At 40.9% G+C, this 65,104-nt stretch overlaps 2 protein-coding genes across 2 annotated transcripts in view; one reads left to right on the forward strand and one right to left on the reverse strand.

Annotated features, from left to right (window-relative positions):
- The window catches only part of PLAAT5 (phospholipase A and acyltransferase 5), a 21,227-nt gene extending 14,212 nt beyond the window's left edge, over positions 1–7,015 (forward strand). Inside the window, exons 4-6 of the mRNA XM_014477796.2 lie at positions 3,450–3,558; positions 6,119–6,381; positions 6,923–7,015. Of these exons, the coding sequence (XP_014333282.2) occupies positions 3,450–3,558; positions 6,119–6,381; positions 6,923–7,015 (465 nt within the window). The remainder of the gene's footprint in view (positions 1–3,449; positions 3,559–6,118; positions 6,382–6,922) is intronic.
- Positions 7,016–23,647: 16,632 nt separating this feature from the next.
- Positions 23,648–53,061, reverse strand: LOC102282260 (organic anion transporter 7). Its single transcript, XM_014477798.2, has 10 exons — positions 52,660–53,061; positions 51,552–51,655; positions 41,896–42,050; positions 41,626–41,794; positions 38,957–39,080; positions 29,626–29,741; positions 28,739–28,953; positions 25,474–25,582; positions 24,809–25,012; positions 23,648–23,802 (listed from the first exon to the last, which is right to left on the reverse strand). The coding sequence occupies exons 1-10, from the start codon at positions 53,059–53,061 to the stop codon at positions 23,742–23,744; spliced, it is 1,659 nt and encodes a 552-aa protein (XP_014333284.2). The 3' UTR covers positions 23,648–23,741.
- Between the last annotated feature and the right edge of the window lie 12,043 nt (positions 53,062–65,104).

Genomic DNA, 65,104 nt, shown 5'->3' on the forward strand with positions numbered 1-65,104 from the left:
AAGTTTGCATGATGCTCACCCTAACTCAGGACGGATGGGTCATGGTGGAGAGGTCTGACAGAATGTGGTCCACTGGAGAACAGAATGGCAAACCACTTCAGTATTCTTGCCTTGAGAACCCCATGAACAATATGAAAAGGCAAAATGATAGGATACTGAAAGAGGAACTCCCCAGGTTGGTAAGTGCCCAGTATGCTACTGGAGATCAGTGGAGAAATAACTCCAGAAAGAATGAAGGGATGGAGCCAAAGCAAAAACAATACCTAGCTGTGGATGTGACTGGTGATAGAAGCAAGGTCAGATGCTGTAAAGAGCAATATTGCATAGGAACCTGGAATGTCAGGTCCATGAATCAAGGCAAATTGGAAGTGGTCAAACAGGAGATAGCAAGAGTGAACGTCGACATTCTAGGAATCAGCAAACTAAAATGGACTGGAATGGGTGAATTTAACTCAGATGACCATTATATCTACTACTGCGGGCAGGAGTCCTTTAGGAGAAATGGAGTAGCCATCATGGTCAACAAAAGAGTCCGAAATGCAGTACTTGGATGCAATCTCAAAAATGACAGAATGGTCTCTGTTTGTTTCCAAGGCAAACCATTCAATATCATGGTAATCCAAGCCTATGCCCCAACCAGTAATGCTGAAGAAGCTGAAGTTGAAAGGTTCTATGAAGACCTACAAGACCTTTTAGAACTAACATCCAAAAAAGATGTCCTTTTCATTATAGGAGACTGGAATGCAAAAGTAGGAAGTCAAGAAACATCTGGAGTAACAGGCAAATTTGGCCTTGGAGTACAGAATGAAGCAGGGCAAAGGCTAATAGAGTTTTGCCAAGAGAACACACTGGTCATAGCACACACCCTCTTCCAACAATGCAAGAGAAGACTCTACACATGGACATTACCAGGTGGTCAACACTGAAATCAGATTGATTATATTCTCTGTAGCCAAAGATGGAGAAGCTCTATACCATCAGTAAAAACAAGACCGGGAGCTGACTGTGGCTCTGATCATGAACTCGTTATTGTCAAATTCAGACTTAAATTGAAGAAAGTAGGGAAAACCACTAGACCATTCAGGTATGACCTAAATCAAATCCCTTATGATTATACAGTGGAAGTGAGAACTAGATTTAAGGGACTAGATCTGATAGACAGAATGCCTGATGAACTATGGACTGAGGTTCATGACATTGTACAGGAGACAGGGATCAAGACCATCCCCAATAAAAAGAAATGCAAAAAAGCGAAATGGCTGTCTGAAGAGGCCTTACAAATAGCTGTGAAAAGAGAAGTGAAAAGCAAAGGAGAAAAGGAAAGATATAAGCATCTGAATGCAGAGTTCCAAAGAATAGCAAGGAGAGATAAGAAAGCCTTCCTCAGTGATCAATGCAAAGAAATAGAGGGAAACAACAGAATGGGAAAGACTAGAGATCTCTTCAAGAAAATTAGAGATACCAAGGGAACATTTCATGCAAAGATGGGCTCGATAAAGGACAGAAATGGTATGGACCTAACAGAAGCAGAAGATATGAAGAAGAGGTGGCAAGAATACACAGAAAAACTGTACAAAAAAGATCTTCACAACCCAGATAATCACGTTGGTGTGATCACTCACCTAGAGCCAGACATCCTGGAATGTGAAGTCAAGTGGGCCTTAGAAAGCATCACTATGAACAAAGCTAGTGGAGGTGATGGAATCCCAGTTGAGCTATTTCAAATCCTAAAAGATGATGCTGTGAAAGTGCTGCACTCAATATGCCAGCAAATTTGGAAAACTCAGGAGTGGGCACAAGACTGAAAAAGGTCAGTTTTCATTCCAATCCCAAGGAAAGGCAATGTCAAAGAATGCTCAAACTACTGCACAATTGCACTCATCTCACACGCTAGTAAAGCAATGCTCAAAATTCTCCAAGCCAGGCTTCAGCAATACGTGAACCGCAAACTTCGTGATGTTCAAGCTGGTTTTAGAAAAGGCAGAGGAATCAAAGATCAAATTGCCAGCATCCGCTGGATCACTGAAAAAGCAAGAAAGTTCCAGAAAAACATCTACTTCTGCTTTATTGACTATGCCAAAGCATTTGACTGTGTGGATCACAATAAACTGTGGAAAGTTCTGAAAGAGATGGGAATACCACACCACCTGACCTGCCTCATGAGAAACTTATATGCAGGTCAGGAAGCAACAGTTAGAACTGGACATGAAACAACAGACTGATTCCAAATAGGAAAAGGAGTATATTGTCAAGGCTGTATATTGTCACCCTGCTTATTTAACTTATATGCAGATTGCATCATGAGAAACTCTGGGCTGGAAAAAGCACAAGCTGGAATCAAGATTTCCGGGAGAAATATCAGTAACCTCAGATATGCAGATGACACCACTCTTATGGCAGATTGTGAAGAGGAACTAAAAAGCCTCTTGATGAAAGTGAAAGAGGAGAGTGAAAAAGTTGACTTAAGGCTCAATATTCAGAAAACTAAGATCATGGCATCTGGTCCCATCACTTCATGGGAAATAGATGGGCAAACAGTGGAAACAGTGTCAGACTTTAATTTTTTAGGCTCCAAAATCACTGCAGATGGTGATTGCAGCCATGAAGTTAAAAGACACTTACTCCTTGGAAGGGAAGTTATGACCAACCTAGATAGCATATTAAAAAGCCGAGACATTACTTTGTCAACAAAGGTCCATCTAGTCAAGGCTATGGTTTTTCCAGTAGTCATGTATGGATGTGAGAGTTGGACTGTGAAGAAAGCTGAGCGCCAAAGAATTGTTGCTTTTGAACTGTGGTATTGGAGAAGACTCTTGAGAGTCCCTTGGACTGCAAGGAGATCCAACCAATCCATTGTAAAGGAGATCAGTCCTGGGTGTTCATTGGAAGGACTGGTGCTGAAGCTGAAACTCCAGTACGTTGGCCCCCTCATGCGAAGAGTTGACTCACTGGAAAAGACCCTGATGGTGGGAGGGATTGGGGGCAGGAGGAGAAAAGGATGACAGAGGATGAGATGGCTGGATGGCATCACTGACTCGATGGACATGAGTTTGAGTGAACTCTGGGAGTTGGTGATGGACAGGGAAACCTGGCATGCTGCAATTCATGGGGTCGCAAAGAGTCGGACACGACTGAGCGACTAAACTGAACTGAACAGCGTCAAGGAGAAAGTGTACAGGAGTTCCATCACTTACTGAAGGGCGTATGTGCATGTGGAGCTGTGCATTTGGAGCTGGCACTGTCAGCTTCTGTGGCTTTAATAATGAGGGTGGTGGCAGGAATGGGTGGGTCCTTCAGTCATTCGTGTGGAGAGATCCTTTTGCAGCCTGGGTTTCTGAAATGTGATGAAAGGCAGTGTCTTCACACTGAGTTGTAGCTGCTCCCCAAACAGGATCTCTGGAGTTCCTTGGGCACATGAAGTCTCATTTTATTTTGTTTTTCCGTCATAGGATAAACCAAAACCCAGACCTGGAGACCTGATTGAGATTTTTCGGATTGGCTATGAGCACTGGGCCATCTATGTGGAAGATGACTGTGTGGTTCACCTGGCTCCCCCAAGTAAGAGTGGATACTCTATTGCAGTGATCCCCTGGGTCATGGACCAGTTCAGGTCCTTGGCCTGTTAGGAACTGGGCAGTACGGTAGGAGGTGAGTGGCAGGCCAGTGAGTGAAGCTTCATCTGTATTTGCAGTGGCTCCCCATCGCTCACATTTCCAAATTGTCACAATGTGATAATAACAGAAATAAAGTGCACAATAAATTTAATGTGCTTGAATCATCCCGAAACCATCCTGTCCTGACCATGGAAACCATGGAAAAATTGTCTTCCATGAGAATGGTCCCTGGTGCCAAAAGGTTGGGGACCACTGCTCTATTGAAATATTGATATTGAAGTTAGCAGCATAAAAGAGACAGTTAATTATTGTGTCCCTCAGCTGCTACCTTACTTCAGCAATAAAACACCAGAAGCATGACTGGACCTTAATTTACTGTGTGATTGAGCTTGGTCTCTGTCCATCAAAAACCACTGAGTGACCAGCCCTAAGACAGATGCAAGTGTGAAGAACATCCCTCAGTTCCCTGACCGCCTAGACCACCCTTTCTTTTAAAACAGAAATGTCAGGTGGCTCAATAGTGAAGAACCTGTATGCCAAGCAGGAGATACAGGTTTGATCCTTGGGTTAGGAAGATCCCTCAGAGATGGAAATAGCACCCCACTCCAGTATTCTTGCCTGAAAAATTTCATGGACAGGTAAGCCTGGGGGCTTCCAGTCCGTCTTGAACACAACTTGGTTCAAGATCTTCCTCTATTTCTGAGGATTCCCTGGGAGGGGTGCAGATGTTTATACATTCTGATTGCCCACTTGCTTCCTGTTGTCCCCAAATGCTATTTCCGGCTTCCTGGTTACCTTTGGCAGCTCCACCCTCACCGGGTCTCCCTGCTTTTCCAACCCATCCCAGGTGGCTTCACCCTCAGTGTGGACACTGTTCTCCTTTCACTTCAGCATGAGCACAGGGCTGAGATTAAACAGGTGACTAATTAAACTTTAGTTGAGGTTTGATGCGGGTGGAAGTGGTGATAGTAGAAGATAACAGCATGGAATGTGAAACAGCTTAAAACTGGACATCTAGAACCGCTGGTCACATGGTGTCCTCAGGAGATGGAACCTGGGGGAGTTGGAAGATGGAGAGGCATGGGGCTCTACTGTGTAATCTTGGACGCCTCTGGAATTTTGCCTCCTGTGCAAGTACTGCCTGTTCAAGTTGAGATTACAAAAGGGCACTGATACCAAATGCCTGTGGCCACACCTTGATCACACCGCCTCGATGGACATGAGTTTGAGTGGACTCTGGGAGTTGGGATGGACAGGGAGCTCTGGCATGCTGCAGTCCATGGGGTTGCAAAGAGTCGGACATGACTGAGTGACTGAACTGAACCGAACACCTTGGTCATGGCTCTCCTGCCCGTATCCTGTCCCCTTTGGTTGCCTCAGCCTCTCACCTGGCTGGGACCTTTCTGCAAAGTAGAGTCCCTCTCTTCTGCTTTGCTTCCCCACTCATCTGACTGCCTGTCCCACTTCCTGTCTGGATGCCTATGTGAAAAATGAAAAATTATTTCACATCGCATTCATCTCCCCTCTCCTTTCCAGGCTAAATCCAGGAAACTTCTTCTGGTATAACCAGAGTTGTTATAGGGATAAGTTAACAGTTATGTCCCTACCCTCCCCATCAGATCTTCCTCTAAAAATGAATTCTGCCATCTTTGTTGCCTAAAACTGAATTGCCTACTGCCAGCTTTTGTGAAATCAGCAGATAGACTTCAAATGCTTCACAAAGGAAATGGGACATTTCTTGCACTCACACAACTTACAGCGGGGGAGGGTTCCCATGTTTGCATACCCATATGGTTGTAGCAGGAAAACAGTCCTGTATTAAATTGCCACTTACCTGGCCTTGAGCAGGTTTCTGACCCTCTCTGAGGCTCTCCTCTAAGGACTGAGTATGATAATACAGCAGCTTCAAATGTTTCTTTTTTCAAAGCTGTGGAACCCTGATTTTAAATAAACCCTCAAGGAGAATCCTAATACTTGAGTGGAGAGAAAGGGAGAACGGCTTTGGGTGGAAGCTAGTTGGAATGGGTCCCACCTAGAGTCCTGTCTGCGTGGCCTCTTGGCTTCACCTGCACCCCTGCAGGGGCAGCAGGGGGAGGCCTGGCAGGAAGCCATAATCCTTCCCCCAGGAGTCAACGACTCTTACATGTAAGGGTGCTTGTCACCCTGGTTCTGGTAAGGAAAGCAAGATTCCAGTCCTAGGACTTGGTCGAATCAGTACACAGAATGAAATCTGGGACCACACCATAAGGTGTTTCCAGAGCTTGGTGAGAAAGAGATTGCTGTGAGGGCTGAAAGTGGGGAGTGCAGAAAACAGGACAGAAGTTTTCTTGGGGAAACTGGCCCTTTGCATTTCATTTAGCCCAACTCTGCATTCTGTTGTGCCTTTTAGAGACAGTGAAACTGGGGCCCTAAAAGAAGCCATTCACCCAGCCCCTGGAGTGAGCCGGTGGCTCTGTACCATGGCCCCTTACAGCTCCCAACTTTGGCTTGTCTTTGGCCGCCAGGTGAGGACTTTGAGGCTGGCAGCATCACTTCTGTCTTCAGCAACCGGGCGGTGGTGAAATACAGTCATCTGGAGGATGTGCTGCATGGCTGCTCCTGGAAGGTCAACAACAAGCTGGATGGGACGTACCTGCCCCTGCCTGTGGACAAGATCATCCAGCGGACAAAAAAGATGATCAATAAGATTGTGCAGTACAGCCTGATCGAGGGGAACTGCGAGCACTTTGTCAATGACCTGAGATACGGCGTGCCCAGGAGCCAGCAGGTGTGGCATTCCACTCTTGGGAGTCCTTGCTCTAGTGCTCCAGGCTCGATGGGCCCTGGTGTGAGGGGTCTCCTGTCTCACGAGCAAAAAAGAAGATGCCAGGGAGCAAGGGGGTGATAGGAGGTCCTCCCAAGGAGCCTGGACCGGGCATTCAGGAGACCTAAGCCCAGGTCTGTTTGAAACTGATCCCTGTGTGACCGTGTCCAAGGGAGCTCCCCTCCCCACCTCTCAGACTCCCTGTATGTAGAATAAGGGACTCAGTGGCTGTGCCCTTCTGACTGTAGGCAGATCCTGGGCTGAATGGCTCTGGGGGAGGAAGAGAACTAGGAGCCCAGGTTGCCTCCTGGAGGAAAGGGCTCCCCCTGCCTCTGATGTCCATCTCAGGCAATCCTGGCTTGTCCAGGTCCCTCGCGGCTCTAGCATCTTTGGGATGCTTCCTCCTAGGCAGGCCAGTTCCTGAAGAGAGTGGTGAGGTAGGGGTGGGGCAGGGCGGGGTCCTAGGAGCCTCACCGAGGGTCCTGTGAGCTGGTCTCCTTTGCAGGTGGAGCACGTACTGATGGAGGGAGCAAAGGCGGCAGGGGCGGTGCTCTCAGCCGTGGTGGACAGCATAAGACCCAAACCAGAGACAGCCTGAAGGTGCTGAAAACCCCAGGCAGAGGAAGAGCGGCCGAGCTGGCAAAGAGAACCCAGGCCTCCTTCCCTCCCCTGCCTTCCTCTCTCCCTGGCCCCTTGTAAGAAAATTGTGAGCTTCTGGAGGAATCTAGAATGTACCCAATTGCCCCTCCAGAAATACATCCAATATATGTGCTCATAGGCCCCTGGACTCTCAGGGTGGGAAGAACCTAATATTTGTTATGTATCTATTAGGCACCAGGCACTGTGCTAAGCTTTTCACATACTTCATCTTAACTTTTTTTTTTTTTTAATAGGAAAGGGGCCTTACTTACTTCTTAGGATGAACCTAGTCTGTGATGCTTTTTAACATCCTGGAAGATCTGCTGAATGTTCCCAGGAGCAAAGAACTCTTTTCAGAAGTTCTCTTTACTGCCCTTTTCAGACCCCTCCCAGAGTGGTTCAGGGGAGGAAGCCTTTAAGGAAACCTGTAAACCTCACTGCTCAGGGCCAACTGTGCCTTCATCCAGAAGCAGGTTTCCCAAGAAATATTTTCTTTTAAAAATTATACATCAGCTTTATTCTTTATTGTCTAAAAAGTGTCCCAATGTAAAGTTTAATTGATGAGACCAGTTATCTTGCATTTTCTGCCTCATAAGCACTAGAAAATTTAGAAATTTCCATCTTCACCAGTTTCAGAGGAATATTTAAAATACTTTAATCAATGGACTTTGGTGTGAATGAGGGAGAGAAAGGAGTGATTTCTGTGCTTTGAAGAATGTGGCCATGACAGTAAAGCTAAAATGATGGCTGGAGATTGTCAGTGCTAGCAGAGAGTTGAAGCCACCCCAGAAAGCCAGAGAAGGACTCAAAATGCCTAGGAAGCATGAGAGTTTGGAAGAGAGGGGGATGGAGCCCCCAGAGCATCTCAGATCAGGTCCGTTAGGATCTTCCGTGAGTCTTTCTCCCGTTTGGAAGAAATAGACCTGTGGTGAAACCATTCAGTTTCCCCTGCTCTGTTCTGTTCTTAGCCACCCAAGCTTGACTGACTCCTCCTGTCTCCTAGATTTTGGAGTCTGGATGTGTGTCTTTGATTGATTCCCCTCTGCCCTGCGTTAAGGGCCTCTCTCTCTTTGCACAACAGTTTCAGGTGCTGGTGAGTGGAGCTCGCCCCCATCTCTGTGAATCATGACTAGGATAAAGTCGTTGCCCCTGCTGCCATCTCCTCCTCCCTACTCCCCGACATCACCAGAGTTCCCAGTATCCCTCCCTTCAGTCTCTTTATTCATGATAGGTCGAGGTTGGAGACTTCCTTTAGAGGAGAACCCAAATGCCAGGGTTATAGTGTATAAATTTTAGCTTTGAATGAACTCAGTGATAGATTAGTAAACCTTTTGCTCTGAAGGTCACTTTGAACTCACAGACCATATTAATCATTAATCAAGGGAACAGGGTGTTGTTTGATTAACAAATAACTCTCTCGCACCAGGATGTATTTAGTAACTTTGAAATAAGGCACTTATCTATTTCTTGCTTATGTTCGGAACAGAAAGACACTTCCCTGGGTCCTTTCTGCTTTGTACTAGATGGGGCAGAGACCCTCAGAAGTATCTTCAGGGCTTATGTTCACTCAGTTCACCCAACAAGCATGTTGGAATGTCTGCCCTATGTCAAGCCCTGGCTCTGCCCACCTTTGTCTGAACCCAGGAGTGGTGGTCTGGGATGGAAGTGAGTAGTTCTGAGATGGTTGGAGGGATGCAAGACACAGTGGAGCATGGGTTGGAGACCACCTACTGGACAGTGGGCTCCCCCTGCTTCCAAGCTGTCCATAAAGTCGTGAGCTCTAGGAGGCACTCTTCACACTTTGCAGATGAGGAGGAGAGAGTTTCTTAAAGTGTCATTAAAAACTTGTAGCAGTTGCTGCATTCTAGGGTAAAAAGAACTCTACTTTGAATGGGACCCCCGTGTGAGTGTGTGTGTGTGTGTGTGTGTGTGAGCGCTCCGTTGTGTCCAACTCTTTGCAACCCCATTTGACTATAGCTTGCTAGGCTCTTCTGTCCATGGGATTCTCCAGGCAAGAATACTGGAGTGGGTTGCCATTTCCTTCTCCAGGCATCTTCCCAACCCAGAGATTGAACCTGCATCTCTAGCGTCTCCTGCCTTGGCAGGTGGATTGCTTACCACTAGTACCACCTGGAAAGCACTTGGATGAGCCTGTTTAGTCTTGTAGATATAAAACACATACCCACAATTGGAGAGGAGATCCCAAGGGAAAGCCATATGAATGCAAATATTTCTGAGATGTTAACTATAGGTTTGTGGGTTTTTTTGTTTTTTTTTTTTAGTGTCTGTTCTTTTTTGCTTTGGCACGCATGGGCAAGTGGGGACGGTGGTGGCATTGGTTCACTTGGCCTATCACGTGGAGCAGAGAACACCAATGTGCTGTGTTGTTAATGGTGGGGAGACCCATTCTAAGCGACTCATGGGCTGTCAGCTCCTAGGCACAACCCAGATGTTTTGTTTAATGATGGAGGAGAGACGGACTTTGGGAAACCCTGAATAACCTGTGCAGAGATTACTGTGACAACAAAGGAATCTGGTTTTGCTGGCCAGGCATTGGGAGATAGGAGGGGAACTGTGCCAGTCAGACATGCAAACTGGCACAATGGGAATGAACCCCCACCACTGGGACTGCAGGCCAGAGCCTGAGCGGAGAAATGGAGGGGACCCCGGGAGTGATAGTGGGAATAGAGATAAGCTGCTCCCAGGTTCCTGGTTTTAAGTTTTTGTCTTATGCCTATAATCACCTTTTGTTATCCACAAGCCTTGTGTTTGCTGTGTTTGACACATGAAGGGGCTGGTATGCATGGTTTGTAGCACCTGAGAGGGAGTGCATTAGAAGCAAGCTGACCAGAGATTCCGTGGGGGGTCCTCTGGAATACTGTGGGACAGAACCGGATTTCCTGCAGGCCTATGGGAGGGGAGCTCATTCAAAAAAGTAAAGATTTTAAAGGGAAAGTTGACTCAATTCTGCAGGACTAGGATTTTTATATCACACATAGTCAAGAGCAACATAAGGAGTGGGGGTGCTGGATACAGTCTGACCCCAGGCTGTTCCTAGTGAAACTTCTGTTAACGCTGTAACAGAACAATACAGGGTTAAACAAACTCTAAGAAGGCTGAGTTCAAACTCAAAGTTCTGTTCTCCGGAAGGGTCTGTTCCCTGTGCTTTTGAAGCCAGCCAGCCCGTTGTCAGCCAGCTGAGCAGACGCTTTAATGAGAAGGCAGCTAATTGTTGACTGCGCCGGTGATGTTTCTTGGTGCAGAGAAAGTGGTTCATTTTTTAAAATTTGTTAAATTATGGTGATGGATATTGAAAAGCATTTAGTTTTCTAGGTTAAATATAAAAAAGATAATTTTTATGTTTTCAGAAAAATTGCTTCAACTTAAAAGGTAAAGCATATGTGAGTTTGTAGCGATGTAGGGGGAGGCCTTGTAAATGAGTGATTGTGGATTCTTAAAAATTGCTTCAACTTAAAAGGTAAAGCATATGTGAGTTTGTAGCGATGTAGGGGGAGGCCTTGTAAATGAGTGATTGTGGATTCTTAAAAATTGCTTCAACTTAAAAGGTAAAGCATACGTGAGTTTGTAGCGATGTGGGGGAGGCCTTGTAAGGTAAAGCATACGTGAGTTTGTAGCGATGTGGGGGAGGCCTTGTAAGGTAAAGCATACGTGAGTTTGTAGCGATGTGGGGGAGGCCTTGTAAGGTAAAGCATACGTGAGTTTGTAGCGATGTGGGGGAGGCCTTGTAAGGTAAAGCATACGTGAGTTTGTAGCGATGTGGGGAGGCCTTGTAAGGTAAAGCATCGTGAGTTTGTAGCGATATGGGGAGGCCTTGTAAGGTAAAGCATACGTGAGTTTGTAGCGATGTGGGGAGGCCTTGTAAGGTAAAGCATACGTGAGTTTGTAGCGATGTGGGGGAGGCCTTGTAAGGTAAAGCATATGTGAGTTTGTAGCGATGTAGGGGGAAGGCCTTGTAAGGTAAAGCATACGTGAGTTTGTAGCGATGTAGGCGGAAGGCCTTGTAAGGTAAAGCATACGTGAGTTTGTAGCGATGTGGGGGAGGCCTTGTAAGGTAAAGCATACGTGAGTTTGTAGCGATGTGGGGAGGCCTTGTAAGGTAAAGCATCGTGAGTTTGTAGCGATGTGGGGAGGCCTTGTAAGGTAAAGCATCGTGAGTTTGTAGCGATGTGGGGAGGCCTTGTAAGGTAAAGCATCGTGAGTTTGTAGCGATGTGGGGAAGGCCTTGTAAGGTAAAGCATCACGTGAGTTTGTAGCGATGTGGGGAGGCCTTGTAGGTAAAGCATATGTGAGTTTGTAGCGATGTAGGGGGAAGGCCTTGTAAGGTAAAGCATCGTGAGTTTGTAGCGATGTAGGCGGAAGGCCTTGTAAGGTAAAGCATCGTGAGTTTGTAGCGATGTGGGGAGGCCTTGTAAGGTAAAGCATCGTGAGTTTGTAGCGATGTGGGGAGGCCTTGTAAGGTAAAGCATCACGTGAGTTTGTAGCGATGTGGGGAGGCCTTGTAAGGTAAAGCATCACGTGAGTTTGTAGCGATGTGGGGAGGCCTTGTAAGGTAAAGCATCGTGAGTTTGTAGCGATGTAGGGGAGGCCTTGTAAGGTAAAGCACACGTGAGTTTGTAGCGATGTGGGGGAGGCCTTGTAAGGTAAAGCATACGTGAGTTTGTAGCAATGTGGGGAGGCCTTGTAAGGTAAAGCATCGTGAGTTTGTAGCGATGTGGGGGAGGCCTTGTAAGGTAAAGCATACGTGAGTTTGTAGCGATGTGGGGGAGGCCTTGTAAGGTAAAGCATACGTGAGTTTGTAGCGATGTAGGCGGAAGGCCTTGTAAGGTAAAGCATACGTGAGTTTGTAGCGATGTGGGGGAGGCCTTGTAAGGTAAAGCATACGTGAGTTTGTAGCGATGTGGGGGAGGCCTTGTAAGGTAAAGCATACGTGAGTTTGTAGCGATGTGGGGGAGGCCTTGTAAGGTAAAGCATACGTGAGTTTGTAGCGATGTGGGGGAGGCCTTGTAAGGTAAAGCATACGTGAGTTTGTAGCGATGTGGGGGAGGCCTTGTAAATGAGTGATTGTGGATTCTTCCAGTTGTGTTTCAAAAGAAGGGTGTTTGAAAAAGACAATCGACTGAGGAAAAAAAAATTTGACCGAGGCCACAGCTTCCTGGCCTTTCCATCTTGATGCAGGAGGGCTCGCCCGACATTTGCATGAGCCTGTGAGCTGTGACCAAGGTGGTGGGGAGACAGTCTGAGCTGGAAAAACAAGGGAGATCTGTCTTCAGGGGATTTTCCAGAGCAGTGCTTTCCAAGCTTTGCCTGAGCAGCGGAACCCTCCCTGCAGGCAGAATATCATGGAGCTGCTCAATGCCAGAAACAGGAAAAATGGAGCAGCTGTGGGTGAAGCAGAGTCCGAAACTTCACGACAGGCTAGCCTTGGGGGAGGGCATGTGCTAGACCCGAAGCCTTCAGGGACAGGCTCCCAACAGTTCATGGGAGTAAAGTAATAATGCCAAGGACAGCAGTGACAGCAGAGTGCTAACCCTGTTCCAGGCACGGTTTGTTTTTTTTTTTTGTAAATTAGAGTGAATTTTATTTAATTTTAATTTTTATTTAATTTTGGGGTATAGTTGATTTCCAATGTTGCGTTTCAGGTGTACAGCAACGTGATTCCCTTATATAAAATACATGTATCTATTCTTTTTCAGGGCTTCCCAGGTGGCCCTAGTGGTAATGAACCCGCCTGCCAATGCAGGCGACATGAGACTCGGGTTCGATCCCTGGGTTGGGAAGATCCCCTGGAGGAAGGCATGGCAATTCACTCCAGTATTCTTGCCTGGAGAATCCTATGGACAGAGGAGCCTGGCAGGTTACCGTCCATAGGGTTGCAAAGAGTCAGACACGACTGATGTGATTTAATACACATATTCTTTTTCAGCTTCTTTTCCCATATAGGTTATTACAGAATATTGAGTAGAGTTCCCTGTGCTGTATAGTAAGTACTTGTTATTTTATATATAGTACTGTGTATCTGTCAATCCCAGCCTCCTGATGACCATCACTGACTCCGTGGGTCTGTGTGTTCATTATCTCTGTCGCAGACTCTGTGCCCACTGTGAACAGGTTGCACCCACTCACCCAGCTTTGCCCAGTCCTTTAAGTGGATAAATGTTTATAGCAGTAATGTCTCCACTTGGCAAAATAAGGACTTTGGGATCAAGAGCTGTGTTATAATGAAATGCGGGAAGAGGTAATTAAGGCCAGAAGATGCATAATGAAGAGGCCTATGTGGGGCAGGGACAAAGGGTTCCTCACCCACAGCGAAGGCAAAATCAATTGCGCATAATCTTTATATCAGACTTTGGCTGTTGGATGAATATTAACAGATACTCATGAGTAGGATAAATTTTTGAGCTGATCTATTGTAATTTTAGGCTTCCTTGGTGGCTCAGCCCATAAAGAATCCACCTGCAATGCAGGAGACGTAGGTTAGATTCCTGGGTTGGGAAGATGCCTTGGAGAAGGGAATGGTTATCCACTCCAGTATTCTTGCCTGGAGCATCCCATGGACAGAGGAGCCTGGAAGGCTACAGTTTATAGGGTCGCAAAGAGTCGGACATGACTGAGTGACTAAGCACACAGGCATGATGCCTTTGGACAGGAAGTCCCTGCAGGATACGGACACTGACAGTATCTCTCTCAGGGCTGAAGCAACAAAGTGTGTCCTCTCTACTGGGAAGTGGTGGGAGAAAAGTTAATCTTTTCTTTTTGTACCTCTTTGATGCAAATCCAGGATTGATGCTGCACAGGGTCACATGTCACCCCCACCCCTGGCCCCTTGCCCCTCGCCTGACCTCCTGTGGCTGTGGCAGAGCTTGCCTGGGTGCTCTGGAGTCTCAGGGAGCCCATTCTGGCACACTGCATCAGAAGCAGGCTTCACTAGCATCTAGGCTCAGGGATAAAGCAAGAAGTTGCAGTATGTCTTGCTCACATGCAGACACTGAGGGTTCTCTTCTTCCATATGTCTGTGCCCGGTGGGTGGTTGTCCAGGGCAGCCCTGGGACTTCACAGGGCAATAGGAAAACAGTGCTCTAACAGTGAAGAAATTACCTTTTAGGGGCTTACACTCAGGATTTCTAATCGGCAAGGCTGGTCTCTGGAAGGGTGGGGCGGGGGTGGAGCTAATCAAGCCTCGTCTAAGAGCATTGCCCAGATGCCAAACAGGAGGACCCGGCCAGATATTAATATTAAGAAAAGTATGGAAAGGATATTTTGTGTGGTTGAGCCGTCATCTTCCAAACACAGGTAAGTAATCCTGGAGTGTGAACTCAACTGGTCCTTAGGAAGCATTACTACAAACAAAGCTAGTGGAGGTGATGGAATTCCAGCTGAGCTATTTCAAATCCTAAATGATGATGCTGTGAAAGTGCTGCACTCAATATGCCAGCAAAATTTGAAAACTCAGTGTGGCCACAGGACTGGAAAAGGTCAGTTTTCATTCCAATCCTAAAGAAGGGCAATACCAAAGAATGTTCAGACTACCACACACTTGCATTCATTTCACATGCTAGCAAGGTAATGTTCAAAATCCTTCAAGCTAGGTTTCAACAGCCCTTAAACTGAGAACTTCCAGATGTACAAGCTGGATTTAGAAAAGGCAAAGGAGCCAGAGATCAAATTGCCAAGATCTGTTGGATCATAGAAAAAGCAAGAGAATTCCAGAAAAATACCTGCTTCATTGACTACACTAAAGCCTTTGTGTGGATCACAACAAACTGTGAAAAATTATTAAAGAGGTGGGAATACCAGATCATCTTACCTGCCTCCTGAGAAATCTGTATGCAGGTCAAGAAGCAACAGTTAGAACTGGAAATGGAACAACAGACTTGTTCCAAATTGGGATAGGAGTACGTCAAGGCTATATATTGTCACCTTCCTTATTTAACCTATATTCAGGGTAAATCATGAGAAATGCTGGGCTGGATGAAGTGCAAACTGGGATGAAGATTGCAGGGAGAAATATCAATAACCTCAGATACGAAGATGATACCATCCTAATGGCAGAAAGGACTGAGGAGCTAGAGAACCTCATGATGAAGGTGAAAGAGGAGAGTGAAAAACCTGGCTTAAAACTCAACATTCGAAAAACTAAGATCATGGCATTTGGTCCCATCACTTCATGGCAAATAGACGGAGAAACAATGGAAACAGTGACAGACTTTATCTTCTTGGACTCCAAAATCACTGCAGATGGTGATTGCAGCCATGAAATTAAAAGATGCTTGTGCCTTGGAAGAAAAGCTTTGACCAACCTAGATAGCATATTAAAAAGCAGAGACATCACTTTGCTGACAAAGGTCCATAGAGTCAAAGCTGTGTTTTTTCCACTAGTCATATATGGATGTGAAAGTTGGACCATAAAGAAAGCTGAGTGCTGAAGAATTGATGCTTTTGAACTGTGGAGAAGACTCTTGAGAGTCCCTTGGACAGCAAGAAGATCATACCAGTCAATCTTTGCCACCCTATGGACTACAGCATGCCCTGCCTTCCTGTTCCTCACTGTCTGCTGGAGTTTGCCAGTGAGGTGGCAAAGAGCCAGATACAACTCAGCGACTGAACAACAACAGCAACTATTATATTGCCTACCAGACTAGTAATCCCATTTTGGCAGCAGTACCACCATCTTTGACTATACAGCAGAGTTTGTGCACTTATAAGTCCACCCTTTGGACTACAGTATGCCAGGCCTTCCTGTCCCTCACCATCTCCCAGAGTTTGCCCAAGTTCATGTCCACTGAGTAGGTGATGCTATCCAACCATCTCATCTCATAATAGTTGCTCAGTAGAGCCAAATGCTTAACCATTGGTGTATGAAGAGCAGCCTATCAAAGGTGAATTTTAATGTTCTAATACATTAAGATTGTATGAAACCCAAATGCATGGAAAATGAAGCTGTTCCTACCCTGTTAATACAGCATCATAATAACTACCCAGAAATGTATTAGTCCTTCCAATAGGAGGAAGTGCCAAAGAGTTGATGCTTTCAATTTGTGGTGCTGGAGAAGACTCTTGAGAGTTCCTTGGACTTCGAGGAACCCTGAATATTCATTGGAAAGACTGATGCTGAAGTTGAAGCTCCAATATTTTGGCCACTTGATGCAAAGTGCTGACTCATTGGAAAAAACCCTGATGCTGGGAAAGATTGAAGGCAAAAAAAGAAGGAGGTGGCAGAGAATATGTGTTAGCATCACCGACTCGATGGACAGGAATTTGAGCAAACTCTGGGAGATAGTGGAGGACAGAAGAGCCTGGTGTGCTGCAGTCCATGAGGTCGCAAAGATTCAGATACGATATAGTGACTGAACAACAACAAAAGGAGGAATTGAGGGAAGGACATTTATTCAGAGAGAAAAGAGCTTATCCCCTGGCTACTTATAAAAGAGCTGTGTATTCCTGGCCATGGATGAATAAATTTGAACTAAACTGACCTATCTTAAATGGGGTATCCCTGCCCTTGGATTTATCATTCACAGCTAGGGTCAACCAGATGGGAAATATGTATGAGGTTGCCAGAGAATCATTCTAAGCAAACATTTGTCTCCTGGGAATTTTAAACTTGGCTGAAGAGATGCGCAGAAGGTAAATTGTTGGTCTGAGTCGTTTTAATGGGTTCAGCATAAAAATTCCCAAATTCCTGCTTTGGGGGCTCCAGAGGGACCCCCACCCCTGCCTTTCTGAGACTTGCTTCTTCAAATCTTCTTTTGATTTTCTAAGTGCCCCGGGGCTCAGGGAGGTAGGGTGGGAGAAATATGGCTCCTCTTTGCCCATTGCTGGTCCTCTTCTTGCTGGAGAGTGGGGCCAGGTTCCCAGTGGGCTACAGGAAGGATTTCAGAATTCTTTGATTGTACCAGTTCCAGTGTTACTGAGATAGAACAAGCTCCCCAAACTGACTGCTGCCAGTGTCTCCAGCGGGTAGTCCCAGTTCCCTTTGCCTCTCCAGGAGGCTCTCCAAGATCAACCAGTCTCCTTTCAAACTATTGCCTCTGTGCTTCTGTGATAGGACTTGGGGCTTGTGAGATGTTGCATGCCCCATTTAAAAGCAGAGTGTCTCCTACAGCTCTCTGATTCTTTTGAATATAATCCTGCTGGTTTTCAAATGAGATGTTTTTGGGGTCTTGTTTTCCTGGAGCAGGACCCTTGGGCTAGGGAGCCTAATGTGGGGGTTGGATCCCTCAATCCTTGAGGAAGACCTCTACAGTTATGACAGTCCTCCCATTTGTGACAGTCTTCCCTAGGCCCTCACTGATCTGGGGGGTCTGCATCCTGACAATATTATGTCTCTGTCCCTCCTCCTCCTGGCTCGCTGTTGTTCCTTCTTTATGTCTTTAGTTGTGGACCATCTTTTCTGCTAGTCTTCAGAGTGTTCTCATAGATATTTGTTCTAGTAGTAGTAATTTTGGTATGTCCATGTAGGAGGTGAGTTTTGGGTCTTCCTCCTCCACCATCTTGGTCACCTGGCAAATCATTGAATACTGGATTTAGGAATAGGAAAAGGGAAGAAATCAAACCGACTCCTCAGTTTCTTTTTTGTGCATTGGACTGACATTGTCTAAATTCAGAATAAAGGAAAGGCAAAATTTTGCTTTCCTTTTTTTTTTTTTGATATCTATGTAGGGTTTTCTACTTGGGATTTGAAACACTTCTTTAGACAAAATAGTGAGTCTAAGCTGTAGACATAGCAGGTATAATTGTTGTTCAGTCACCCAGTCATGTCTGACTTTTTGTGACCCCATGAACTGCAGCACACCAGGCTTCTTTATGGTCCAATTCTCACATAGGTACAGGACTAGTGGAAAAACAACTTTGACTATATGGACCTTTGTAGGCAAAGTGATGTCTCTGCTTTTTAATACACTGTCTAGGTTCATCACAGCTTTTCTTGCAAGGGGCAGGTGTCTTTTAATAGCATGGCTGCAGCCACCATCCTGCAGTGATTTTGGAGACCAAGATAATAAAATCTGTCACTGTTTGCATTTATATAGCAGGTATAGCTGCAGACCAAGTACCTATCAGTGTCAGGAGCACCAGAGCAGATCATATAAAATGAAAAGAGAAGAAGGCTAAGGATGAGCTTTTAGAACTCTGATTTTAAGTAGAGCATTGAGAAGATAGAGCCAGCAAAGACGATATCAGGAATGGCCAAACAAACTAATAGAAATAGAAATGTATCTTCCTACTGTAGACTTAAAAAAATACTCGTGAAACTTCCCTGGTGACTAGGGGTAAAGAATCCACCTGTCAGTGCAGGAGACACAGGTTTGATTCCTCATCCAGGAGGATCCCACATGCCACAGAGCAGCTAAGCCTGTGCGCCACAACTATTGAGCCTGTGCTCTAGAGCCTGAGAGCTGCAACTACTGAGCCCATGTGCCCTAGAGCCCATGCTCCAAAACAGGAGAAGCCATTGCAATGAGAAGCCTGTGCACAGCAGCTAGAGAGTAGACCCCGCTTGCCGTAACTAGAGAAAAGCCCACACAGCATTGAAGACCTAGCACAATGGAGAATGGCATTGAAACATGTATAATATCATATAAGAAACGAATCGCCAGTCCAGGTTCGATGCAGGATACAGGATGCTTGGGGTTGGTGCACTGGGGTGACCCAGAGGGATGGTATGGGAAGGGAGGTGGGAGGGAGGTTCAGGATGGGGAGCGTGTGTACACCCGTGGAAGATTCATGTTGATGTATGGCAAAACCAATACAATATTGTAAAGTAAAAAAATAAAAATACTTCTGTTATTTAAAAAATATTCCACAGTTTTGTAGCATTTTCTATTGAAAATTGTGGTTTATGGATTCCATTTAAGTTTATTAGACTCTTTTTCTGGTTTAGGGTATGGAGTTACAAAGATGGAGAAGCTCTATACAGTCAGCAAAAACAAAACAGGGAGCTGGCTGTGGCTCAGATCATGAACTCCTTATTGCCACATTCAGACTTAAATTGAAGAAAGTGGGGAAAACTACTAGACCATTCAGGTATGACCTAAATCAAATCCCATATGATTATACAGTGGAGTGAGAAATAGATTTAAGGGACTAGATCTGATACAGTGCCTGATGAACTATGGATGGAGGTTCGTGACATTGTACAGGAAACAGGGATCAAGACCATCCCCATGGAAAAGAAATGCAAAAAAGCAAAATGGCTGTCTGAGGAGACCTTACAAATAGCTGTGAAAAGAAGAGAAGTTAAAAGCAAAGGAGAAAAGGAAAGATATAAACATCTAAATGCAGAGTTCCAAAGAATAGCAAGGAGAGATAAGAAAGCCTTCCTCAATGATCAATGCAAAGAAATAGAGGGAAACAATGGAATGGGAAAGGCTAGAGATCTCTTCAAGAAAATTAGATTGCTTCCATGTCCTGGCTATTATAAACAGTGCTGCGATGAACATTGGGGTACACGTATCTCTTTCAATTCTGGTTTCCTCAGTGTGTATGCCCAGCAGTAAGAGGGATGGTACGGGGAGGGAGGAGGGAGGGGGGTTCAGGATGGGGAACACGTGTATACCTGTGGCGGATTCATGTTGATGTATGGAAAAACCAATACAATATTGTAAAGTAATTTAAAAAAAGCGAAAAAATAAAAAAATAAAATAAAATGCAAAAAAAAAAAAAAGGAAAAAGAAAATTAGAGATACCAAGGGAATATTTCATGCAAAGATGGGCTTGATAAAGGACAGAAATGATATGGACCTAACAGAAGCAGAAGATATTAAGAAGAGGTGGCTAGAATACACAGAAGAACTACACAAAAAGATCTTTATGACCCAGATAATCACGATGGTGTGATCATTCACCTAGAGCCAGACATCTGGAATGTGAAGTCAAGTGGGCCTTAGGAAGCATCACTACAAACAAAGCTAGTGGATTCCTCTGATAATGAGTGATGTTGAGCATCTTTTCATGTGTTTGTTAGCCATCTGTATGTCTTCTTTGGAGAAATGTTTATTTAGTTCTTTGGCCCATTTTTTGATTGGGTCGTTTATTTTTCTGGAATTGAGCTGCAGGAGTTGCTTGTATATTTTTGAGATTAGTTGTTTGTCAGTTGCTTCATTTGCTATTATTTTCTCCCATTCTGAAGGCTGTCTTTTCACCTTGTTTATAGTTTCCTTTGTTGTTCAGAAGCTTTTAAGTTTAATTAGGTCCCATTTGTTTATTTTTGCTTTTATTTCCAATATTCTGGGAGGTGGGTCATAGAGGATCCTGCTGTGATGTATGTTGGAGAGTGTTTTTCCTATGTTCTCCTCTAGGAGTTTTATAGTTTCTGGTCTTATGTTTAAATCTTTAATCCATTTTGAGTTTATTTTTGTGTATGGTGTTAGAGAGTGTTCTAGTTTCATTCTTTTACAAGTGGTTGACCAGTTTCCCCAGCACCACTTGTTAAAGAGATTGTCTTTAATCCCTTGTGTATTCTTGCCTCCTTTGTCAAAGATAAGGTGTCCATAGGTGTGTGGATTTATCTCTGGGCTTTCTATTTTGTTCCATTGATCTATATTTCTGTCTTTGTGCCAGTACCATACTGTCTTGATGACTGTGGCTTTGTAGTAGAGCCTGAAGTGAGGCAGGTTGATTCCTCCAGTTCCATTCTTCTTTCTCAAGATTGCTTTGGCTATTCGAGGTTTTTTGTATTTCCATACAAATTGTGAAATTATTTGTTCTAGCTCTGTGACAAATATCATTGGTATCTTGATAGGGATTGCATTGAATCTATAGATTGCTTTGGTAATTCTTAAAGAGACTATCAGGACACCTGACCTGCCTCCTGAGAAACCTGTATGCAGGTCAAGGAGCAACAGGTAGAACCAGACATGGAACAACAGACTGGTTCCAAATAGGAAAAGGAGTACATCAAGGCTGTATATTGTCATCCTGCTTATTTAACTTATATGCAGAGTACATCATGTGAAATACCGGGCTGGATGAAGTACAAGCTGGAATCAAGATTGCCGGGAGAAGTATCAATAACCTCAGATATGCAGATGACACCACACTTATGGCAGAAAGTGAAGACGAATTAAAGAGCCTCTTGATGAAGATGAAAGAGGAGAGTGAAAAAGCTGGCATAAAAATCAACATTCAAAAAACTAAGATCATGGCATCCATTCCCATTACTTCATATAATTTGCAAAGTACAAGTTTTTCACTTCTTCATTCTGTCTTATTCTTTTTTTGCTATTACAAATGAAATTGTTTTCTTAATTTCTGTCTTGGATAGTTCATTATTAGTGTATTGAAATGCAACTGATTTTTGCTTATTGAATTTGTATCCAGCAATGTTATTGCATTTGTTCATTAGTTCTCACAGTTTCTTTTTTGTGTGTGTGTGAAGTCTTTAGGGTCTTCTACAAATAAAATCATAGTCATTGAAATCATACTAAGTTTTTTCTGCAAGCACAGTGAAATAGAACTATAAATCAATAATATGAGGAAAATTGGAAAATTCATAAATATGTGGAAATTTAACCAAATACTCTTGAACAACCAGTGGGCCAAAAAAGAAATCAAAAAGGAAATTAGTTAATATCTTGAGACAAACAAAAATGAAAGTGCAAGGTATCTAAACTATGGTATGCAGCAAAGTAGTACTAAGAGGGAAATTTATAGTAATAAGTGCTTTCACTAAAAAGAAGAAATATCTCAAATTAAAAATCGTAACTTTACACTTCAAGAAACTAGAAAAAGAAGAAACTGAGCCTAAATTAACAGGAGGAAGGAAACATTAAAGATTAGAGCAGAAATAAATGAAATAGCAGACACAATTTAAAAAACCCAAAACTAAGTAATGTTTTGGAAAAAATAAAATAAAACCGATATTTTTTCACTAATGCAAAAAAGAGGAGACAAATAAATGAAATCAGAAGTGAAAAAGAAGAGACATTACCACTCATGCCAGAGAAATTAAAAAGATCATAGGACACTACTATGAACAATTATACGTCAACTAATTGGGTAACCTATAAGATATAAATTCCTAGAATCTGGAAGAAATAAAAAAATTCTGAACAGACCAATAATGAGGAAGTAAATTAAATCATTAATTTAAAATCTCCCAACAAAGAAAATGGTGCATGTGCCCTCAGTTGTGTCCAACTCTTTGCAACCCCATGGACCCCTCTGTCCATGGAATTTCCCAGGCAAGAATACTGGAGCGGGTTGCCCTTTTCCACTCCAGGGGAATTTTCCTGACCCAGGGATTGAATTTGCATCTCCTGTATTGACAGGCAAGTTCCTTATCAGCTGAACCACCCAAGCCTCGGTGCCAGACTTCTCGGATGGCTCAGTGGTAAAGAATCCACTTGTCAACATGGAAGACTCAGGAGACATGGGTCAGATCCCTGGGTCAGGAAGATCCCTTGGAGGAGATCCCGCTCCAGCATTCTTGCCTGAAAAATCCCATGGACAGAGGAGCCTGGAGGGCTAGAGGCCAAAGGGTTGCTAAGAGTTGGACATGACTGAGCACATACGCACTTTGTTATAACAAAGAAAAGCTCGAGACTAGATGGTTTCACAGATGCATTCTACCAGACACTTAAAGAATTAACACAAGTTCTCAAAACTCTTTCAGAAATTGAAGAAGAGGGAACACTCCCAAATTAATATTTTGAGGCTAGCATTATCCTGATACCAAAGTTAAAGATACTATTAATACAAGAAAAGAATGTTATAGGCCAGTATTCCTGATGAATGTAGACACAAAAATTCCCAACAAAATGTTAGAAAATAATTTGACAGCTTGTTAAAAGGGTTATACATCATGACCATGTGGGATTTACCGCTGATATGTAAGGATGGTTCAACACATCAGGTCAATAATGTGACATGCCACATTAACAGAATGAGGGATAAAAATCAAATGATCATCTCAATGAATGCAGAAAAGAATTTCACAAAAATGACACCCTTTTGTGATAAAACACTAATAGACAGGAATAGAAGGAAATTGCCTGAACATACTAAAGGCTATCTGTGAGAAGCCCACAGCTAGCATTGTACTTAACAGGGGAAACTGTAAGTGTTTCCTTTAATATGAGGAACAGGGCAAGAATGTCCACTCTTGACACTTCTATTCAACATAGCACTGGAAGTCCCAGCTGGAGTAATTAGGTAAGAAAATGAGATAAAAGTCATTCAAAACAGAAAGAAAGCAGTATAATCATCTCTTTTGTTTATTTGTTCCATTTAACTTTATTCAGGTAGATTTTTCTGGTTTACTATGTGATCAAATTATTAGCAACTTCTAACCACATGGTTAATGCTATTTTTTTTTTTTTTTTGCACAATACTCTATTTCCTCTAGTGACTTATGCCCAAATTATGATATATTAAATGTTAAAATACTATGGTCTGTTTCTGGATTTCTTTTTATTTGAAAATGATACTAGGTTTCTACAATTACATAAACATTTTAATATAAATATTTTTATAATTCTATTTTCTTTCATACCTCTTACAATGATTGGTTGTAGGTATTGAATATTTAGCAATTAGTACAACAATAGTCAATGGATCTATGTTTTTATCATACAGTTTGTTTTATTTATTCTTCACATTTTGTTAGTATTTAGGAAAGACACCAATTTTTTCTTCCTCTTTGATTAACAGTTCATTCCTGGAATCCCTTAACACTGTGTCACTTTCATGAAAGTATCTTCCTGCTTTGTTTTTCTTGAGCTTTTTTCCCTAGGACAAATACAAATAAATCAGTAAGCAAACACACAAAAATAAAAAGACATGGAAGAAGCCTATATGCCCTACATGTTTATTTTTTTAGAATAAGCTAATCTTTTGTCCACCAGCTTGGGTGAAAACTGTGACCTCAGCCCTGAGAGTTGGAATGAATCTTGTGAAGAAAAAGACCAACCTCCCAGAGCAAACTTTGGGAAGGCAGTTTCAATAGTTTCTACTTTTACTTTTGGACACCATTGCATTGGTCAAAAGTTTTTGGAAAAGGCAAATGGAACACAGAAAGTCATAGAATCCTTTCCCAGTCATCACTTTATTTTTTTTTTTTCTCTAATTTTATTTTATTTTTAAACTTTACATAATTGTATTAGTTTTGCCAAATATCAAAATGAATCCGCCACAGGTATACATGAATCCCAATATTTACTACTCTTCTTCTCTCTTTTTGTAACATTTCATTTCCAGGGAAAGTCAGATGGTCCAAATCTCACAGGCAACACAGTAGGACTCTTTCCCCCGAGATACACTGCCATCTGTGGGAGGGGAGGGGCTCTGGTCTTCTCCTTGGTCTCCCTCAGGTCTTCAGTGACCTGGGCAGGTCACAGACCTACAGACACCAACAATCTCAGAGAGCTTACTGCCCTCTCTGGGCTGAGGTCTGCCAGGGTCTGAGGGATGAGAATCCCATGTTTGGATCAGTGCATGTTTGTGAAACACCTTTAGGAGTGTGTATGTCACACCAGAGCATCTAATTTTGGCTTCTTCACCACTGAACCTACTGGTGCATACTGATGTTGGTTTGGGTGATCCAGGGAAGCTTGGGAGAGTCTGAGGTCACTGTGGGGAGGGATGAGACTCTAGCTAAACCAAAGGCATGGATCACCTGGAAATAGCTTAGATCTTAGCTTGTTTGGGGGACAGTGTCTCAACTCATGTTTTGCCATCCTCGTCACAGACCCTGAGTGCACAACTCCCCCAAGGGACACTTAGAGGGTTTACTCACTCATTTTCCACATCCTGGATGGAATCAGGCAGAGGCTTATTCCTGGTTTCAGGAAGGAGTGGGACAACAAGACCAGCGAGGATGGGTAAGACTCCGTAGATGATCCAGGGCAGGTGAGGGGAATACACCGTTAGAATCATCAAGAGGGGAGCCAGGGCTGCCCCAGTATTAGCAGCAATTCCCATGATTCCCACAGATGTTACCCTTGGGGTATAAACAATAATACAAGAAAGTCAAGTACAAATCTACAATATAATTTGTGATTTATTATTTTGCTTTGATTATGGGAGATAGCATAGCAGTAGACATATGCTGATGACATATGCTTGCTTTTGAAATTTTCTGTTAATCATAAGCAATTTTTTTCAAATTCAAGTACATTAAGTGCATTAAAAAACAGTTTGATCATTAAAAAAGATACCATTACTCATGCCATCTATCCTTTGTGTGGTTCAGAAGACTATATAAGATGATGCATTTAAGGGCATCACCCAGTGCCCAACAAAGTCTGCTTTAAATAAATTTGCTTATAAATTGCTGGTGTTTTGTAATTATAATTGATTGCTTTGATAACTAACCAATCTTCTTTTCTTCCTTCAATAAATGTCAGTTAACTCAGAAAGGTCTGTTTTGATCCTGAGAGTATCCATGAGATTTCAGTATACCTGAGCACAGTAGGAATCAATTCACTTCCATGGCAAAAATTACTGGCAAATGTGGCAAAAGAAACTCCTGTTGCTAAAGCTGCCAAAGCCATACGCACGGCCTGCATTTCTGGAGAGAGAAAGACCAGTGAGGCTCATGAAATCTGAGCTGAAGCAATTGCATTCCTGTAATTACAAATGAAGAAGATCTGAATGGAGGTGTTTGCAAGTATACATTGCAGAGAAGCTGCACAGGGGTCGAAAATGTGCAGTGTCTAATAGGCTGAGAAATGTGACTTATCTACTTTTTAGGACTCATGATGAATAAAAGGGTCTGGGTTATTTCATCAATTCTCCTTGAATGTCTGAGATTTGCAGAAGAGGAAAAAGAAGGTGAGACCAGCAGGTGTTCTCTGGCACTAATTCTGTTCTGTGTCTCCTCTGGCCTTGAGGTAGAATGTAGAACTCTTGTTGGCAGTTTCTGAGGGGTATGATCATCACTTAAATCTTCATGAATTTGAAACATTGGTGCATATGCAATATTTACAAGGGACTTATATTGCAGAAGAATATAATAAAAGGGCAGGGCTGCTATGTTAATGAACAATTTGAAGAGCAACTAGATTTAGAATAATGTTAGAAAATCAGGAGTAAGGACCTTCACAAAGGAAAGAATGCTAGCCCTCGGGAAACACTGAAGGCAAGGTTCAGTCAGTTTCCACCCAGTTACAGAAAATCTCACAAGAATATTGCAACATTGGAGTGATGTTGATTGTAAGGCAGCAAACTTGCTCTGCTGATGCTGTTCAAGATGAAGAGAGGAGCAAGACTAAAAACAGAGCTACCATATGGCCCAGAAATCCCACTACTGGGCATATATCCTGAGAAAACCACGTGTATACCCATGGTGGATGCATGTTGATGTATGGCAAAACCAATATAATATTTTAAAGTTAAAAAAATAATAATAAAAAAATAAAAATAAAAGCACATCTACTCCAATTTGATTGCAGCACTGTTAACAATAGCTAGAACGTAAAAGCAACCTGAATGTCCATCAGCAGACAAATGAATGGATAAAGAAGAGGTGGTACATATATACAAGGGAATATTATTCAGCCATAAAAAGGAATGAAGTTGGACCCTTTGTAGTGATGTAGCTGATCCTGGAGTCTGTCATACAGAGTGAAGTTAGTCAGAAAGAGAAAAACAAGTACTGTATATTAAAGCATATGTATAGAATCTAGGAGAAGACTCTTGAGAGTCACTTGGACTGCAAGGAGATCCAACCAGTCCATTCTAAAGGAGATCAGCCCTGGGTGTTCTTTGGAAGGAATGATGCTAAAGCTGAAACTCTGGTACTTTGGCCAACTAATGCGAAGAGTTGACACATTGGAAAAGACTCTGATGCTGGGAGGAATTGGGGGCAGGAGGAAAAGGGGACGACAGAGGATGAGATGGCTGGATGCATCACTGACTCGATGGACGTGAGTCTGAGTGAACTCCGGGAATTGGTGATGGACAGGGAGGCCTGGCGTGCTGCAATTCATGGATTCACAAAGAGTCAGACACGACTGAGCGACTGAACTGAACTGATGGAATCTAGGATTAACATATATATATACTACCACATGTAAAATAGCTAGCTAGTGAGAAATTGCTGTATAGCACAGGAAACTCAGCTCAGTGCCCTGTGATGAGGTAGATGGGTGGGATGGGGGTGGGTAGGAGGGAGCTCCAAAAAGCAGGGGATCTCTGTATACACATAGCTGATTCATTTTTTTCATACAGCAGAAACTAACACAACATTGTAAAACAGTTATGTTCCAATAATAATAATAATAAAAAGATGAGGAGTGGAACCTGCTACTCAAGTATCATGTAAAATATGTAACTGCACACTGGGAGTCACGTGAAGCATGGTGACCATCTGGGTTCCCTATTTATTACACATGATTGCTTAATTCAGTGAAATTGATTCTAAGAGAGGCCCTTAACTACGGTGACTTGTTCCTAATGGATATTTCTTCTCTGCCTGAAGATAAGAAATTTTTGTTTTCTTGAGGTCAAGACCACACCCCTAAACCAGAGTTGGAGAATATATATACATTCTGGAGACAGAATCATGGAATAAAATGTCATGGTTCACTGCATGAAGCAGGGCACTCAAAGCTGGTGCTCTGGGACAACCCAGAGGAATAGGGTAGAGAGGGAGGTGGGAGGGGGGTTCTGGAATGGGGATACATGTACACCTGAGGCTGATTCATATCGATGTATGGCAAAAACCATCACAATATTGTCAAGTAAGTATCCTCCAATTAAGATAAATAAGTTAATTAAAAAAAAAGAGAGAGAGAGAGCCTGAAGAGAGGAAGTGACAGTATCGTGTCCTTGCACGAGATGCAGCCACAAGGTCTAGATCCTCCAGGTTGTGGTTGTTTAGTCACTAAGTCGTGTCCAACTCTTTGAGATCTCATGGACAGTAGCTCGCCAGGCTCCATGGGGGTCTCCAGGCAAGAATACTGGAGTAGGTTGCTGTTTCCTTCTCCTGGAGATCTTCCCAACCTAGGGATTGAACCCACGTCTCCTGCATTGCAAGCAGATTCTTTACTGCTGAGCCACCAGGGAAGCTCCTAGACCCTTCATACTTACTATAAAAAGGCAGGGCTTCCCTGGCCATCCAGGGGTTAAGATTCTGCACTTCCACTGCAGGGGGCCAAACAAGCAAGCAAGCAAAGGCCCAAATGAAGCGTGACTGGGCAAAGCCAAGTGATCAAATGCTATCTTAGAGAAACTGCCAGTAATACATGGCATCAATTTCCAGATACTTCTTGGACATGATATCAGAGCCAACCTTGACAGATCTTTGGCTCTTTTTCCAGCAACTTAATAGCAGAATATGTACTAAAAACACCTGGGGCTTCCTAGGTGGCGCTAGTGGTAAAGAACCCGCCTGTCAATGCAGGAGAGGCAAGAAATGCAGGCTCAAACCCTGAAACAGAAAGATGCCCTAGAGGAGGGCATTGCAATCCACTCCAGTATTCTTGCCTAGAGAATCCCATAGACAGAGGATCCTGGTGGGGTACAGTCCATAGGGTCACAAAGAGTCAGACAAGACTGAAGTGACTTAGCATGCACATGTACTAAAACTCCAGATTGGTTTCGGGGAATTGTTAGAACCCAGTCTCCATTTTCTTCTTGCTTGCAATAGGTGTGACCAGTACAATTCATGAGAAATGAGGACGGGGAAGACATTTTCTTTCTTGAATATTTGGCCTTTTCTTACCTTCAGACACACATGTGATGGTTAGAGTGGAGACGGCCAGCAGAAATATGAAAAGCATCTGGGTTATTCGACGGCCCAGGTGATTCAGTGCCAAAAGAGCGGCGTAATTAGCTGGGATGGTGACTATGCCAAAGAGAATCTGGAACATGAAAATATTGCTCCCCAAGTGCTGGAGGTGGAGAGTCAGGCCAAAATGGGTCAGCACATTTGCAAATCTGTGGTGAACAAAGGTGAAAAACACATAAGTTTAGACTATAGGTCCTACAAATTGCAATAATATTGGCCCAGACAGGCAGTGTTGGCGATAAACTATTAAGGAATGGTCTATTTTGTGAAATAATTCCTTGCAAGATTATCACTTTAAAATTATCTAAAATGATTGTATGATGATGGAGGTCACAATTGTTATTACACTTCCGGGGAGAGAGTTTTGCTATAGGGGAGATATGATGGAGCCTTCTAGAATTTTAGCTTTTTTTCTATACCTTGATCTGGGTGATGGCTATCTGTGTATGGAATTGTTCATTGAACAGCATATATTTGTTCATTTTACTATTTGTAGTTTTACTTTAATTAAAATTAGAACAAGTGAAGAAACTTATAGCCAAGATACTCATAGCCAATCATGTGCCATGATTGACATTCTCAGCATCTGCAGTGATGAGCCTGGTAGGGTGGTGTGACAAACAGAACTCCTCATTGTATAATTACTTCCGTGCTTGTCTTTTCATAACCTTTTCACTTTTAGCCAAACATGGCAACCATATTCTTAACTTCCTCATACTTTGTCTCAAATCTGCCCCTCTAGCATGTTATAGATGTTGAAATAACAAATACAATCACATCTCCACTATTTTAACATCCCTCATGTACTGTGTGAAGCCCACCTCACAAAGGACAGGAGACAGATCCTTTTACGCAGGTTGGGTGTGCGGAACAAGTCAAGCACAGAAGGTTTGGTCTCTGCTGCCTCCAGCTCCTCCTGCATGGCGGATCTCAGGACCTTCAACAAAACAAACTGTTCAGTGGTCGCATAATTGTAGGCTTTGTGAGGTTCCCAACAGAGGACCAGGTAGATGACTTCCCTTTGTTTCTACTGGAAAATACAGACACTGAATATGTAATGACAGGTGTACAGTGTTATGAATGGAGAGTTGTGGAGTTAAAGGGAAATTGTGTAGTGACAATGGCATTTTGGCATGACACTCAATTTGCCCACTGGGAATCAAAAGGGGGGTCAAGATTGTAGATTTAGGTCAGGAAGGCACTAATTGAAGAGTTACTTGAATTTAGGTCCAAAGCTTCATTTTTCAAAGTCTGGCAACTGAGCTTGGTTCTCAGTTGGCTGCTCTTGGTAGAAAAAACATTTTTTTCAGGAAGGAGACTAATTCTCCGGACAGGCTTAATTTTGGTCCATGAGTCAGCCTCTTTAAGGGAAATCCTAGCATGTTGCGTCTTCATGAATGAAATGCCTGGCATTAAATCTAAGGACAGAATCAGAGGAGATCTTGGAGTAGTAGATTTTACGCCCAGACTTTATTACCTGGTGTTATACAATGGCTCTGCCACTTGCCAGGTATGTACCTTGAGAAGTTAATTGAATATCTTTTAGCCTCAGTGTCCTTGTCATTCAAAAGAAGAATAAGCAGATGAGTAAATCAGAGAATCAGGATTAGGATATTAGGAGAATAAAAAATAATGCCTTTCTCACAAAGATTTGTAGTCACAAATGTGCATATCAGTTTACATCTAGTACAGCTGAGATCCTTATTAACTTATTAAGTAAAATTTTTAATTTATTAATTGAAATACAGTTGATTTATAATATTACGTTAGTTTTGGGCTTACAGCAAAGTGATCCATATATATATAATGCATATAATCATATGTATAAAAATTTTGAGGTTATTTTTATAATGGGTGTTATAAAACACTTAATATTATTCCCTGTTATAAAGTATACAGTAAACCCTTGCTGACTACCCATTTCATATATATTAGTGTTAGTGTTAGTTGCTCAGTTTGTGTCTGACTCTTTGAAACCCCATAGACTGTAGTCCACCAGGCTCCTCTGCTCATGGGATTCTCTAGGCAAGAATACTGGAGTGGGTTGCCATTCCCTTCTCCAGGAGATCTTCCCGACCCAGAGATCTAACCCGGGTCTCCTGCATTGCAGGCAGATTTTTCACTGCCTGAGTCATCAGGGGAGCCCATATATAATAGTGTGTATTTATTAATTCTATGCTCATAATTTACAGCCCCCCACCTCACCTTTCCCCTTTGGTAACCATAAGTTTGTTTTCTATGTCTGTGAATCTGTTTTCTAAATAGATTCATTTATATTATATATACAATATTGTAATTAGCCTCTAATTAAAATAAATAAATTTAAATTAAAAAAGATAAAAAATGTTTTTTAAAAAAGAATTTATGTATAAGTGATAAGTAGTTTGTCTTTCTCCGAGTTACTTCATTTAGTATGCTATTTTCAGGGTCCATACATGTTGCTGCAAATGACAGTATTTCATTTCTTATGCCAATATTCCATTGTGTGTATACCACATCTTCTTTATTCATTCATAGGCTGTAAGTGTATTAGTCACTAGTTATGTCTGACTCTTCACAATCCCATGGGCTGTACTTCTCTGTCTATGGCATTCTCCAGGCAAGAATACTGGAGTGGGTAGCCATTCCTTTCTCCTGGGGATCTTCCCAACCCAGGGATCAAACCCAGGTCTCCTGCATTGCAGGTAGATTATTTACCGTCTGAGCTACCAGGGAAGCATTCATTGGATACCATTATCATTAACTGTAGTCACCATGCTGTACATTAGATCCCCAGACTTATATCTGAAGGTTTTTACATTTTGACCTGTGTCTCCCCATTTCTCCTTTTCTCCAGCCCCTTGCAACCACTATTCTGTTCTGTGCTTCTAAGAAACTGATTTTTTCTTTTTTTAAGATTGCACATGTAAGTAATATCATAAAATATTTGTCTTGCTTATTTCCCTTAGCATAATACCCTCCAGGTTAATCCATGTTGCTGCAAATGGAAAGATTTCCTTATAATTTTAAAAGTCAGAATAATATTCCATTGCATATGTCTGTGTATCTCACACTTTCTTTACTCATTTAACTTTTGAAGGACATCTAGACTATTTCTAAATTTTGTCTATTGTGAAAACTGCTAAATTAATATGGATGTGCAGATTTCCCTTCAAGATACTGATTTCATTTCCTTTGGATATACACCCAGAAGTAGAATTGCTGGGTCATATGGTAGTTCAATTTTTTAATTTTTTGAGAAACTACCATAGCATTTTCCACAATGGCTGTACCAATTTACATTCCCATCAACAAGTGTGTAAGGATTTCCTTTTTCAACATCCTTGTGAACATTTGTTATCTCTTATCTTTTTGACTGTAGGTGTGAGGTAATACTTCATTGTGCCTTTAGTTTGCATGTCCCTAAATTATGCTGAGCACTTTTTACATACCTATTGGCCATTTGTTTCTTCTTTAGAAAAATGTCTATTCAGATCCTTTGCTCATTTAAAATTGAATTATTTGCTTTTTTGATAAAAGTTAATAGTTTCTTTATATTTTTTGAATATTAACCCCTAATCAGATATATGGTTTGACACTTTTTTAAAATATAAATTTATTTATTTTAATTGGAGGCTAATTACTTTACAATATTGTAGTGGTTTTGCCATACATTAGTTTCTCCCAAGTTGTACATTGCCTTTTCAAACCATCGTTTTCTCAGTTGTGCAGAGGCTCTTTAGTTGATGCAGTCCTACCTTTTTATTTTTGCTTTTGTTGCTTATGCTTTTGGTGTCTTATTCAGGAAACATTGCCAAGACTCATTTCAAGAAGCTTTTTTCCTATTTCCACCCCCACCCCCACCTCCCCACCTCAGGAGTTTTATGCTTTTCAGTTCAGCTCAGTTCAGTCGTTCAGTCTTGTCTGACTCTTCATGACCCCATAAACCACAGCACGCCAGGCCTCCCTGTCCATCACCAACTCTCAGAGTCCACCCAAACCCATGTCCATCGAGTCGGTGATGCCATCCAGCCATCTCATCCTCTGTCATCCCCTTCTCCTCCTGCCCTCAATCTTTCCCAGCATCAGGGTCTTTTCAAATGAGTCAGCTCTTTACATCAGGTGGCCAAAGTACTGGAGTTTCAGCTTCAACATCAGTCCTTCCATTGAACACCCAGGACTGATCTCCTTTAGGATGGACTGATTGGATCTCCTTGCAGTTCAAGGGACTCTCAAGAGTCTTCTCCAACACCACAGTTCAAAAGCATCAATTCCTCAGCGTTCAGCTTTCTTTATTGTCCAACTCTCACATCCATACATGACGACTGGAAAAACCATAGCCTTGACTAGACGGACCTTTGTTGGCAAAGTAATATCTCTGCTTTTTAATATGCTGTCTAGGTTGGTTATAACTTTCCTTCCAAGGAGTAAGTGTCTTTTAATTTCATGGCTGCAATCACCATCTGCAGTGATTTTGGAGCCCAGAAAAAGAAAGGCAGCCACAACAGTTTCCACTGTTTCCCCATCTATTTGCCATGAAGTGATTGGACCAGATGCCATGATCTTAGTTTTCTGAATGTTGAGCTTTAAGCCCACTTTTTTTTTTTTTTCACTCTCCTCTTTCACTTTCACCAAGAGGCTCTTTAGTTCTTCTTCACTTTCTGCCATAAGGGTGGTGTCATCTGCATATCTCAGGTTATTGATATTTCTCCCGGCAATCTTGATGCCAGCTTGTGCTTCTTCCAGCCCAGCGTTTCTCATGATGTACTCTGCATATAAGTTAAATAAGCAGGGTGACAATATACAGCCTTGACGTACTCCTTTTCCTATTTGGAACCGGTTTGTTGTTCCATGTCCAGTTCTAACTCTTGCTTCCTGACCTGCATACAGGTTTCTCAAGAGGTAGGTCAGGTGGTCTGGTATTCCCATCTCTTTCATAATTTTCCACAGTTTATTGTGATCTACACAGTCAAAGGCTTTGGCATAGTCAATAAAGCAGAAATAGATGTTCTTCTGGAACTCTCTTGCTTTTTCGATGATCCAGTGGATGCTGGCAATTTGATCTCTGGTTCCTCTGCCTTTTCTAAATCGAACTTGAACATCTGGAAGTTGATGGTTCACGTATTGCTGAAGCCTGGCTTGGAGAATTTTAAGCATTACTTTACTAGTATGTGAGATGCGTGCAATTGTGTGGTAGTTTGAGCATTCTTTGGCATTGCCTTTCTTTGGATTGGAATGAAAACTGACCTTTTCCAGTCCTGTGGCCACTGATGAGTTTTCCAATTTGCTGGCATATTGAGTGCAACACTTTCACAGCATCATCTTTCAGGATTTGAAATGGCTCAACTGAAATTCCATCACCTCCATTAGCCTTGTTCATAGTGGTGCTTCCTAAGGCCCACTTGACTTCACATTCCAGGATGTCTGGCTCTAGGTGAGTGATCACACCATCATGATTATCTGGGTCATGAAAATCTTTTTTTGTATAGTTCTTCTGTGTATTCTTGCCATCTGTTCTTAATATCTTCTGCTTCTGTTAGGTCCCTCCCATTTCTGTCCTTTATTGAGCCTATCTTTGCATGAAATGTTTCCTTGGTATCTCTAATATGCTTTTAGGATTTACCTTTAAGTCTAATCTATTTGAAGTTAATTTTTGTGAGTTGTGTGAGACTGGGACTCAGTTTTAATCTTTTGCATATGACTATCCAATTGCCCCAATACTGTTTATTGGAGAGATTATTCTTTCCTCATTGTGTGTTCCTTATTAAATTCGTGTTGAACATTTATGTATGGGTTTGTATCTGGGCTCTCTATCTGATCCACCATTCTTTGTGCCTGTTTTTATGCCAGCACCATATTGTTTTGATTATTATAATTTTGTGATATAGTTTGAAATCAGGATGTGTGATACCTCCAGCTTTGTTCTTCTTTTTCAGGATTGCTTTGGCTATTCAGGGTCTTTTGTGGTACCGTACAAGTTTTAGGATAGTTTTTTCCTACTTCAAAGAAAAATGCATTTGAATTTTGATAGAGATTGCTTGGGGAGAGATTGTATATTACTTGGGGGTAGTACGGATCTTTCACAATGTTAATTACTCCAGGCCAATACATGGAATATCTTTCCATTTATTTGTGTCTTCAGTTTCTTTCATTAATATTTATAGTTTTCTGTATACAGAAAAATTTCACCTCCTTGCTTAAATTATTCCTAAATATTTTATTTTATTTTTTTACTGTTGTAAATGGGTTTGCTTTCCTAATTTCTGTTTCATATAGTTGGTTGTTAGTGTATAGAAATATAATTAATTTTTAACATTGATTTTTTATCCTTCAACTTTACTAAATTTGCTTATCAGTTCTAACAGGCTTTTTATATGGAGTCATTAGGATTTTCTATAGTATAAACTTAATACACAGAAACTTCAATTAAATAGAATCAAGAGATTAGAAGGGGGAGCTTCCGTGTCTCGTGATAGTAGTAGAGCCCAATAGGAAGAAGAAAGGCTCCTTTTCTTTCCTGGCAAGGACAAACCAAGTAAGCCACGGACTCTCTGTTAGCTGGAAAGGACCTCCTAACTGCTTTTTCCTCCCTATAAAGGTGTTTTCTTTCCCTTGCCATGCAGGAACTTGCACATGGCTCACCATGGTTGCAAGCCCTGAAATGCAATTCTCTATTGATCCTGAATAAACCCATCTTTACTGGAGAGATACCTAGCAGTCTGTTTGTTTCATGTCAACACTGTACATAAGATCGTATCATCTGCAAGCAGAATTGATTTTACTTCTTCCTTTCTGACCTGGATGGCTTTATTTATTTATTTTTTGCCTAATTATTATGGTGAGGATTTCAAACTATGTTGAACAGAAATGATGAGTGTGGGCATCTTTGTCTTGTTCTTGATCTTAAAGAAAGGCTTTTAACTTGTCACCATTGAGTATGATGTTAGCTATGGGCTCGTCATATATGGCCTTTATTATATTTAGGTACATTGCCTCTATACCTGATTTTTTGAGAATTTTTGTCATGAAAGGATATTTAATTCTGTGGAATTTTGATCACAACAGTGACTGGGGTTCCTGGGAAAGGTCTCACCACAGTGACAGTGCCAGCCTTGGAGAAGAAACACAGTATCTAGGACTCCAAGTATCTCTGACATCTGATCAGCATAGGTGAAGCCTATCTGAGTCCTCAGAAGCAAAGTCTGTAAAAGTCCATAAGGGTTGAGACTTGCAGAAGTATCCTGCTCTCCATTTCCTCATAGGGTAAGATCCCTGCATGGGGACTCCTCCTGTCACCAAGCTACTCTGGATTGGAGCACAGGATGATGCAGGTAAAATGTTTCCTGCACTTCTTCTATGCAGATATCCCTTTGACTTTTGTGTTTCTGCTCTTTTGTCCTTGTAGTCCAGCCTTTTTCCAGAGCTGTTATCGTCAGTTGGTAGTTGTTTATTTTGGGCTTCCCTGGTGTCTCAGTGTAAAGAATCTGCCTGTCAGTGCAGGGGATGTGGGTCAGGAAGATCCCCTGGAGAAGGAAATGGCAACCCACTCCAGTGTTCTTTCCTGGGAAATCCTACAGACAGACAGAGGGGCCTGGTGGGCTATAGTCCATGGGGTTGCAAAAGAGTTGTACACAACTTAGTGGCTAAACAACAACAAGCTGTTTAATTATTGTTTTTATTGTTTTTAAGGGAGAGACAAGTGTTGGCCCATCCTAGCCCTTCATTCTGCTGATGATACTCTGCTGCTAGATATTTAAAGTCACATCTATTATTCCAATTTTCACTGGAGTGAAAAACAAAGATTTTGCTTTCCGTCTTTCTGCAAACTTAAAATTGTACCTAAGTTGTATGTGTTTTGGGGAAAAGAAATGTGTTATATACTGGGCTCTCAGACATTCAAGACTGGAATAATCAATAATGCATATATGTGAAATATAGAAAAATGGTACAGATAAACTTATTTGCAGGGCAGGAATACAGACGCAGATGTACAAGACAGACACATGTACTCAGTAGAGTAAGGGGAGGGTGAATGAATTGGGAGATTAGGATTGATATATATACACTACCATGTATAAAATAGATAGCTGCATGGCACAGGGTGCCTGTGATGATCTAGATGGGTGGGAAGGATGGAAGGTGGGAGCGAGGTCCAAGAGGGAGGGTATATACATGTACATATAGCTGGTTCACTTCATTGTACAGCAGAAACTAACACAACATTGTAAAACAATTATGCTCCTGTTAAAAGATAAAATGATATTTGAGTGGATATAAGTGGAACAAATTTAAGTTATGATTGAAATGGGTGTGTCAGGCAATTCATCAGATGAAGGTAAAACAAGATTAACATCACAAATTTCTAAATTATTTTTACAAAATAAAAAAAATCAAATTAAACAATATTGAGTAGTCATTCATGCAGTGAATCCATTTTGTAAACCAAGTTTCAGTTGTTCTTCTTGTGCAAAACTCTCTTTCTTCCCCTGGCACTGAGGTGATCGTCAGCTGCCTTTCACTTTGATAATGCTTTATTCTTGTCTTACTTACTGCTTGTATCACTTGTTTTTGTTATGTGCCTGGCCCTTGTAAGATCAAATCTTTCATTCTCTGTACTGGGCCAAACTGCTGGCAAATGTTAGATTTGGGCTTGACTATAAAGATAGTTCCTCAGAAATAAGTTAGTACAATTTAATTTTGTATGAGATAGGGTTATATCAATGCAGTTTTAAAAGAACCATAGGTCAATACCAATTTAGAGGTTTTCTTTTTTATTTCAGAAGCATGTATCAACATATTCTCCATCATGTCAAGGACCCTCAGGGGTATTATCCCCATGTAATGGCTTCATTATGGGAGAAACTTTGATTTCTTCCCAGGTGGCTCAGTGGTAAGGAACCCAGCTGCTAATGCAGGAGATGTAAGAGACACACCTTCAATCCCTGGGTCAGGAAGATCCCCTGGAGAAGGAAATGGCAACCCACTCTGGTATTCTTGCCAGGAATATCTCATGGACAGAGGAACCTGACAGGCTGCAGTCCATGGAGTTGCAAAAAGTCAGACACAACTGAGCATGCTTTGATTCCTTTCCCCCATCTTCAATTGAATCTTAACTCTCAGAAGCATTTTGCTTCTCCTTATTCAAATCTCTTTTAAAAAGAGCCTCTGCTTTCTTTTGGGAGTATAAAACTTTTCATTAGATATGTCATTGAATATGCTTCTAAAAATATTGCATTTCTTTTCCTGAACCAGCTAATTATTTTTTTTTTCCAATAAAATGAAGGTAGACTCTTTTTTTCAGGGTCTTCAGTAGAAATCTTTCTATCCCCTATCATTGCAAACATTTAGATTTAAAAATATCTGTTACTTTCCCCCTCATATCTATATGAAAGATTCTAGAAGGCTGGAATCCTGGCTTATTCTGTTATTCATGACCAAGTAACATGTCTCACACACTGTAATCTTTTGATAAATATTTTATGTATGTGCATGATATGATGAATGAGTCACTTAATGGTCCACAATGTTTTACCTACCTAGGAAGAAAAATAAAAAAGAAAATCACTTCTTTGAGACATACCTCTTCAGTTTTACCCTTGGGATGTGTGGTAAGCTGACTGTCACTTTCACAAAACAGAGATTTGTATTGTTCACTGTCATATTTCCAGGGATAGAACCAAACTTGCCATAGGTAAGCATCAGTAGATTGCATGGATCAAAGTGTTTGTGAGTGAATGAACAGAAATATGAAGTTCCGTATGCTCTATTCTGCACAGTCATGGAACCTTCCTTCTGGTCTTGTTGCCCTGAAAAAAGGCTATCAGAACATTGAACTGGAAAGAAAAAATTAGTTTTGGTTACTTTCTCTTACCAAGTTAATGTGTGACCAATGCTCAGTCTTTCCGGTTGTTAATAATTAGTGATCTTGTCCTCTGTTAAGTAAAATATCTGTGTCTACTTTTAGTAGCAACGTGTTCTCTGCCAATGCCAACACAAACAATGTTGATACTTGTTGAGAAACAGGACAGTGAGGTAAGAAGCCTCATAACCACCACTGTGATCTTGCTTTCCCTTCCTCTTATGGATAAGAATGATATATATGACATATAAATAATATAAAGAATAATATATATGTTTTTCTTGCATTTTGTAACTAACTCCCAGCCTCCTCACCTCCATGGTTAGGATATCTCCAGCATTCTTCCTTCCATTTCTGTGGGCTGCTTTTTGAAGTTCTTTTAAGCCCTTTTTGGGTTTGTCTATAGTAATCAACCACCGAGCAGATTCTATCAACCACCTAAAATAAAAGAGTAGGACAAAAGTGTAGTCAACTCTCACTTGTCCTTTTTGCACATAGCCTTTTTCCAGAGATGCCTTTCCCCTCCAGTCTGATGCCTACCACTTGTTGGATTATACCAAAATTTATAAACTTACATTCTCTTGTGCCATAACTAGGGAAAAATGAGATGACCTCTCTGTGTGGTTTACCTTCACTATGGAGATTGCAGGCTGGAGTCATATTGACTCCCTTCTCAACCAGAGGCAAATTTACCAGGGAGCTCATGAAGCTGAAACATGAGGGATCCTTACTTGTACAGGCCTTTGCCAAGGTTCTTGTAAGGGCATAAGAAATGTCTCTTCATAATGTGTCATTTTTCTAAAATAAGGGCCCTTAAGTGATTTATATATGCCAAAGGCTCACACAGATTGGAATCACTCCTGCTCCTACCAGTTATGATGGAATCTGGCTACATAAGCGAGTTACTTATAGCTGCCTTGATTTTATCATCTGTGTAGCAAGGAGGCAGTCCCACATACTCTGCAGAACTGCCATGAGGGTGTAGTGACACAATGGATGAGCCTGACAGAGACTACAGCCTCCAGTCTAAATGAACTCACCTCATTATATTATTAATATATCTGTAATCATTTCTCTGAGGGAGAGTCATTTTCAGACAATAATCTTCTTCTGAACAGCCTTCTTAGGTTATTGTATATTGTTACCCTGCTTATTTAACTTATATGCAGGGTACATCATGAGAAACACTGGGCTGGAGGAAGCACAAGCTGGAATCAAGACTGCCAGGAGAAATATCAGTAACCTCAGATATGCAGATGACACCACCCTTATGGCAGAAAGTGAAGAAGAACTAAAGAACCTCTTGATGAAAGTGAAAGAGGAGAGTGAAAAAGTTGGCTTAAAGCTCAGCATTCAGAAAACTAAGATGATGTCATCCAGTCCCAAATAGGGACTTCATGGCAAATAGATGGGGAAACAGTGAAAACAGTGGCTGCCGTTATTTTTGGGAGCTCCAAAATCACTGCAGAGGTGACTGCAGCCTTGAAATTAAAAGAGACTTACTCCTTGGAAGGAAAGTTATGACCAAACTAGACAGCATATTAAAAAGCAGAGAGATTACTTTGCCAAAAAGGTCCATCTAGTCAAGGCTATGGTTTTTCCAGTGGTCATGTATGGATGTGAGAGTTGGACTATAAAGAAAGCTGAATGCCAAAGAATTGATGCTTTTGAACTGTGGTGTTGGAGAAGACTCTTGAGAGTCCCTTGTATTGCAAGGAGGTCCAACCAGCTCATCCTAAAGGAGATCAGTCCTGGGTGTTCAATGGAAGGACTGATGTTGAAGCTGAAACTCCAAAACTTTGGTCACCTGATGCAAAGAGCTGACTCATTTGAAAAGACCCTGATGCTGGGAAAGATTGAGGGTGGGAGGAGAAGGGGACAACAGAGGATGAGATGGTTGGATAGCATCACCAACTCAATGGACAGACTCCAGGAGTTGGTGATGGACATGGAGGCCTGGCGTGCTGTGATCTTTGGGGTGTGAAAAGTCGGACATGACTGAGTGACTGAACTGAAGTGAACTGATCCAATCTGACTTAATTTAAACTAGAGGAACCACGCTGCTTTTTCTTTACTAAGTTGTGAAGGTGAATTTGCTTCCCATTCCTCTCTCCAATATCAGTTAAAAAAATGAAAAATGTCCATATCTTCTGTATCACATAATTTTTTTGCAAAGCCATACCTATAATCACAGATTGTAATGGAGGCTAGCTCACCTTCAGATGTTTTTCTCTGTAGGGATAATATTTTTGTATCAATTCTGTTTGCATCATACTCGTTAAGTCTTTTTAGTAAGGATGGAAAGACCTCAAAAGACTCAGAATTCCCAGAAGATTCTTTGCTGTCCTCTGTCTTTAGGGTTGCTGGTTTTAGCATGTAAAAATAGTGCGCCTAGTTAAATTTGGACTTCAAGTAAAAAAGGTAAATTTTTAATTAGAACTATGCCCCATGCAATATTTTAGATAAAAAATTATTTGTTGCTTGTTTGAAATTTGAATACAATGGGATTTATTGTGTTTTATTCAGTAGCAAACAAAAATACAAAACCCAGCTAGAAATTTCATATAAATCATGAAAAATTTTCAGTATAATTATGTATCTTACAATATTTGGGATATAATTTCACAAAAATATTAGCTGGTTATCTTAAATTCAAATTTCATTGAATGTCTTTAATTTTATCTGGCAACTCTACCTGTTTTGCTTCTCAAATGTACATGGGGTACATATAAGGAGAGTACATACTCAGGTATGAAGTGAAGTGAAAGTCACCCAGTCATGTCTGACTCTTTCCGACCCCATGGACTGTAGCCTACTAGGCTCTTGTCCATGGAATTTTTGAGGCACGAATACTGGAATGGGTTGCCATTTCCTTCTTCAATACTCAGGGATAGACCAGGACCAAACAGAATTCTTGTATTTGATTCCATGTACATTCTCACCCCAGACTCTCACAAGACAAAGGAGGAAAGAAGGTTCATACCTTGAGGCCAGAAACAAAACAAAGAGTGGTGCAGACATCACTAGCTGGAGAGTGTGCCAGTCTCGAATGGCAAAAGCCAGGCCTCCAAGGATTGTCTGTCCCAGACTAGTGGCAGCCATCAACAGTGTTGTTGCCATAGCTTGGAATCGGGGCTCTGTCCATTCCAGTGCTGAAAGAAAACACAAGCGGAAATTTTATTTAAATAAACATGGAATTTCAAGGTCAGAGTTAAGACTTGGAAAACACTGAAGATACAAAGCATTGACTTACTGAGCAAAACATTATTTGTCAGGAGACATGTAGCAGACATTCCAGCCAAGAAACGTAGTGAGCAGTAAATGAGGAAATTGGGGGCAATGACTGTAAAGGTATCAACAATGGCAAGCTGGAGGAAACACAACCTGATTATAAACTTCCTCCCAAACCTGAGAAAGAAAGCACCAAATTAGGCTATAGGAACAATAACAACCTCTTGTAAAAACTAGCAAAAAGAAAGCACTTTGAATCCTTAGAAAGTGAAAGTGAAGTCGCTCAGTCGTCCGACTCTTTGCGACCCCATGGAGTGTAGCCCACCAGGTTCCTCCGTCCATGGGATTCTCCAGGCAAGAGTACTGGAGTGGATTGCCCTCCAGGGGATCTTCCCAACCCAGGGATCAAACCCAGGTCTCCCTTATTGCAGGCAGATGCAATGAATCCTTAAAGCATCAACAATAAATGGCAGATCTGAGAAGCAAACTTCCCGTGTGTAAACAGAAACTGAATGTATCAAAGCCTCTTCTCTCTTCTGTTACTAGTATTGGGTTGACACCAATTTAAACCATATAGGCAGGTTGCAAATTTTGGAATTTTAAAATATTATAACTATCCCTTCTACTAACACATGCCTTTAGCATGGGGATTCTGTATAAAACCTACACTCAGGGAATCTAAAGTTGTACTTGCTAATTTAGGCTCACACAGTTTACAACAGAACTTATTTGAAAACAACGCCTGTGGAATAAATCCATCACAGTGGCTGATGGGTTGCATACGAGACCCTCCTTGCTGACTTTGGGTTTGTTGGCTTTGGGCAACAGGTTTCCTTCTAAAACAATATAGAAGACAGTCATGACAGAAGCAGAGGGACTTAGAAAATGCTGAGAGGAATTTGATAAGATGGAGAAGGAAGAAACACAGAAACAAATATTTTAAAAGAGGGATTTAAAGAGGCAGCCCCCCAAGTCCCAGGCAGCAGGGCAGCCACCTTGATCCCTGCAGCTGCTCATGCCAGCTCCCAGAGCCACTATAGTACTGCGTTAGGATGAACACAACAGAGAAGGGATGAAAATTTGGGCTGCTACTGGGCAGAACTGTGAATGCCTGCATGGGAGGTACCTAAGTTCACTGTGATCACACAGGCCCCACTTGCTATAGGACTAACTTCCTTTGGCACAAAGCTTGCACTTAAGGGCAATGGAGCCTTATGGAATCTGACCCTTAGGGCTTCTATTCCAACAACTGGGGATCAGATCCCACCCTTGACAGGGCTATGACGGTCACGGAGCAAAGAGGAGGATCTACCCAACATTCAGTGCAGGCTGTGAACCTTGCAACATCAATTACACCTCCTATCAAGGGCAAAATGACCAGCACACTCTGAGGAAAGATGTGGTAGGCATCCGTACCCAAAACAGCCCTTGCACCAATAATATTAGAGGGCTGCTACCAATGCAGCCTTCACTTGGTGGAGCTTCCTGGAGACTACACTCCTGGACCTTCCTCACAGCTGGAATTGGCACACCCCACCCAGCTGGTACCTGCTCACTCCACCGCAAGTGAAGGTCTTTCTCCAACAAACCTAGTCTATAAAGTTTGGAAGAGGTAATTGTTCTGTGAAATGTGCATATATCAATACAACACTATAAGAAACATAAAAGATCAAGGAAACAGGACACCAACAAAGAAACAGAATAGTTTTGCAGCAACTGACCTCTAATAAGTGGATGTCTTTGAACTGCTTCATGAAGAATTCAAGAAAACTGTCTTAAGGAAACTCAATGAGCTACAAGAGAATGCAGGTTGGGAATTCAATGACATTAAGAAAATAATACATGAACAAAATAAGAAGTTGAACAGAGAGCTAGAAATGATAAATATGAACCAAATTCTACAGCTGAAGAATACAATAAGTGAAACAATATACAGAGCACCAACAAAAGATGTATAAAATGGAGGAAAAATCTATGAACTCAAGGACAAGTCATTTGAAAATTTCCAATCAGAGAAGAACAAAGAAAAAATATTAAAGAGAGTACAGAATGTCTGTTGGATTATGAACACCAACAAATAAAACACTATTCTCATTGTGGAAGTCCCAAAAGAAGAAGAGAAACAGAAAGACAAATTAAGAGAAGGGCAAAATAAGAGACTGAGCAAATATTAACAATCTGAAGGCAGAAATAGACAATAGTGAAATAATAGCAGGGGACTTCAATACCACTTTCAACAGTGGAAAATGGAAATGGAAAATCAATAGGAAATAATGATTTGAACTATATTTTTTTTCTGCCAGTCTATCCCTCCCTTCCACACTTCCCCACTGGAAACCATAAGTTCACTCTCTAAGTCAATGTTTAGTGAATAAGTTCATTTGTATCATTTTTTTTTAAAAGATGTTCAGTTCAGTTTAGTCGCTCAGTCTTGTCTGAGTCTTTGCAACCCCCATGAATCGCAGCACGCCAGGCCTCTCTGTCCATCACCAACTCCCAGAGTTCACCCAAACTCTTGTGCATCGAATTGGTGATGCCATCCAGGCATCTCATCCTCTGTCATCCCCTTCTCCACCTGCCCCCAATCCCTTCCAGCATCAGGGTCTTTTCCAATGAGTCAACTCTTCACATGAGATGGCCAAAGTATTGGAGGTTCACCCTCAGCATCAGTCCTTCAAATGAACACCCAGGACTGATCTCCTTTAGGATGGACTGGTTGGATCTCCTTGCAGTCCAAGGGACTCTCAAGAGTCTTCTCCAACACCACAGTTCAAAAGCATCAATTCTTCAGTGCTCAGCTTTCTTCACAGTCCAACTCTCACATCCATACATGACTACTGGAAAAAACAGAGCCTTGACTAGACGGACCTTTGTTGGCAAAGTAATATCTCTGCTTTTTAATATGCTATCTAAGTTGGTCATAACTTTCCTTCCAAGGAGTAAGTGTCTTTTAATTTCATGGCTGCAATCACCATCTGCAGTGATTTTGGAGCCCCCCAAAATAAAGTCTGACACTGTTTCCACTGTTTCCCCATCTATTTGCCTTGAAGTGATTGGACCGATGCCATGATCTTAGTTTTCTGAATGTTGAACTTTAAGCCCACTTTTTCACTCCCCTCTTTCACTTTCATCAAGGGGCCCTTTAGTTCTTTTTCACTTTCTGCCATTAGGGTGGTGTCATCTGCATATCTAAGGTTATTGATATTTCTCCTGGCAATATTGATTTTAGCTTGTGCTTCCTGCAGCCCAGCATGTCTCATGATGTACTCTGCATAAAAGTTAAACAAGCAGGGTGACAATATACAGCCTTGAGGAACTCCTTTTCCTACTTGGAACCAGTCTATTGTTCCATGTCCAGTTCTAACTGTTGCTTCCTGACCTGCATATAGGTTTCTCAAGAGGCAGGTCAGGTGGTCTGGTATGCCCATCTCTTGAAGAATTTTCCACAGTTTATTGTGATCCACACAGTCAAAGGTTTTGTCATAGTCTATAAAGCAGAGGGTTCAGGGTGGGGAACACATGTATACCTGTGGCAGATTCATTTTGATATTTGGCAAAACTAATACAATATTGTAAAGTTTAAAAATAAAATAAAATTTTAAAAAAAGAGAGAACTCAAATTAGCACCCCAACTTTACACCTCAAGGAACTAGGAAACTAAACCTAAAGCTAGCAGAGGAAGGAAATACAAAGATCAGAGCAGAGATAAATAAAATAGAGATTAGAAAATATAAAATATCAATGAAGCAGAGTTTTTTTTAAATTAACAAAATTGACAAACTATTAGCTAGACTGACAAAAAACTAGACTTCTTCATTGAGAAGACTTAAACGAATAAAATCAGAAATGAGAGGAAACATTAAAACTGATACCACAGAAATATGAAGGATTATAAGCAAGTACTACAAATAATTACAGATAAGGCAATGGCACCCCACTCCAGTACTCTTGCCTGGAAAATCCCATGGACGGAGGAGCCTGGAAGGCTGCAGTCCATGGAGTCGCTAAGAGTCGGGCACGACTGAGTGACTTCACTTTCACTTTTCACTTTCATGCATTGGAAAAGGAAATGGCAACCCACTCCAGTGTTCTTGCCTGGAGAATCCCAGGGACGGGGGAGCCTGGTGGGCTGCTGTCTATGGGGTCACACGGAGTCGGACATGACTGAAGCGACCTAGCAGCAGTGCAAATAATTATATGCTAACAAATTGGATGGCCTTTAAGGAATGGATAAATTCCAGAAACATACAACCTCCTAAGAACCAATCACGAAGCAACAAAATATTAGCAAGCTTAATTTAATGATACACTTAAAGAATCATACACCCTGATAAAGTGAGAGGGACTAAAGAGCCTCTTGATGAAAGTGAAAGAGGAAAGTGAAAAAACTGGCTTAAAATTGAACATTCAAAAAACTAAGATCATGTATCTAGTCCCATCACTTCATGACAAATAGATAGGGAAACAATGGAAACAGTGGCAGACTTTATTTTCTTGAGCTCTGAAATCACTGCAGATGGTGATTGTAGCCATGAAATCAAAAGATGCTTGCTCCTTGGAAGAAAAGCTATGACAAACCTAGACAGCATATTAAAAAGCAGAAACATTACTTTGCTGACAAATGTCCATCTAGTCAAAGCTATGGTTTTTCCAGTAGTATGGATGTGAGAGCTGGACCATAAAGAAAGCTGAGCACCTAAGAATTGATGCTTTTGAACTGTGGTACTGGAGAAGATCTTGAGAATCCCTTGGACAGTGAGGATATCAAACCTGTCAATCTTAAAGGAAGTCAGTCCTGAATATTCATTGGAAGGACTGATGCTGAAGCAGAAGCTCCAATACTTTGGCCACCTGATGTGAAGAACTGATTCGTTGGAAAAGACCCTGGTGCTGGGAAAGATTGAAGGCAGGAGGAGAAGGGGATGCAGAAGATGAGATGGTTGGATGCCATCACTAACTCAATGGACATGAGTTTGAGCAAGCTCTGGGAGTTGGCGATGGACAGGTAAGCCTGGCATGCTGCAGTCCATGGGGTTGCAAACAGCTGGACACAACTGAGTAACTGAAGTGATAAAGTGGAAAGTGGGATTTATCCCTGGGATGCAAGAATAGTTCAACATACACAATCATTAATGTGATACATCACGTTAACAGAAAGAAGGATAAAAATAGTATGACCAATTCAATAGATACAGATAATGTAGTTCATATTGTATGCATATGTCAAAACATCATGTTGTATACTTTAAATATATATAGTTGTATCTGTCAATTATAACTCAATAAGAATATTGATCTCTGCATTTTCTCATGACATTTTCACAGATGCCTGGGTTACAGGTTTGTTGAAAGTGAATACTCTGATTCTGAACTGTTTTCTAATTTACATTTATTATGATATATTCCAATTTCATAGGGGCTTCCCTAAAGCTCAGTTGGTAAAGAATCCGCCTACAATGCAGGAGACCCCAGTTTGATTCCTGGGTCTGGAAGATCCTCTGGAGAAGGGATAGGCTTCAGTATTCTTGGGCTCCCCTTGTGGCTCAGCTGGTAAAGAATCTGCCTGCAATGTGGGAGACCTGGGTTAGACCCCTGGGTTGGGAAGATCCTCTGGAGAAGGGAAATGCTACCCACTCCAGTATTCTGGCCTGGAGAATTCCATGGGCTCTATAGTCTATGGGGTCGCAAGAGTCAGACACGACTGAGCTTCACTAATTCCAATTTCATAGTTTTTAGCTGAGCAAAAGTTACCATTATGCAGATGGATGATAAGACTCTCCTCAGTTCTCCAATATGTCTGTGGGAGACATACTTCAGTGGTGGCAATGATTGTCTACTTCAGAAGTATTGTCACAGGACTTAAAGATGTTGAAATAGCAGTTACTGGATTAATTGTATGGTTGTCAAATTTATCTTTAGAGAACTGCTTTTGCAAAAATTAAAATCAAAATTATGGCATACTTTTTCAATAGACCACCAATGACACATTGCTGTGTGCCCATATGTTTAGTTTAATAGGATTTATACCCATCACACATGGGCAGCTATGATGTGATGACCATTCTCTGAGCATCCATAACCATTCAGCTAACAGAGCTTAGGAATAAATCAATACAATACTCATGGCAAAGGCTAAAAACACGTTTAGCCATATGATGTCTGCAAAGAAGTGGAATCCCATGTCATGGAACATCTTCTTTCTGTTCCCATAGATAGCTGTTAATTTCCAAATTAATATGTTATGGCATTCCCTCTCTAAATTCTGTCCAGAAATGCTTCCAGGTCTGATGGAGATGTTGCTTCTGTATCTTGTATGCAGAACTTAGTGTTGACAAAATGGCACTTATCACACTGGTTAATTCTCTCCATTTGTGTATCTATATCCCTGGGGCGATTACATAAGTCCCACAATATTGTGATTGTAATTCATTTCAGTTCAGTTCAGTCGCTCAGTTGTGTCCGACTCTTTGCAACCCTGTGGACCACAGCATGCCAGCCTCCCTGTCCATCACCAACTCCCAGAGATTACCCAAATTCATGTTCACTGACTCAGTGATGCCATCCAACTATCTCATCCTCTGTCATCCCCTTCTCCTCACGCCTTCAATCTTTCCCAGCATCAGGGTCTTTTCAAATGAGTCAGCTCTTTGCATCAGGTGGCCAAAGTATTCCAGTTTCAGCTTCAACATCAGTCCTTCCAATGAACGCCCAAGACTGATCTCCTTTAGGATGGACTGGTTGGATCTCCTTGCAGTCCAAGGGACTCTCAAGAGTCTTCTCCAACACCACAGTTCAAAAGCATCAGTTCTTTGGCATTCAGCTTTCTTCACAGTCCAACTCTCACATCCATACATGACCACTGGAAAAACCATAGCCTTGACTGGACGTACCTTATCTAGGTTGGTCATAACTTTCCTTCCAAGGAGTAAGTGTCTTTTAATTTCATGGCTGCAATCACTATCTACAGTGATTTTGGAGCCCCCCAAAATAAAGGCAGCCACTGTTTCCACTGTTTCCCCATCTATTTGCCATGAAGTGATGGGACTGGATGCCATGATCTTAGTTTTCTGAATGTTGAGCTTTAAGCCCATTTTTTCACTCTCCTCTTTCACTTTCATTAAGAGACTCTTTAGTTCTTCTTCACTTTCCACCATAAGAGTGGTGTCATCTACATATCTGAGGTTACTGATATTTCTCCCAGCAATCTTGATTCCAGCTTGTTCTTCCTCCAGCCCAGCGTTTCTCTTGATGTACTCTGCATATAAGTTAAATAAGCAGGGTGACAATATACAGCCTTGACATACTCCTTTTCCTATTTGGAACCAGTCTATTGTTCCATGTCCAGTTATAACTGTTGCTTCCTGACCTGCATACAGGTTTCTCAAGAGGCAGGTCAGGTGGTCTGGTATTCCCATCTCTTTCAGAATTTTCCATAGTTTATTGTGATCCACACAGTCAAAGGCTTTGGCATAGTCAATAAAGCAGAAATAGATGTTTTTCTGGAACTCTCTTGCTTTTTTGATGATCCAGCAGATGTTGGCAATTTGGTCTCTGGTTCCTCTGCCTTTTCTAAATCCAGCTTGAACATGTGGAAGTTCACAGTTCATGTATTGCTGAAGCCTGGCTTCAGCAGGAGTATTTTGAGCATTACTTTACTAGCGTGTGAGATGAGTGCAATTGTGCGGTAATTTGAGCATTCTTTGGCATTGCCTTTCTTTGGGATTGGAATGAAAACTGACCTTTTCCAGTCCTGTGGCCACTGCTGTTTTCCAAATTTGCTGGCATATTGAGTGCAGCACTTTCACAGCATCATCTTTTAGGGTTTGAAATAGCTCAACTGGAATTCCATCACCTCCACTAGCTTTGTTTGTAGTGATACTTTCTAAGGCCCACTTGACTTCACATTCCATGATGTCTTGCTCTAGGTGAGTGATCACACTATCGTAGCTATCTGGGTCATGAAGATTTTTTTTGTATAGTTCTTCTGTGTATTCTTGCCACCCCTTCTTAATATCTTCTGCTTCTGTTAGGTCCATATCATTTCTGTTCTTTTATTGAGCCTATCTTTGCATGAAATGTTCACTTGGTATCTCTAATTGTCTTGAAGAGATCTCTAGTCTTTCCCATTCTGTTGTTTCCCTCTATTTTTTTGCATTGATCACTGAGGAAGGCTTTCTTATCTCTCCTAGCTATTTTTTTTTTAGAACTCTGCATTCAAATGGGTATATCTTTCCTTTTCTCCTTTGCTTTTCGCTTCTCTTCTTTTCACAGCTATTTGTAAGGCTTCCTCAGACAGCCATTTCGCTTTTTTGCTTTTCTTTTTCTTGGGGATGGTCTTGATCCCTGTCTCCTGTAGAAGGTCACAAACCTCCATCCATAGTTCATCAGGCACTCTGTCCATCAGATCTAGTCCCTTAAATCTATTTCTCACTTCCACTGTATAATCAAAAGGGATTTGACTTAGGTCATACCTGAATGTCTAGTGGTTTTCCCGACTTTCTTCAATTTGGCAATAAGTTGGTCATGATCTGAGCCACAGTCAGCTCCCAGTCTTGTTTTTGCTGACTGTGTAGAGCTTCTCCATCTTTGACTGCAAAAAATATAATCAATGTGACTTTGACGTTAGCCATCTGGTGATGTCCATGTGTAGAGTCTTCTCTTGTGTTGTTGGAAGAGGGTGTTTGCTATGACCAGTGCGTTCTCTTGGCAGAACTCTATTAGCCTTTGCCCTGCTTCATAATGTACTCCAAGGCCAAATTTGCCTGTTACTCCAGGTGTTTCTTGACTTCCTACTTTTGCATTCCTGTCCCCTGTAATGAAAAGGACATCTTTTTTGGATGTTAGTTCTAAAAATTCTTGTAGGTCTTCATAGAACTGTTCAACTTCAGCATCTTCAGCATCACTGGCCAGGGCATAGACTTGGATTACTGTGATATTGAATGGTTTGCCTTGGAAAAAAACAGAGATCATTCTGTCATTTTTGAGATTGCATCTAAGTACTGCATTTTGGACTCTTTTGTTGACCATGATGGCTACTCCATTTCTTCTAAGGGATTCTTGCCCACAGTAGCAGATATAATGGTCATGTGAGTTAAATTCACCCATTCCAGTCCATTTTAGTTCGCTGATTCCTAAAATGTCAATGTTTACTCTTGCCATCTCCTGTTTGACCACTTCCAATTTGCCTTGATTCATGGACCTAACATTCCAGGTTCCTATGCAATATTGCTGTTTATAGCATTGGACCTTGCTTCTATCACCAGTTACATCCACAACTGGGTGTTGTTTTTGCTTTAGCTCCATCTCTTCATTCTTTCTCCAGTTAGTTCTCCACTGATCTCCAGTAGCATATTGGGCACCTACCAACCTGGGGAGTTCATCTTTCAGTGTCCTATATTTTTGCCTTTTCATATTGTTCATGGGGTTCTCAAGGCAAGAATACTGAAGTATTTGTAATACTGAAGTAATTGTAACAAGTATTTTTTTTGTTGTTGTAATTTTCTGAGTATTTAACTATATGGACACAATGATTATTCAAAGTTAAATAAAACACTTCTCAATTGTTATGATTGATGCTTCATAAAACTAAGTTGAAATATATATATTTCTTAATGAAAGAATAATTCATAAGCTGAAAGCACTTGAAAATAAAGAAAGCTATGATTGAGAGATACTCACCTGTCTGATAAATAACCATATACGATGCCTCCCACCAGAATTCCACTCATGACTAGGAATTTAGCCACTGAGATCAGTGACTCAGATTTACATACCAGGTCCCACTGAAAGAGAAGGACACCATCACTGCAGAGCTTCACAGCAGCTTAAAATCTCATTACTATATGTAAAATAGCTAGTGGGAAGCAGCTATATAACACCAGGAGCTCAAACCAGTGCTCTGTGACAACTTAAAGGGGTAGGATGTGGGGGTGGGAGGGAAGTTCAAGAGGGAGTGGCATATGTATACTTAGGGTTTATTCTATTGTTGTATGGCAGAAACCAACACAACTTTGTAAAGCAATTATCCTCTGATAAAAAATAAACTTAAACAATCTCTCAGTGGAAATCTGGCCAAAACTTCTTAACATAACTTGCAAAGTTCAATATTTTGGGCCTTTATCACCCTCTTCAGCTTCTTTTTTTCTGCATTAGTTCAGGTCTCATTTAAACAAAGCTTCCTTAGGGAAGTGTACTCTAAATCTGTTGGTTTTAGTAATCTCCAGCTTACATCAGACTAAGTAGTTCTCAGTCTTGGCCACAGAGAGAACTCATTTGAGGAGATATAAAATTTTACTGATTAGAACTTTATAGTAGATGTAGTATGACTGCTCCAGAATATAGTCTTGGAATGGAGTTTTTCATCAGTCAGTAAATATTTGTAATATACAATCAAATGATGAGCATTACTGACCTGGTATAACATTTTAAACACATTACATAAATTACTTGTTTAGACTTTGGTCATCCCAAGAATAAAAGTACTATAATAGAAGGGTTCATTTCTATTTTGGAGTTTGTTAGACGGTGGAGCCTGGTGGTCTGCTGTCTATGGGGTCACACAGAGTCAGACATGACTGAAGCGACTTAGCAGCAGCAGCAGCAGCAGCAGCAGCAGACTCATTAAATATGTAGGTGCCTGGCATTTAATAGAGAGGCAATTAATATTTCCTGAAAGGATGAAGAATGAACACCTACCTAGTGACTAAAGGCTAGAAGCATGTTCATTATTCTGTTACCCCTAAACACCCAGATCATGTACTCACAAGAGGTAAATGGGGCCTCTTACCTCAGTTACGATGGTGGAGGAGAAGGAACTTCGATCATACATCCAGCCGTCCACACAGGGCTCTGTGTCCAGGTCAGTCATGTTGGGGAAGGTCCCATTCAGGTAAAGGAACTGCCACTGGGGGTGGCTGAAGCGACGACACTTCTCTGGCCTCAGGTTTGAGTCCAGTGGAATGGAGATTCTCAGGAAGGCATCTTGACTGAGGGTCCCAGTGTCATTAGCCGAGTCAGTGTCATTGTCCAAGATGTGGACCCAGCAGCGATGATCAGGGATGGCTGCAGTGAAGTTCTCCAGTAGGATGTGAGGGTACACTATGAGGCTAGAGATACAAAAGAAAACCATCTGAAGGATCTGGAATCTCCCCAGGCCTCCAACTTGATCCAGAAGGTCCTGAAAGGCCATCAAGGCTGAGCAGGTGGTCCTCAAAAGGAGGCAAAATGACTATCTAGAAAAGCTCAAGGGAAAAAATATTTCCAGCTGCAATGTCACACTAAGTGTGTGTTGATCCTGGCCAACTTTCTCCTCAACTGGCTCTCCCATCAGGATAGTGGAAGCTGTTTCTCTCTGTTGTTTTAAGGTCAGGGAAGTAATTAGCGATTTATTAGAGATCAATAATTGCTGAGTAACTCTAGCTATTGATGATCACATCTGTTACATGTTTACTTTGTAAAAATTCTTCCAGCAAGATCCAAAGTAGCACTGAACTTTGACTTGTAGATTCTCTAGTAAATAAACTAAAACAACCTTCTATATTGCTTGCACAGTCCTTTTTCAAAGTGTAATATGTGAGACTCAAATGTTAAGTGCTTTATGACTTTTTGTGTGTGAAAAGAAGTGAAAGTAGATTTTTGCTCAGTTAGTACTGAATCTTTATTAAAAGAGTTAATGAAAATAATCCTGCGTTAAATTAAAACAAGTAAAATATGATGAAATCCTTCTCTTCCAGTAACTGCTTCAGTTCAAATCAGATCAATGAAAATCAACACAATGAAAATTGTTGTTGTTCAGTTGCTAAGTCATGTCCAACACTGAGACCCCTCAGATTACAGCACACCAGGCATCACTTTCCTTCACCATCTCCCAGAGTTTGCTCAGATTCATGTCTATTGAGTTGGTGATGCTATCCAACCATCTTATCCTGTTGTCCTCTTCTCCTTTTGCCTTCAATCTTTCCCAGCATCACAGTCTTTTCCAATGAGTCAGCTCGTCACATCAGGTGGCCAAAGTATTGGAGCTTTAGCATCAGTCCTTGATACAGGGTGCTTGGGGCTGGTGTACTGGGACGACCCAGACGGATGGGATGGGGAGGGAGGTGGGAGGGGGGTTCAGGATAGGGAACACATGTGCACCCATGGCGGATTCATGTCAGTGCATGGCAAAACCAATACAATATTGTAAAGTAATTCAGTTCAGTTCAGTTCAGTCACTCAGTCGTGTCCAACTCTTTGCAACCCCATGAATCACAGCACGCCAGGCCTCCCTGTCCATCACCAATTCCCGGGGTTCAGACTCACGTCAATCGAGTCAGTGATGCCATCCAGCCATCTCATCTTCTGTTGTCCCTTTCTCCTCCTGCCCCCAATCCCTCCCAGTATCAGAGTCTTTTCCAATGAGTCAACTCTTCACATGAGGTGGCCAAAGTACTGGAGTTTCAGCTTTAGCATCATTCCTTCCAAAGAACTCCCAGGGCTGATCTCCTTCAGAATGGACTGGTTGGATCTCCTTGTAGTCCAAGGGACTCTCAAGAGTCTTCTCCAACACCACAGTTCAAAAGCATCAAGTCTTTGGCACTCAGCCTTCTTCACAGTCCAACTCTCACATCCATACATGACCACAGGAAAAACCACAGCCTTGACTAGACGGACCTTTGTTGGTAAAGTAATGTCTCTGCTTTTCAATATGCTATCTAGATTGGTCATAATTTTCTTTTTTATTTTTTTTCTAATTTTATTTTATTTTTAAACTTTACATAATTGTATTAGTTTTGCCAAATATCAAAATGAATCCGCCACAGGTATACATAATTTTCTTCCAAGGAGTAAGCTTCTTTTAATTTCATGGCTGCAATCACCATCTACAGAGATTTTGGAGCCCCCCAAAATAAAGTCTGACACTGTTTCCACTGTTTCCCCATCTATTTCCCATGAAGTGATGGGACCAGATAGTAATTAGCCTCCAATAAATAAACAAATAAATTAAAAAAAAAAAAAAGAATATTCAGGGTTGATTTCCTTTAGGATTGGCTGGTTTGATCCCCTTGTAGTCCAAGGGACTTCAAGAGTCTTCTACAGCACCGTGATTCAAAAGCATAAATTCTGGGCTTTCATTTATGATCCAGCTCTCACGTCCATAAATGATTACTGGATAAACCATAGCTTTGATTATATGAACCTTTGTTGGCAAAGTGTTTTTTTTTGAAATGGGGGAAAAGTGGGCAATGATGGAGGGTAGAGGGCTATGACAATGGCAAGTTCTTATAGAGGTTTATTTATTTAGCTTGTTTACTCATACAGATAGCATTTGTGAGGATCTTTTCTGTGCTAGTTTAAGGAACTATAACTCCATGGCATTTATAATCCAGTGAGTACAGGAGAAATAAATAACTAATTATATTCTTATGTCATAAGATACACATATGGCAGATGCACAAAATGCTATGGAATAATTGAAGAGAATAAAGTGGAATAAAATATCACCTTGAATAGCATTAAATATTTTTTAAAGTCTAAATATAATTGTTAAAACAAGCAAAATACATAGAAGTAAATATGAAAAGATTGTAAATAAAATTTCTTGCTTCTTTAAAGGAAAGATGCTTGCTCCTTGGAAGGAAAGCTGTGACAAACTTAGTCCGTTAAAAAGTAGAGACATCACTTTCACAATTTTACTGCTGTGCAGTAAAGTACACAAAAGCACAACCACTTGTAAAGGATGTACATATTTGACAATGTATGCCAGACACATGAACAAACTATGTGGTTGGACATGCGAATGCACACTTGCATCTTTGCAAGTTCTCAACTTGAAGGTTTGTATGTAGGGGATTCACTGTACACAGAACATTTCATCCCAAAGCAGCAGAATACACATTCTTTTCAAGTATATAGGGAATATTCAGCATATCACATGCTAAGCTGCAAGAAAAATCTTGATAAATTTAAGAAATTTCAAGTCATATCAAACACAGTTCTGTGTGAATAAAAAAATCAACTAAAAGAGGAAACTGTACAATATACAAACATATGAGGGCTAGCGATGTGATTACTAAGCAGCCAAGGGGTCACTGAAGAAATCAAAGAGGAAATAAAAAAGCACCTGGAGGTATGTTCCTTCTATTCCTGCTTTCTGGAGAGTTTTTAATCATAAATGGATGTTGAGTTTTGTCAAAGGGTTTCTCTGCATCTATTAAGATAATCATATGGCTTTTACTTTTCAATTTGTTAATGTGGTGTATTACGTTGATTGATTTGCAGATATTGAAGAATCCTTGCATCCCTGGGATAAAGCCCACTTGGTCATGGTGTATGATCTTTTTAATGCATTGTTGGATTCTGATTGCTAGAATTTTGTTAAGGATTTTTGCATCTATGTTCATCAGTGATATTGGCCTGTAGTTTTCTTTTTTTGTGGCATCTTTGTCAGGTTTTGGTATTAGGGTGATGGTGGCCTCATAGCATGAGTTTGGAAGTTTACCTTCCTCTGTAATTTTCTGGAAGAGTTTGAGTAGGATACGTGTTAGCTCTTCTCTAAACTTTTGGTAGAATTCAGCTGTGAAGCCGTCTGGACCTGGGCTTTTGTTTGCTGAAAGATTTCTGATTACAGTTTCAATTTCCATGCTTGTGATGGGTCTGTTAAGATTTTCTATTTCTTCCTGGTTCAGTTTTGGAAAGTTGTACTTTTCTAAGAATTTTTCCATTTCTTCCATGTTGTCCATTTTATTGGCATTTTATTGCTGATAGTTGTCTCTTATGATCTTTTGTATTTCTGTATTGTCTGTTGTGATCTCTCCATTTTCATTTCTAATTTTATTGATTTGATTTTTCTTCCTTTGTTTCTTGATGAGTTTGGCTAATGGTTTGTCACTTTTATTTATCCTTTCAAAGAACCAGCTTTTGGATTTGTTGATTTTTGCTATGGTAAGCTATATATGACAAACCCACGGCAAACATTATCCTTAATGGTGAAAAATTGAAAGCATTTCCCCTAAAGTCAGGAACAAGACAAGGGTGCCCACTTTCACCATTACTATTCAACATAGTTTTGGAAGTTTTGGCCACAGCAATCAGAGCAGAAAAAGAAATAAAAGGAATCCAAATTGGAAAAGAAGAAGTAAAACGCTCACTATTTGCAGATGACATGATCCTCTACATAGAAAACCCTAAAGACTCCACCAGAAAATTACTAGAACTAATCAATGATTATAGTAAAGTTGCAGGATATAAAATCAACACACAGAAATCCCTTGCATTCCTTTACACTAATAATGAGAAAACAGAAAGAGAAATTAAGGAAACAATTCCATTCACCATTGCAACAAAAAGAATAAAATACTTAGGAATATATCTACCTAAAGAAACTAAAGACCTATATATAGAAAACTATAAAACACTGGTGAAAGAAATCAAAGTGGACACTAATAGATGGAGAAATATACCATGTTCATGGATTGGAGGAATCAATATAGTGAAAATGAATATACTACCCAAGGCAATTTATAGATTCAACGCAATCCCTATCAAGCTACCAACGGTATTCTTCACAGAGCTAGAACAAATAATTTCACAATTTGTATGGAAATACAAAAAACCTCGAATAGCCAAAGCTACCTTGAGAAAGAAGAATGGAACTGGAGGAATCAACCTGCCTGACTTCAGGCTCTATTACAAAGCCACAGTCATCAAGACAGTATGGTACTGGCACAAAGACAGAAATATTGATCAATGGAACAAAACAGAAAGCCCAGAGATAAATCCACGCAATATGGACACCTTATCTTTGACAAAGGAGGCAAGAATATACAATGGATTAAAGACAATCTCTTTAACAAGTGGTGCTGGGAAAACTGGTCAACCACTTCTAAAAGAATGAAACTAGAATACTTTCTAACACCATACACAAAAATAAACTCAAAATGGATTAAAGATCTCAACGTAAGACCAGAAACTATAAAACTCCTAGAGGAGAACATAGGCAAAACACTCTCCGACAAACATCACAGCAGGATCCTCTATGACCCATCTCCCAGAATATTGGAAATAAAAGCAAAGCAGCAGCAGCAGCGACCACCACTCCCTAGGATAATACCTGGAGGAATTCATTTATGTGGGAGGGTGTTAAAAAAAAAATTAAAAGCAAAAATAAACAAATGGGACCTAATTAAACTTAAAAGCTTCTGCACAACAAAGGAAACTATTAGCAAGGTGAAAAGGCAGCCTTCAGAATGGGAGAAAATAATAGCAAATGAAGCAACTGACAAACAACTAATCTCAAAAATATACAAACAACTCCTACAGCTCAACTCCAGAAAAATAAACGACCCAATCAAAAAATGGGCCAAAGAATTAAATAGACATTTTTCCAAATAAGACATACAGATGGCTAAAAAACACATGAAAAGATGCTCAACATCACTCATTATCAGAGATATGCAAATCAAAATCACTATGAGGTACCATTTCACACCAGTCAGAATGGCTGCGATCCAAAAGTCTACAAGCAATAAATGCTGGAGAGGGTGTGGAGAAAAGGGAACTCTCTTACACTGTTGGTGGGAATGCAAACTAGTACAGCCACTATGGAGAACAGCGTGGAGATTCCTTTAAAAACTGGAAATAGAACTGCCTTATGATCCAGCAATCCCACTGCTGGGCATACAGACTGAGGAAACCAGAAGGGAAAGAGACACGTGTACCCCAATGTTCATCGCAGCACTGTTTATAATAGCCAGGACATGGAAGCAACCTAGATGTCCATCAGCAGATGAATGGATAAGAAAGCTGTGGTACATATACACAATGGAGTATTACTCAGCTATTAAAAAGAATACATCTGAATCAGTTCTAATGAGATGGATGAAACTGGAACCTATTATACAGAGTGAAGTAAGCCAGAAAGAAAAACACCAATACAGTATACTAATGCATATATATGGAATTTAGAAAGATGGTGACAATAACCCTGTGTACGAGACAGCAAAAGACACACTGATGTATAGATCAGTCTTATGGACTCTGTGGGAGAGGGAGAGGGTGGGGAGATTTGGGAGAATGGCATTGAAACATGTATAATATCATGTATGAAACGAGTCGCCAGTCCAGGTTCGATGCATGATACCGGATGCTTGGGGCTGGTGCACTGGGACGACCCAGAGGGAGGGTATGGTGAGGGAGGAGGGAGGAGGGTTCAGGATGGGGAACACAGGTATACCTGTGGCAGATTCATTTCGACATTTGGCAAAACTAATACAATATTGTAAAGTTTAAAAATAAAATAAAATTAAAAAAAAAAAAAAAAGAAAAACACGAAAAAAAAAAAAAAAAAAAACCCTAAAGACTCACCAGAAAATTACTAGAACTAATCAATGAATATAGTAAAGTTGCAGGATATAGAATCAACACACAGGAATCCCTTGCATTCCTATACACTAATAGTGAGAAAACAGAAAGAGAAATTAAGGAAACAATTCCATTCACCATTGCAATGAAAAGAATAAAATACTTAGGAATATATCTACCTAAAGAAACTAAAGACCTATATAGAAAACTATAAAACACTGGTGAAAGAAATCAAAGAGGATACTAATAGATGGAGAAATATACCATGTTCATGGATCAGAAGAATCAATATAGTGAAAATGAATATACTACCCAAAACAATTTATAGATTCAATGCAATCCTTATCAAGCTCCCAAAGGTATTTTTCACAGAGCTAGAACATATAATTTCACAATTTGTATGGAAATACAAAAAACCTCGAATAGCCAAAGCAATCTTGAGAAAGAAGAATGGAACTGGAGGAATCAATCTGCCTGACTTCAGGCTCTACTACAAAGCCACAGTCATCAAGACAGTATGGTACTGGCACAAAGACAGAAATATAGGTCAATGGAACAAAATAGAAAGCCCAGAGATAAATCCACGCACCTATGGACACCTTATCTTTGACAAAGGAGGCAAGAATATATAATGGATTAAAACAATCTCTTTAACAAGTGGTTCTAGGAAAACTGGTCAGCCACTGTAAAGAATGAAATTAGAACACTTTCTAAACTATACACAAAAATAAACTCAAAATGGATTAAAGATCTAAATGTAAGACCAGAAACTATAAAACTCCTAGAGGAGAACATAGGAAAAACACTCTCTGACATACATCAGAGCAGGATCCTCTATGACCCACCTCTCAGAATATTGGAAATAAAAGCAAAAATAAACAAATGGGACCTAATTAAACTTAAAAGCTTCTGCACAACAAAGGAAACTACAAGCAAGGTAAAAAGACAGCCTTCAGAATGGGAGAAAGTAATAGCAAATGAAGCAACTGACAAACAACTAGCCTCAAAAATATACAAGCAATTCCTGCAGCTCAATTCCAGAAAAATAAATGACCCAATCAAAAAATGGGCCAAAGAACTAAATAGACATTTCTCCAAAGATGATATACAGATGGCTAACAAACACATGAAAAGATGCTCAACATCACTCATTATCAGAGAAATGCAAATCAAAACCACAATGAGGTATCATTTCCCGCCAGTCAGAATAGTTGTGATCCAAAAGTCTACAAGCAATAAATGCTGGAGAGGGTGTGGAGAAAAGGGAACTCTCTTACACTGTTGGTGGGAATGCAAACTAGTACAGCCACTATGGAGAACAGTGTGGAGATTCCTTAAAAAACTGGAAATAGAACTGCCTTCAGTTCAGTTCAGATCAGTTCAGTCACTCAGTTGTGTCCGACTCTTTACAACCCCATGAATTGCAGCATGCCAGGCCTCTGTCCATTACCATCTCCCGGAGTTCACCCAGACTCATGTCCATCGAGTCAGTGATGCCATCCAGCCATCTCATCCTCTGTCGTCCCCTTCTCCTCCTGCCCCCAATCCCTCCCAGCATCAGAGTCTTTTCCAATGAGTCAACTCTTCTCATGAGGTGGCCAAAGTATTGGAGTTTCAGCTTTAGCACCATTCCTTCCAAAGAAATCCCAGGGCTGATCTCCTTCAGAATGGACTGGTTGGATCTCCTTGCAGTCCAAGGGACTCTCAAGAGTCTTCACCAACACCACAGTTCAAAAGCATCAAGTCTTTGGCACTCAGCCTTCTTCACAGTCCAACTCTCACATCCATACATGACCACAGGAAAAACCATAGCCTTGACTAGATGAACCTTTTTTGGCAAAGTAATGTCTCTGCTTTTGAATATGCTATCTAGGTTGGTCATAACTTTCCTTCCAAGGAGTAAGCGTCTTTTAATTTCATGGCTGCAGTCACCATCTGCAGTGATTTTGGAGCCCCGAAAAATAAAGTCTGACACTGTTTCCCCATCTATTTCCCATGAAGTGATGGAACCGGATGCCATGATCTTCGTTTTCTGAATGTTGAGCTTTAAGCCAACTTTTTCACTCTCCACTTTCACTTTCATCAAGAGGCTCTTTAGTTCCTTCTTCACTTTCTGCCATAGGGGTGGTGTCATCTGCATATCTGAGGTTATTGATATTTCTCCCAGCAATCTTGATTCCAGCTTGTGTTTCTTCCAGCCCAGCATTTCTCATGATGTACTCTGCATATAAGTTGAATAAGCAGGGTGACAATATACAGCCTTGACGTACTCCTTTTCCTATTTGGAACCGGTCTGTTGTTCCATGTCCAGTTCTAACTATTGCCTCCTGACCTGCATACACATTTCTCAAGAAGCAGATCAGGTGGTCTTTTATTCCCATGTCTTTCAGAATTTTCCACAGTTTATTGTGATCCACACAGTCAAAGGCTTTGGCATAGTCAATAAAGCAGAAATAGATGTTTTTCTGGAACTCTTGTTTTTTCCATGATCCAGTGGATGTTGGCAATTTGATCTCTGGTTCCTCTGCCTTTTCTAAAACCAGCTTGAACATCAGGAAGTTCACGATTCACATATTGCTGAAGCCTGGCTGAATTTTGAGCATTACTTTACTAGCGTGTGAGATGAGAACTGCCTTATGATCCAGCAATCCCACTGCTGGGCATACACACCGAGGAAACCAGAAGGGAAAGAGACACGTGTACCCCAATGTTCATCACAGCACTATTTATAATAGCCAGGACATGGAAGCAACCTAGATGTCCGTCAGGAGATGAATGGATAAGAAAGCTATGGTACGTATATACAATGGAGTATTACTCAGCCATTAAAAAGAATACATTTGAATCAGTTCTAATGAGGTGGATGAAACTGGAGCCTATTATACAGAGTGAAGTAAGCCAGAAAGAAAAACACCAATACAGTATACTAATGCATATATATGGAATTTAGAAAGATGGTAACGATAACCCTGTATGGGAGACAGCAAAAGAGACACAGATGTATAGAACAGTCTTTTGGACTCTGAGAGAGGGAGAGGGTGGGATCAATTGGGATAATGTCATTGAAACATGTATAATATCATATATGAAATGAATCGCCAGTCCAGATTCGATGCATAATACTGGATGCTTGGGGCTGGTGCACTGAGACGACCCAGAGGGATGGTACAGGGAGGGAGGAGGGAGGAGGGTTCAGGATGGGGAACAGGTGTGTACCTGTGGAGGATTTATGTTGATGTATGGGAAAACCAATACAACATTGTAAAGTAATTAGCCCCCAATTAAAATAAATAAATTTATATTAAAAAAAGACCCAGCACAGCCAAATAAATTCTAAAAATTAAAAGATAAAAAAAAAGTGCCTGGAGACAAATAAAAATAGAGACATAACGATAAAGAATCTATGGGGTCCAGATTTGATGCATGAGACAGGGTGCTCAGGGCTGGTGCACTGGGATGACCCTGAGGGATGGGATGGGTAGGGAGGTGGGGGGGAGGGAGGTTCAAGATGGGGAACACATGTACACCTGTACACGCATGGCTGATTCGTGTCAACGTATGGCAAAATTGTAAAGTTATTAGCCTCCAATTAAAATAAATAAACTAAAAAAATATATGGGATGCAACAAAGGCAGTTCTAAGAGGAAGTTTATAACAATACAAGTCTACTTAAGGAAACAAGAAAAATCTCAAATAAATAATCTAACCTTACACCTAAAAAAAACTGGGAAATAAGAATGAATAAAACACAAAGTTAAGTAGAAGGAAAGAAAGAAGAAAAATGAGAGCAGCAAAAATGAAGCAGAGACTTCATTTTTATAAGTAAATCCCCAAACAATGGAATAGATCAATAAAACTAGGAAATGGTTTTGAAAATAGAAGAAAATGGACAAACCTTTAACTGGATTCATCAAGAAAAAAAAAGTTCAAATAAATAAAATCAGAAATGAAAGAAGAAAAATTATAAAAGACACCACAGAAGCAAAGGATCATAGGAGATTATGTGCCAATGAATGCACAACATTTAGAAATGGATAAATTCCTAGAAAGGTACTATTTTCCAAGATTGAATCAAGAAGAAATGTCCACAAAACAAATGTCCAGGATCAGACAGCTTCACAGGGTAATTCTATCAAACATTTGAAGAAGACAATAGCTATCCTTTCAAAATTTCCAAAAAAATTAAAGTAGAAGAAAAACTCCCAAACTTATTCATTAAAACTAGCATCACCCTGATACCAAAACCAGACAAAGATACTCAGTTCAGTTCACTCACTCAGTTGTGTCTGATTCTTAGCAACCCCATGGACTACAGCATGCCAAGCTTCCCTGTCCATCATCAACTCCCTAAGGTTGCTCAAACTCATGTCCATGGAGTCAGTGATGCCATCCAACCATGTCACTCCCTGTCATCCCTTTCTCCTACTGCCTTCAATCTTTCCCAGCATCAAGTGGCCAAAGTATTGGAGCTTCAGCTTCAGTCCTTCCAATGAATATTCAGGACTGATTTCCTTTAGGATTGATGGATTTGATCTCCTTGCAGTCCAAGGGACTCTCTAGAGATTTCTCCAACACCATAGTTCAAAAGCATCAATTCTTTGGCACTTAGCTTTCTTTATGGTCCAACTCTCACATCCACATAGACTACTGGAAAAACCATAACTTTGACTATATGGACCTTTGGTGGCAAAGTAATGTCTCTGCTTTTTAATATGCTGTCTAGATTTGTCAAAGATACTCACACACACACACAAATACAAATTGATATCACTGGTGAACATAGATCCAAAAATCATCAACAAAATATTAGAAAAATAAATTTTAAAGTACTTCAAAATAAATATACACCATGTCAAGTGGGATTTAGCTCAAGGATACAAGGATGGTTCAATAGTCACAAATGAATCCATGTGATCTGCCACATTAACAAATTGAAGAATAAAAAAAATCATCTTTCTAAATTCCATATATATGCGTTAGTATACTGTATTGGTGTTTTTCTTTGTGGCTTACTTCACTCTGTATAATAGGCTCCAGTTTCATCCATCTCATTAGAACTGATTCAAATGTATTCTTTGTAATGGCTGAGTAATACTCCATGATCCAGAGGGATGGTATGGGGAGGGAGGAGGGAGGAGGGAGGAGGGTTCAGGATGGGGAACACGTGTATACCTGTGGCAGATTCATGTTGATATGTGGCAAAACCAATACAATATTGTAAAGTTAAAAAATAAAATAAATAAATAAAATGAAAAAAAAAATCAAATCATATGATCAAGTCCATAGATGCAGAAAAAGCTTTTGGCAAAATTCAACATCCATTTATGATAAAGTCATCATACTTAGTGAATACTGAAAACATTTTAAGACTGGGATCAAGAAAGGATACTCACTTTTGCCACTTTTATTAAACATAGTATTGGAAGTCCTGGCCACAGAAAAAAAAGAAAAAAAATGTATATTACTAACTCTAGGATAATGACTATAAGGTAATTTTAAAGAGACATGTACCTGATAGGGGTCTTCCCAGGATGTGCTAGTGGTAAAGAACATGCCTGCCAATGCAGGAGATGGAAGAAAAAAAGAAAAAGAAAACAGAAAACAATTCAAAGGATCCTTACCAAAAAGGACAGGGTAAAACTGTCACTATTTGCAGATGACATAAAACTATATACAAAATCCTGAGGTGATGATTTATAAAACGTAACAACTGATAAACTAATTTTGTAAAGTTGTAGGATGCAAAATTAATATACAGAAATCTGTTGCATTTCTATAAATTAAAAATCTGTTAGAAAGAAAAATTAAGAAAACAATCACCTTAAACATTGCATCAGAAGAAAATTTAGCTAGGTGAAAGAGTTGTATTTGGAAAACATAAGACATCACAT

The sequence above is a fragment of the Bos mutus genome, chromosome 22 (assembly GCF_027580195.1).
Source record: "Bos mutus isolate GX-2022 chromosome 22, NWIPB_WYAK_1.1, whole genome shotgun sequence".
In the NCBI taxonomy this organism is placed as follows: domain Eukaryota; kingdom Metazoa; phylum Chordata; class Mammalia; order Artiodactyla; family Bovidae; genus Bos; species Bos mutus.

Coding starts and splice junctions, on each gene's coding strand:
- LOC102282260 (XM_014477798.2), bottom strand. CDS start 53,061: ATGGCCTTTCAGGACCTTCTGGATCAAGTTGGAGGCCTGGGGAGATTC. Junction 28,954..29,625: donor TGTCTCCTGTCCTTTGTGAG/GTGGGCTTCACA, acceptor TGTTCACCACAG/ATTTGCAAATGTGCTGACCC. Junction 25,013..25,473: donor TTGATTCCTACTGTGCTCAG/GTATACTGAAAT, acceptor TTATACCCCAAG/GGTAACATCTGTGGGAATCA.